This window comes from Sebastes umbrosus, chromosome 2 (genome assembly GCF_015220745.1).
Source record: "Sebastes umbrosus isolate fSebUmb1 chromosome 2, fSebUmb1.pri, whole genome shotgun sequence".
NCBI classification, from domain to species: Eukaryota; Metazoa; Chordata; class Actinopteri; order Perciformes; family Sebastidae; genus Sebastes; species Sebastes umbrosus.
The window spans coordinates 24,188,144-24,250,805 of NC_051270.1; the positions used below are offsets into that span (position 1 = coordinate 24,188,144).

Genomic DNA, 62,662 nt, shown 5'->3' on the forward strand with positions numbered 1-62,662 from the left:
TGATTAGAAAGTTCTCACTTAAGCAGAATAGGCACACCTGATAACATTCATATAGTCTCTGTTCCCTTTATGTGTGTGGAAGTGAGCCAGTATGCTCAATATGGCTTTTTTCACAGCAGACATTTTGACTAATCACACTTGGAAAAGCACATGTGTTACATTATTGATGGCTTCAAGGGATGGAGAGTGTGCAGGATTCTTTGGTTTTCTTCTTTTTTGCCATTAACACACATTGACAGGCAATTGATATTGCAAAACAAAATCACTTAGAGAGTGACAAGCTTCACTTAAAATACACGCACATATAGATGAAATAACACTGGGCAGAGGTAGAACACAAACACATATACCTATACAAGCCTACATCTTAACAATAAAGCACAGGATTCCTCACTAAGGTAATCAATAACTGATGTCAACCTCCTTATAAAAATAGGCAGCTTTAGTTGTAGCTGGGCAGTCATATGATCCATCATGTAAACATGTTTGACTTTTTGTATCTGTTGAACAGCTGTGGGAGAAGTTATTTTTCTTGCAACCATCAACAAAATGATTTTCTTTCTAAGTCATGAGTTTTTGATCATATGAACCTGTTACTAAGATTTTATGATGTGCAAGATGTTCTTTTGAAACTACTCCTGTGACGTGTTGAAATGTCTTCCGTGAATAAAGCCAACACCACCAGGGCACTGATGGATCTGACACACCTGAATGGAATGTATCCGTTATTCTTTCGTTATATCGTTATAAAATAGCAGCACATTTGTCCAACAGACATCCTGTCCCACTTTATCCCAAAGGGGCTTTTTTGGGTCCGAAGTCTGGTGATACTAAATTCCAGCTTTTACCTTTTAGTATAAGTCTTACCATGCTTTCATACCTGAAGTGTTTGGTGCAGTTTAAGGGGATAACTGTGTATTTGCACATTTGGTTCGGTTCTTATTAGGGCTCCTCTGTGTAAGCTAAACCACTATAAGCAATCATTTATTCAATAGCCCAACCGATAGATGAACCAATATTAGCTTGTTACAGTTATATAATCAGCGTATATGTCGACCACCAAGTAACAAGCATTACAGAAACGTCAAAGAACTGTATACAGTAGTCAACAATATTACAGTTTGGCCACCAGAGAGCAGTGACACTTTTAATTTGTGAGCTGTAAAGGCCCGCTCAGTACAAAGAAAGTGGTTAATGTCAAAATACAAATTGTTGTCAGACTTTTTAAACTGTCAAATATCAATATTGGTGTCACTCTAATGTATTCTTATGGCAGTAAAGCTAATTAAAACCAGTGATTGCACATTATAAACATAATTTGAACCTCTACTCCACCAATATAGCAAATACAGTACATTTAATGCATTCCATACTTTACATTAAAGAAGATCAGTATGATAGAGTGTGTGTCAGACTAACCAAAGTTAGAAAAATAATTAACAGTTTTCCTCTTTGGTTGCAGGTAGACGACATTAACGCTGCAATAGCGGACCTGAAAGCAAAGAACATCAGAACTCTGTCAGCGGAGCCTCGGATAGGAGCTCACGGGAAACCGGTGATGTTTCTCCACCCTAAAGACTGTGACGGCGTGCTGGTGGAGCTTGAAGAAGCGTGAACACCTCTGTCCGACGGCAGGGATTGTTGGAGCTGTTAGTTCACATTTATATATTCCACAGAGTCACTATGATAACAAATGTTGATTTTGTAATATAGTTCTTTATAGCACTTAGGTTTTGATCTTCTCATTTCAGAAATGTGCCTCAAAGTTGTTCTTCCAGTTCTGTTCTTGACTTTCCGGTTGTGTATAAATATATATATTGTGAATAAATGGTATTATAATGTGGTGTTCAGTGAATGTTTGCATTTGAGTTTGACTTGCCTTCACTCCACTATCCTACAACACTATAGTAGGATGACTACATACAGTATCCAACAGTGGTGGAAGAAGTACTCAGATCTTTTACTTCAGTAAAAGTACCAATACCATGATGTATAAGTACTCCATTACAAGCAAAAGTCATTCATTTAAAATCTTACTGAAGTAAAAGTATTATAATCAAAATGTACTTAAAGTATCAATCAATATCAAGTACTTGTTTTGCAAATTATATATTGTTATATTTATATTATACATTATATGAGATAAAATACATCTGAGGGGTTGTGAGATGATTAATCGGGTAGAAAAGAAAAAACAGTTCTGCTACACAAACTTCTATTCATATTTTGGACTTTTCTCTAATCTTCTCTAATGTTGGAGAATTTGATCTCTTTGGGATTCAAACAGTTATCTAAATGAAACTATTTCAAAAAATTTGGGGGCCAAACTAGAGCAGCCACTGGTGTCATTTTTAACAAACTATGTTATAAACGGATCATGTTTGTTTTTTGTAACTAGTAACTATATCTGTCAAATACATGTAGTGGAGTAAAAAATACAATATTTCCGAAATGTAGTGGAGTAAAAGTATAAAGTAGCATAAAATGGAAATACTCAAGTAAAGTACACATACCTCAAAATTGGACTTGAGTACTGGAGCATGTCCAGTACATGCTGCAGGAAGAAACTATTTTTTAAAACAGGATAAACAGGAAGGCCATCCAGGCACTCCAAAATGTCAAAAAAGTAGCACCGAGGAAGAGAATACATTAAAAGCGTTTTTTGTAGTGGCTAAATAATTTAAAAAGCCAACATGTTTTGACCAGTGTAAGTCTTCGTCAGGGCTTACAAACAAACAGACAAGGTGGATGTGGCCTCACCAATATGGTATTTTTAAAAACATTTTCAATATTTAGGAAGCAGCTCCGGCTGATGAATTCACTTTAAGTACTTAAAAATGTGACATTATGTCAAAAGTAAGTATTTTGTTTAATGTAATTTCAATACAGAATTTGTGATGTTTTGGTAATTTGTAACCATAACATGACTGGTACCATTTATTTTTACATGATCTACAACTACAACAATTATTTTTTTTAGATATTTTATGTATTTTTAACTTATGGGCCAAGTTTCCTAATGGGATGGCACAAGGTTTGACTACAACAAATATAAAAAATATAAATATATTTAAAACTTGTGTATTTTAGGTGAAACAAGTCCAGAGTATGTTTAGGAGTGCAGCACAGTAAAGTTGGCCAAAAATCCAAAATCAGACACTTTTTCTTGGCATGCAGTGTACACAGTGCATATAAAAGTGTGTGTTGTTTTTCCTTCATTAAAGTTGATTGTTAACATGTCTTTTTTAAAACGATACCTCTAGATCACCACTAGAGGAAGTGGCACTAGTTCCAGAGAAACAGACGTCAGTGATTACAAAACCATGGTGACAGACGTCTACGCAAAACCTTTCATTTACACTTCCTGTAAAAAGTTTGAGTTGGAAATACCCAGATTACTTGATTTTTTATGAGCCCTCAGATGGCCCCAACAATAAACATACTGTAACTGGAAAAACTAGTCTTTGTAACGGTTAGAAATACTCTGGCACAAGAGAAACAAGTGGCAATTTGCTAATGCCTTGAGACATGAACTTCAGGTGGTAATAACTTGCTTTACGTCAAGCTACTTATTTTGGATTTTTGGTGTATATTTTCTAAAGACCACAGGCTCTGAGGAAAACAGTAATTATGTTCTTCACATGCAGATAAACATTGTGATTATTTTCTCGATTACCAGTCTCCTTCAACGACCAAAACGTTTCAGTGTCCATTACTTTAAATACAATGCCAATAGCCAGATCTTTAAAAACATGTCATTTGCAAAGATATAAAAACAGACCAGACAATAGAGGTTTCATAGAGTCACTTTGCTCACTTGAGGGAACGTTTACTAAAGGTGCCAGCTGACTGTCTGGTTCCGTTTTCTCTGGTAATGGAAGTGAAACAGATCATTACACCTGCTTTTACTGTTTTTCAGATACAGAGCTCAATTTAAACAGTCTTCTGTTTTTAACACTGGGACAACATTAAAACATGAGACTCATCAGAATCCAGAGGGTTCGTTTTATTTGGTCTGATTAACAGCTCTTGGCATAAAACACAGCAAATACATCATAATGACGTAGGCATAGCTGACAGCATAGAGAGAAGTGCAAGATACAAGAGTGGGCTTTGAATGGAATAGCTCAGTTAGTGAAGTCAATGTAAAGTGGAGAATAACCACATGGAGTAATTAATATAAGAGCTTTAAATGACTAGCCTGTACCATGCAGATGGCGTCATATGTGGAATACATTTGAAGGCAAGATCCAAATATACATATATAGAAAGCTTTAGGAAATATGATGTGGACGGATTTAGCTGCTTTCTTTGCCCAGGGTGTGTTTGTCGAACAGGTACTCGGCCATGCCGTTCTTAGGAGCTCCCATGCGGCGCAGGTTGGTCACCCAGTCAGCAAGTTCTTTGATGGACTTCACCTGCTCGTCCAGGTAGTGCGTCTCGATGAAATCACACATCTGAAAGAAAGAGAGGTAAATCAAATTAGAGCTGAAACACACATTCACTGAACTGAACTGAAAGAATTTAATGAGCAAAGGTTACACACGAGTCAAATTGGCACTTTTGATGATTCTATTCTGATGGTTCGATCAGTTAGTGTTGTTTTGCAACCGCTTAGTGAGTTATAGCTCTGTCAAATCCACTAGATTTGAACTTGTACTGAATATTAAAGCTGCAACGATTAAACGACTAGTTGTCAACTATCAACAACTATCTAACAACTAACTAGTCAACTATTTTGATAATCGATTAATCGGTTTGAGTAATTTCTCAAGGAAAAAAAGTCAAAATTCTCTGATTCCAGCTGCTTAAATGTGACTATTTTCTGGTTTCTTTACTCCTCTATGACAGTAGACTGAATATCTTTGAGTTGTGGACAAAACAAGACATTTGAGGACGTTATCTTGTGCTTTGGGAAACACCGATCGTCATTTTTCACCATTTTATAGACCAAACAGCTAATCGATTAATCAAGGAAATAATCGACAGATTAATCAACAATGAAAATAATCATTAGTTGCAGCCCTACTGAACATTGATTCAAAAAAAAAGGTCAGCAATCTGCTGCGTAGTAAATTTGCTTTGAGACACCTCAGCTGTACTGTGTCAATGCCATATAGGCCACATTAAAGTCTGGCAGCTGTTTTCACAAAAAAAATAAAGGAAACCTGCAGAACTTGCAAAGAGCAAATCTTTCTCTATATTTCTAAAGTGCAGGTGCACAACCGATTTGCATGTCTGAAGTGCTTGTGCTCAGATTAGTATTGCCTTTAACGGTGTGTCTATTTGCACCCGGGTGAGAATAGTCCCACGGCAGCTAGTCGGCTATTTACACCCAGCCAAGTTGAATATGCTATTTAATTTAACAATAGTTAGCTAGTCAAAGGGTTTCTGCCAGAAATCAATTTCTAGCAGAAAGACTTAATAGTAATAGTAGTCGTAGTAGTAGTAATATAAACAGCGTCAAAGTGGATGCAGGGAGAAGGTTGTGGTGGGTGAATGGGTCAAACTCAGGCTTTAGACCCAGGAGAGCGGGGTACTTATTATTTTCCTGGAAGGAGGGGGGGTTATTATTATTTTCAGTTTTAAGTCACAGTTTGGTTAGGATTACGTAACAAAACTACTTGGTTAGGTTTAAGAAAAATATACATACAGTATACATAATACATATACAGTATCTAATGTGTGCCCCGGTCGGGTGCAAATAGCATTGTTGGCTACTGACACATATATAATAGCATTAGCATGTGCCATTTTTCAATTCATAAACAGGCTAATACTGTGAGGTATGCAAGAGGTAACTAGATCAGTACCTGGATTACTCATTAAAATACTTGATAGTTATTTTAATTTTGATGATTTGGGACTAGTGTTCTCTAGAATTAAAAAGTGACAGAAGTAAAATGTTTCATGGTGCTTTGCAACCGTCAAGCCACAATTTAATACTCACGTGTGGGTCATTGTGCTCAGCGCAGAGCTTGTGCAAGTCCAGCAGTGACTGGTTCACGCTCTTCTCAAGCTGCAGGGCACATTCAAGGGCCTCGACTCCACTGCCCCACTCATCCCTCTCTGGCTTCTGCAACACAAAGCAGGTCAGGAAAACACCGGTGAGACACTTATTAATGAGAGGTGGGAGGCCAACGACCCGACCCAGACAACAAGTCGTCTGATTCGGTCAGAGTCGGTTTGCAGTTTAACGTTCAATGGGTTGAGTTTGCGTGTCAGTGAAAGATAAGCGGCGCAGCCCACTCACACCCTTTGTATCTTTGTGGCCATATGTCGCCCTCCAAACGTGCGCTATACGATATACGATAGCCTAGAACAGCACATCTCACACCCAGTGCTTAAGTTAAAACACCCTGGATCAAATATGAGCTCATTCAGTACCTTGACATCTTGAAGGAAGATCCTTCCCCCCCTCTGGTTCTGTAGTTTCATCAGCTTCTCAGCGTGCTCGCGCTCCTCGTGTGACTGACTGAGGAAAAACTTGGCAAAGTTCTTCAATGCCTGGTCATCCCGGTCAAAGAAGTATCCCTGTGAGGAGGAAAGAGGGGAATGTCGGTGTTCAGGGGAAGCAAATAAAGTCCTGAAATGTGGCGGAAACGTAACACACAAATAACATAGCTGCCAAGATAATTACACACAGCTAAAACTAGCTACGCATGCAGAGTTTAATAAGCTATAGTTCAGCTATAAAAGAATATCATTGTCCAACAGCAGCTTCCACCTATCATTGTGAAAACAGAGTGACAATGATGTGTTTATGAATGTTTGACACGCAGTCCAATTACAGAATCACAGAATTACAGTGTCTTACAATGCCTCTTAACTGTTAGCACTCTATTGCTTCAGTACTACTACAGTACTACTACTACTACTACTACTGCTGCTGCTATTATTTGAAAGAATGCAAATGTTTATTACTCGTTTTTTTCAATCAGTAAAACTGTGTTGGTGATTAATGCAAAATAGTAAGACCACAGAGAGGCATGGCAAATAAAAAAGGAAACTTCTGAAATAAAAAAAAAACATCTTAGCTAAACAAACATTTATATTTATTTAACTTACACCTTTTAAATAATTTCTGAAAAATGGAAAAGTAAAGAGAATATTTAAAAAATAAAAATTTCAGAGAAAAAAGTAAATTCCCGCCCACACTTGTCACCTCTGCATTGATTTCGGTTTAGTATACATACGGAATAGAAACCCTTTTATAGACACAGCTGTGTGTGGGATCGGTAGGTGAACGCGGTGCTTAGAGTGAAGTGAAGCACATTTTTTAAGGCCAAGCGATGCACTCGCTGCCCCGTCTCTGTACATGAACTTCAACCTTTGTTTTATTACTCAGTCAGACAACATCCATTTCACCTCAGTTCAAACGCAGGCTTTCAAACTGGGACCTAAAAGCTCACTCACATGGTTAACAAGTTAATGTTTAATGAATATGGATGCTCCGACGGTGGCTTTTATTTATCGTGGCAGTGGGCAGCGTGACTACCATCATCCACCATTTAAACCAACTCAGATCAGCAGTTACATAACCACAATACAGTCTGGTTAAAGGGAATTAAAATCACTTCTCGATAATAAACTCAGTTCTCCTTATGTCCTCATCTGTTCCACTATTGTCTGAACACTTCTCTATCCCCCTATTGGACTCTCACCATTGACAGGTAGACGTAGGAGGCATACAGCTCCAGGTTGATCTGCCTGTTGATTGCAGCCTCGCAGTCCTGGTGGAAGTTCTGTCTCACCTGGGAACTCATGATTCTGAAACACAGCAAACAAAATCCTCACTAGACAAACAAACCAGAATCGAAACGATACTTAACAAAACATTTATATTTATTTAACAAAAACCTGGCAAATCCTTTCTCAAAAATAGCAGATAATCATTTGAGTTATTTATCATGCAATATTGCGTAACAGTATGTGGTTTGAGCTTCTCAAATGTGAGGTTTTGCTGCTTTCCTCTGTTTAATATCGTTGTGAATCGGAAATTGGACTGTTAGTCAAGACATTTTAAAACATCACCTTTGGCTATATTGAAGTTTGATGGGCAATTTTAACTGTTTTTCTGATATTTTTAACATTAAACAATTAATAAAAAAAATTAAGTGATGGACTGGATCAATTAAATAGATAATGAAAAAACTTTACTGAACTAATCACAATAACTACAAAACCTTATTCTACTATTGCCCTATTATATATATATATATATATATATATATATATATATATATACACACACACTTGTCATTTTCTAGTTGATATTGATCACTTTACACTGGACATCATAGCAAATTCAGTGTGAAAAATTATTTTTACTTGGAAAAAAAATCTGATTCAGTAGATGCACTGCTTTGTATTTGTATGTTTAATTTAGATATCAAAACTATGCATCAACTTTTACCACATCATGTATCACAGCTGTTACCCTGTACTGCATTCCGTTTTAACAGTTTTCTTCATCTCCTTGTATTTTTATATCTGGTATATTTATTTGTACTTTGTACTTTGCACTACTAACTTTTTTTTACTGCGTTTTTACAAACATGTTTCGCAATATGGAACTCTGATGCTGGAAACTTGAATTTTCCTCGGGATTAATAAAGTTACTATCTATCTATCTATCTATCTAAATATATACAACAATATAATATAATGATAAATGACAAATATTACTAGTCGAGCCTCTGTTGCTTATGTAACAATTTTAATAAAAAAAAAAATATATTGTGTGCCAATTGATAGGCCCAACACTCATCAGAGGTATCATCACATAATTATATAATTATTTACCTCAGTATCACTAGGTTTGGCACATGTTTTGGCACAGCTATTCTTATATAAGGGACACTTTTGTCACAGAAGTAAAGCCTTACAATTGCCAGAAAAATCATATTAACTGACAGCTGGTACCAGCTCTAATATATATATATATATATATATATATATATATATATATATATATATATATATATATATATATATATATATGTTTTTTTTATTTATTTATTTGCACATATATATAACTGCACAAAATCCAGTCAATGAAAAAAAAAAAGTAAAGAAATGTGTCAGGAGAGGTCAAGAAGCCACATGCTTATACAACCCCAGGAGAAAAAAACACAATAACAAAAAAGGAATAAAGATCTAAACTAACATAATTTAAAAAATACAACAAAAGTTAAATAACAACAAGAAGTACACAAAATGTGCAGAAAAAAACCCTAACCAAAACAGTGGAAAACAATCCAATAAAAACAATGAAATACATACAAAAAACAATACAAAATAAAAAATAAAATGTATCTAAACATATCAAAAGATAATTTTACAGTTGCGCATGAAAGTATGAATGTTGTTTGTCCAGTGTTTGTTTTTACGCATTACGCAGCTGGAGGAGAGCGAGCTGCGCAAAAGGCCACACTGAGATAAACAACCATCTCATCTACTGTGAAGAACATTATAACCTCTTAACTCCGTCATCTGCAGGTAAACAAACACACCTGAGAAGACTCAGAGCTTAAAGGTGAAGTCTTACCTCGTGTTTCAGTAGCAGGTCTTCTAGCGAGGAGGTTGAAGAGTATCTCGTTGTTAGCACAACAAACTGTTAGCTGGCTAGCTGGCAGGATGAACGTGCTCTGGATGAACTGAGAGTAGCTGATGTTTTAAAAGAGATTAAAATTAGATTCGGTTGTTATTGATTAATGACTATGATCAAATTGATTTTCGGGTGTCTGAAGACAGTTGAAAGGTTTCCGTTCAAGCACTGTTGAAGCAGGTAACCTTCACTGTCCGCTGACGAGAGAGGATCGACTGATATCTACTAGATGGTACGGTCCGTGACGTCACTTTTATTACTACAAAGTGGTACGGCCCGTGACGTCACTGACCGGAATAGGGATTGGACATGGAGGCTGAGTCACGAGCTGTTCTCCGACCGACCCTCGTGCATTTATACCTTATAATAGCATACTCATTTTCAGGAGTTTTTTTTTTCGCAATGTAGGAGAAGTACATATACGTATGTACGATTTTGTGGTACTTATGTACTTTTTGCTATACACATCGCAATAGGCTACTTTATCAAAAAGTAAGCACAACTACAGTTATACCTTTCTGTAGGCATATAAGGCAAGAATACTTATTTACATTTTTCTTAAGTATATCACGACCAAGTATACTTAGACTTTTTTAAATACCTGTCAGTATATGCCAAATATATTTAGACTTTTGGGATGTAAATAAATCTGGGATAGTTAATATATTATATTATATTATATTATATGCGTTATTTAGAGGAGAAGTGAGAAAGGGGTTGGAAAATATAAGTTTTACTTCTACCTACTCCTTTTCGGACACTATTACTCTTGTTTTGTTTGTTATTATTTTGTATCTGTTTTTATTTATTTTTATGTTTGAAATAAAGTCTTTCATTCATTCATTCACTTTCTTAGACTTTTCTGTATACTTGTCAGTATAAGCCATGTATACTTAGACTTTTCTGTATACTTGTCAGTATAAGCCAAATATACTTAGACTTTTCTGTATACTTGGCTTATACTGACAAGTAGACTTTTCTGTATACTTGGCTTAACTGACAAGTATACAGAAAAGTCTAAGTATATTTGGCTTATACTGACAAGTATACAAAAAAGTCTAAGTATTCTTGGTTTACTCACCACACTTCTATTCAGTGGTGGAAAGTAACTATGTTCATTTACTCAAGTACTATAGGCCTACTTAAGTATACATTTGAGGCACTTGTAATTTGTTGAGTAATTCCATTTTCTGCTACTTCATACTTCTACTCAAATACTTTTCAGAGAGAAATATTGCACTTTTTACTCCACTACATTAACTTTAAAGTTGTGGTTACTAGTTGCTCTGCAGAATAAGATTATGAATACAAAATAGCAACTAATAAAGCTCCATTTTACACATAAGGCATCAATAATCATAATCCAATAGTATAATATACATTTTTCTGAAACTACCCATTCTGCATAATAAGTAATTGTACTGTTGACACTTTAAGTACATTTTGATGCTAATACTTTTGTACTTTCACAAAAGTAAAATTTCCAATGCAGGACTTTTACTTATAAGAGTATTTCTACACAGTGGTATTGGTACTTTTTACAAAAGTAAAAGCTCTGAGTACTTCTTCCACCACTGGTTATATTCCTCTAGGAAGATATTGTGCTTCTGACTCCACTAAATTTATCTGATAGCTAAAGTTATATAACATGCTGATTAATATCATTCATTAAAACATCTGATTGGTGAAGAATACATTATAGATTTAACTATCCAACAGATAAAGTAGTTAAAATAGGCCCACCTCGACCAGCTACAACATTAAAATGCCGCTTACGTTCTAATGCATCAAGACAAATAATCCAACAATATATTATAACACACTGAGATGAGCCTTTCAGCACAAGAATCACTTTTACTTTTGACATTTTAAGAACCTTTTTGCTGGTAATACTTATGTAAAACTAAAAAAAAAACTTGTAACAGAGTATTTTTACATTGTGGTATTACTATTTATTTATTTTCTATATTGTATCTCCTTCATAGACCACCCATCTCTATTTAGAAAAATAGTACATGATTAAGAAAAACATAAATTAGGATTTGTCATTTAATTTTCTAACAAACCGTGTTAAATAATGGACCGAATTAATGAATTAAAAGGGTTTTGGGTTCACACAATTTAGGAACAAAGTACAGCTATGTAGCATAAAGAGTATTGCAGTGGCCCTATCTAATGATTGTGAATGGATAAACTAGCTCACTTGTTTTGGCAGGATATTTTAGAAGCATTAGAGTGTAACAAAGGGATCAAGTTTACTTATATGGCCCAACATCACAAGTTTATGTCAGAGCAGAGGGATAACAATAACAAATAACAATAAACTCACATTATGAGTAGCTACTGTCTACTGACTCAGCTTTGAACACCACAGGATTAAGTAACAGTCTTATAGTCACACACCAGGACATGACTAATTGTCTTATTGAGACATAAAGTACTGTGTCAGCTGCCATGTTCAAAGTTCATAGTGTAACAAAGTTTAAGATTGTTTTGTCTTTGAAAAGGCCGCTAGATTAACAACCAGGCTCAGTGGGCATCAAAAGCCCTGCGGGTCCACTGGGTGGCAGCTGGTTGAATCTGATTTATTGTACTTTTCTGGGGAAATATCCATAAACTAAAGTACAATATCAACTGACATAGTAAACACCGAAAGACGGGTCCTGCTCTATTACCTGATTTAAGGCCCTCTGTCAAAATCTAGTTATCTTGATATGGTACTTCTTACATTGTACATATTCCTAAATGAAATAGTGATGGGTTCATACATGAGGTGGGGCTTTGGCTCTATGCTGTAGTCAGAGATCACCATATGACTTCACAGCTTTGATGCATTTCAATGTGTGTGTGTGTGTGTGTGTGTGTGTATTTAGTTTCAGAGGTGGGGCGACAAAATAAAGTTAGCTAAATAAAAAGAAAAACTGAAACAATTTTCTGTATTTGTAAAGATATCTATATAAAATATGAATAACTATGAAAAGATGGTCTTTTCTTGCCTTGAACAGGCTGCATCCCTTTAAGTCCATTTATTAGATATTTGTCTTTTAGGGCCTGCCAGTATTAGCTTAGCAGCAAGGATTTATAGGCATTGTGTCTATTAGAAAGCACTTCATGTGAGGTGCATTTTCTCACAGGGTAATTACACCTGTAAGACTATACAATGGAGTATGACTTTCATCAATTAGTATTAAAATGTTTGTTTTTTTAAAAAACAAGCCATTTAGTTATAGTGGTGTCGCACTCAGAATAAAACACACTGCATATTGACCTAAAGTTTAAAATCTGGTTAATGGTCTGGTGTCGCTACGGCATCCAAGCAACATGTGCACATGAAGAATGGTTGTGTGAGGAAGTGGTTAAATTAAGTGGAAGTGGAAATTAACTGTTATTTATCAATTTCACAGATGTTAACACTAAAAAAAACTCAGATTTCCCCAATTACTTGGGATGGCTGTTTTATAATGAACTGTCATGTCAGATTCCTATAAATGCATCTTGGAACCTCAAGATTGCAAAAATTGTATATTGTGAAACCTACAATTAATTCCTGGTCTCTAGTTCAAGACCAGTTTGTGTTTTATGCATCTGACATTACTTGTCACTTGAACTCACAACATAGAAATAACTACATACCACCAGGTCACTTGTACCCATTGGTCGGTGTTTTCAACTGTAGTAGTAAATAATGCAGGTATTAGCATGGCCAGTCTGCTGTAGTGATCAATATCTATCTCATGGATAATTCTAAATGATTTTAACAGTGTCCCAAATAGAGGGCCAACAGCAGCTCCTGTGTATAGTCCAAAATACAACAGCGCCATCTGCTGATTACTAGGCTCAATTACATGATTCATTAGTCCACAACTAGCTGCAATAGTTTGGTAGTTGCTCCGGTGTCCTGAATGTGCAAAATCTAGTCACATTTAAAACGTTGGGATATAAGTGGCTTCTTTATAATCTATTTCAGGAGGTAGCTCATATTGTACCTCCTCAACAGTGACATCTTTTTTCTACCCTACTAAAAGCAAGTAACACTTGATTTCCTGGGACATTCTGCAGTGAATAAAGACATTTCAATGGTTTGGTGTTTCTTATAAATTTTATTCATAGTCGAAAAGAGTTTAGTCGAACAGGCCGAATCCCATGTCGTCATCGGACTCTTCGGCAGACTCCTCCTTCTTCTCTTCCTTCTTCTCCTCAGCAGCTGCAAAACAAAAAACACTTGATATTATTTCCTGCTATAATCACTAAAATATTTAACAAACCGCATGAGTTAACTATGTTAAATCATGCAGATATTGATATTCATGTCATCTGCTGTTTGGTTTACATGACAAATTGTTGTAGGAATGCAAATTATCACACAAAGTTAATCCAAAACGACCCTGCTTAAAACCCTAGCATAAAAGACCCATAAATTAAGAATATCTATAAACAGATTACATCACCTACATGACTTGTACCCACCAGGTACATTCTGTTGGGTCGAAATTATGTAGATTTGTAAAATTCAATTCCACAATAAACTAATGACTAACTGGTTTGGCTGCATATAATCATATTAGCATACAAAATGAAGGCAAATGCAATGTGTGCCAAGTGTCATCGATGCTGACAAACAAGGTGCTAAGCTGGAAGGCTCACCTGCAGGGGCAGCAGCTCCGCCTGAGCCAGGAGCCGCAGAGCTGGCAACGGCCACAGCACCACCTGCTGGCACGCTGGCCAGTTTACCGTAACCTGAGGAGACACGAGTTGGCAGACATGAAGCACAAATGATAACACCTCAGCAGCCAGAAACAAGATAGGTCAGACAGTATGTTGTTATCATTAGATATAATCACACAATTTAGTTAGTAATACTCTGACATCGCTTGAATACAGTCTTTTCCTGGTCTCAAAGTGGGAACATGTTTTATCGGTTTAGCCAACTGAACTAACCTCTGCCTGCTATTTCAGCAGAATTTTGCCTCAAAGATTGTTATCACAAACTCCCAAGTTTATAGTAAATACAGTAAGGAAACTGTTCTACTGATTTAAATCTAAAATCAAAATTCATCACTACACACTGACAAACACTCACCTGTGGCAATCACCTCCTCCACATTCTTGCCTGTGAGCTCAGTGATGACCTGTTGAGAGAGATCAAATTAGTGAATATCACAAAGGTAATGACTAGCCGCTGGTAGAAGAACTGCAGCCAGAAGATCAGAAACAGTGAAGTGCAGACAGCTCTGTACCTTGTCCAGGCGTGTGTCGTCGGCCTCAATGCCAACACTTTCCAGGATCTTCTTGATGTCCTTGGTCGCAGGGTTTGCATTGCCACCCAGGGAGGCGAGCAGGTAAGCGGCGACGTAACGCATCCTGCAAAAACAACAACCAGGAAGGTTCAAACTGTGAGCAGATGTGTTCATGGACATCACTGACCAGGAAGACAAATAAAAGACCATGTAAATTTTTTTTTTTTTTTTTTTTAATTCTAGGCTATAAGTAACGTTTCAACTGATACTGATTTTTTCTGTTAAAAACTTTTAAACGCCTCTATAAACTAATCAGTATAACTGCATGTACATCAATTTTGTGCCCATATTCTGCATTGGTCTATTGGGAAAATGTTTTGTGCCAAAAAGGTACATCTCACTCTTATGCCATTTTTAAAATGTTTAATATTATTCATCAAAACTGTAGCAATATTTTACAGTAATGCTCAATCTGATAACACAAAAAGAGCTAATATTGTGTTTATTACATGGCAACAGCAAATGATTCACATTTGATCAAAATTTGATTTAACTTTCCTGTAAAGTCTGATATAAACACACATACGCGCCTTTAGCTCCATGCCCTTGTTATTTACACTTATTTATGATAAACATTAAAACCACAGATGTGGCATATACAAAATGTAGGCACTCTAACATTAAGTACATAAAAGCACCTTAAATTAGCAAAAATCACAGGCCAAGCATGTATTGTTGCCTGCTGTCCACATTTCCAATATAAGTTTCTACTCTGATCTTCTCTTAATTGTTCAGAAAGTATCTGAAGTCCTCACATTGCATGTTTCAGATCTAATCAAAGATTTTATTTAAAAGTTAAGTCTGGTCAACTATGAAATGCAAAACCTTTACCTTTCATTTCTTGATGGCTCACATCTTGATTTTAAGATACATTTAAGATTAATCTCGGTCACATACTTCAAAAACAAAACAGAAATAACCTCACTTTGCTCGGTTACAAGGACAATATCTATAAGCTGTGCTTCTTAATGCTTAGTTCACCTATTTAACTGCAATTTGAGCAGCACGCAAAAAAAGTAGCTGTCTTGTCAAACAGTATAAGCAAAGTAATTACATTAATTGTATAACTTTAAGTTCAGAAGACTGCAATAGTAAAACGTTTGAGTTGAATAATTAGTGCTAATTGGTGCTGATTTTCTACCTTTCATTTCTTGATGTCTCACATCTGATTTTAAGATACATTTAAGATTAATCTCATTCACATACTTTAAAAAAAAAAAAAAATGACCTCACTTTGCACGGTTACAATGAAAATATCTATAGGCTGTGGTTCCTACTGCTTAATTAACCTATTTAATTGCAATTTGTCAAACAGTATAATCTTCCAAGTTAGACTTCTTTGTTTTCTACACGTTGTATTTGGGAAAAGTAACTACATCAATTGTATCACTTTAAGTTCAGAAGATTGCAATAGTAAAACGTTTAAGAGTTGAATAATTAGCATGACATCTGTAAGTCAGTGTGGAGCTGATTCTCTGGCCTCATTCAGCAGGAAAAGATGATCAGGTAGCAAATCTGAGCATCTAATGAGTGATTAAGTTAACTTAACAACAACTACATCATAGCAGGTACTTAGCATACACTCTCTGTAATGTAAATCAGATGGATTTACCCGGACAAAGCGTTTTAAGTGTGCTGAAAGTCAGTTTTTACACCCATGTGGCCACCGTTAGCATTAGCTAGCTCACTCAGCCGCTACCGACGCTGCGGTGATGAAAATGAGTTAATATCACATAAATGTCGGTCTTTAAGGTTTTTCAGCTACTGCGGTTGAGAGTTTACTTATTTATATCGACACCCTGCGTGTTCTCGCGGTGATAAATACATTTATTATCTGATATAAAGACACTCACTTTGAGCTAGAAGAAGGGCGCGTGTTCACTTCGAGGTTAGCACGGACAGAAAGGAAGTTACGTCACGTGATGACGGCGGAAGAAACCTCGCTTCTTCTTCGTGTTCAGATAAAAAAGTACAAAACAGGTCGAGCGCCCCCTGCTGTTTCCTTTAAGGCAAGGCAGCTTTATTTGTACAGCACATTTCAGCAACAGGGCAATTCAAAGTGCTTTACATAAACATTCAAGAACATTGCGACAAAGTGCAAAAGAACATTAAGACATAATTAAAACAGCTATAAAAACATTAAAAATAAAAAATTTGAAAATAAAAACAAGCTAAAAATAAAAGCTAGGATAGAAGCTAAAATAGAGTATAACACACAAGAGTAAAAGCTCTAGTGCAGTATAAGATCATTATCTGGTTTAATTAAAGGTAGCAGCAAACAGGAAAGTTTTAAGCTTTGATTTTTCATTTTTATTTTTTTTCATTTTTTTGTCAATACCGATATATCTAGACACCTCTAATGTAATTCCATGAAATTGTACTTGATATAATAAATTCAAGGAGTAAAAAATGACTGTCAAATAAACCAATAACATGGATACACCTCATTCAAGCTGCTTTAGTCAGCATTATTGTTTTGTGTCTTCTTATGACATGTGTTCAATCTCTCCTAGATTGTGTCTCTGTCATTTTTTTTTATTTTTTATATCTGTGTGGTAAAGAAGTTTTCTAGATACAAGTATCTTTAATTGTCTCATTACAGAATACTTTTTATAATTTAACTGCCTACTTTGTGGTAGAATTAGTGCTATTGTGACGATGCAAAGCAATCTTATTTCTCTATTCACTTTCCAGCACTGTCAGCTTTTTCCTCCAAACAAACTGTGTCTAAATCCAAGTGTGTTCTACTGTACAGTATATCAACATGAAGCAGTTTCTTCTTCCTTGTCTGCTCCTACTGCTGTTTTGGCTCCTGATCCAGTTTGGCCTCCTGTGTTGTCCTCAGCCCCTGCTGCTGCTGCTGCTGCTGCTGCTGCTGCTGGGCTCGCTCTCTGGTGTGATGGACTCCGGTTGCCAGAAAAGATGAAGTGAACCGTCCTCATGTGACTCTCTCTGCAATGGATTGGGTCCATCAGCAGCTGTGCTCAGGTCTCAAGCTGTAGTGTGAACAACCAGCTCTAATGAATCGCTGTCACGTGCGCTGTTTGGTTCCAGGCAACCAGCCACTGATCTACACCTGAGCTCCTCTCACACATCTACAGTATGTTTGGATGCATCTGGGTGAAAACACGTTTTAAACACAACTACATCCAGAGTGGGAATGCTTTAAAGACACTTGAACATTGACAGATACCAAACCCAATTTTACTTGTCAATTAGCAGAACTATTATGTCAAGAAATGTCGCAAAGTTAAATCAATGTCTGATGAAAAAAATAAACAATCTAAAATTCACAAAGGTAGCATTTATTACAAGACTTTATTGCTTTATATCAGTAGTTCCCAAATAGGGACACAAATGACACAAGGGAAAAATGTGGAGAGAAACATTGTTTTCACAGATGTAACTGATAAAATTGCTTGTAGTCATCATTAATGTTATTAGTAACATCTGTGCTTTTCCTGCTATGACAGTCAAATTGTCTGCTGTGAAAAAGACTTATGAAACAGATTCATAACAATAAACAAATAGCGATTTGATGCTTGCAAGGCAACCAAAATTCAGGTTAGCAGGATTTATTCTGAATGCAAAACTGCATGTTAAGTACAAGACCGCGAGATTTATGAGAGGGAAGAATCCATGAGGAAGCCAATCTTCCTCTCCAGTTCATGCTCAATATAACAGGAAGATCTTTATTCATTTGAATGTAAAAACTCTGGTAGTTGGGGCAAAGTTTTACTTGATATTTTCATTTTCAACTAATGTGAAACATGAAGTAAGGCATGACAGAAAATATAAGAAACCTCTTAGTCCATCCCTGTATATGTGAATGTCTCCACATACACATAACGCAAGGTTTCTGACCACAAAATTGGGATTACAAAAAAAGAAATTGAACTTCACTTTTAGAAAATACTTCATTTGAAGTCCAACTGTCACATCCATTATGTTGAAACTGCCCTGATGCTCTCACCACATTTATGTGTCCTTCTCTGAGGTAGTTTCCTGCTTTTCATACAATTAAGGCAAGACAGTGAAATAGGAGCATTAAAGTGGATTAAAGGGAAACATGTATTTGTGTGGCTGCTGCAGCACATCAGCAAGAGAGACTGTCAGATGTTAAATAACAAACAGTTTCAATAGTTGAGAATTCAAGTTTATTCAGGGTTCATTCCTCCAACAGTATTTGACAGCAAACATTTTACACCTCCCTCTACATCAAAGAGAGCTCTTACTGTGTGTTGTGTACATGCTCTTGATGTTGAATTTCCATAAAACATCTACCACATCCAGTATGTGTCAGGCATGACAATTATTCTGAAAAGTGAAGACTCTATTATGCAGCCTGTGAGCATGTCTTCTAAAACAGAAAACAGTGGTTCCCAACCTGTTTCCCCCCTATTTGTGCCTAAGAAAAGTCGCGCCCTGCCAACCATATTCTCTGACATCACCCTAAAAAAATTACAAATCCTCAAACAAAATTCTCAAATTGAATATAGCGATTCAAAGTCTTTTTTTCTAAATCAACTTTCTTTAATGAATATAACTCGCAATTGTGTGCCTCCCTTTATGTGCAGCAATCGGGAGAGTAGTCTGCAGTGAAAATGTTGTTTTTGAAAGGCTAAATGCCAACAAATATGGATTACAGCAGAATATTTCATTAGATTCAGACATGTTGTGAATTTTGGAAATGATTACATTTATCTTTTTTCAATATTTTTTGTCTTTTGGAAATTACAACGCTCTGGAGTTATTGGAAATGTTTGGATCACACGAATCGGAAACAATCCTACGCAGCGACAACTGGAATCTAATTCTACAAATACTAATATAAAACATTATAACATTATTATAATATATACACATATATATATATAATTTATATTTATAATAATTGTAATAATTCTTTAAACAGAATGTGGCCAAAAATAGTTTTATATACAGTAAATTATCCATTAAGTGTGTTATGATTTTAGTTATACATGTACCAATGCATTTTTGACCACTTCCGAGCAGACAAATCTGGGAACCACTGTTCTAAAAGAACAGACAAGTCGTATATGTTTGGAACACAACCTGAACTTAATGATAAGAGACATGCCCATAAACATCTTGTTTATTTATTGTGGGTCAGAATAGTCAGAAAAGCATAATGCAAAATGTGACCGGATGCAGAAGGACATCCTGGTATTTTTGACATACTGCATTTGACAAACTATGTATTGGGACATACTGAATTTTTTTCTGGCATACTAAATAGTATGGTAGTATGGTTATTTGACTGTCTTTGCTGGTTGTTCATGATGTTATTGAACCTAAAACTAAAATAAATCCAGAGCGTGAAAGATGATCAAGAAGACCTTCACAAATCATAAATGTAAGCACTGTTTATTTATAACCTCTAGTCCAACTATTATTTTGTTCTACATCACAACATTTTACATTCCACATCAATGTAACAGTAAATTGGGTAAGAAACCAGAACGAACACAAAATGACACAGCACAGGTCTACAGGTAATAATCCTAAACAAGCACCGACTAAAACATCTCAAAACATTATCAAAGTTTTCACAAATGTTGCAAGTTTGGTCTTGGTACTAGAAAGAAAAGAAAATCTCAGAGAAGGAGTGCTGATGTAGGACAGCTGTAAGTCCATACAGTCGTACAACAGCGCTGCTTTTCAGAGACACTTTGCTGATATGGCCTTGGTACACAGTCAAAATGGAAGTACCAATCATTCCTGGTATTTGTTTTTAGGAAAATCACTTATAAAAATTGAGAAAAATATCAAAAGAAAACTATTATAAAAAATACTCTATTGACCATTCCAATATATAGACAAGGAAAACGGGTAGAAAGTCGAAGGGAACTTCACAAAATTTTGCAACTAAGTTAGACAAATGGTCAGTGACATTCAGTGGAGAGCGTGACTGTGCAATATCAATACCAAGTCTCATTACATTTTTTCCTGATTTACTATTCATGTGTGTAAGCGGTGAATCTAGCGAGCTAATGTTGGAGAAAACACAATCAAGGGACAAACTATACATTATATTAAGACTTTTATGTACAATTTTCTGCCTCAAAAACAAAAGTGGCCTAACGAATGATCTATTGCTAACCACACTTTCACATAAGCCTGTTTTTCTACATGTATCCGGACAATCATTAATTAGATAGCAAGGCTAATATCACATGATGGTGATCAATGTGAGAAAGTTACAAACATTGTAAATGTCTCATGAGATCATGTAACTCCAATGTTAGACATTTGTCCACACAGCCTTAAAGCAGTAAGTTCCAATAACGTTCTGCCGTAAAATGACAACTATTTTGCACCATTACAGGATATTATTTCCAAAGTTTTTAAATGACCTTGCATAGATAATTGATTTTTTCATTCAGTTTTTGCAGTGCGTTTGTTTTATTTTATGCTTTGTCCTAAAATTCAGCATTTTTCAAAAGGAGTAAAGGATTACAGGGAGCACGGCCTCTAAAATACAACTGGGCTACGTGCTCATCGTGTGTCATCAGTTTTTTCTTGCAATATTTAAAAGCAATATTAAAGTAACATACAGTTCCATAAAGTTAATCCTGCAGGTAAAATGACTTTAAAGGAACAGCAGACTTTATATTGACGTGGACGGTAATAATGGAGATTATGTAGAGACTAACAAACAAAAGTAAGAAGCCAAAGAGTGATTTGTTTGCTGCAATTTTAGTTTAAATTATTAAATAAAAATTATCATCACAGGCTGATTTTTTTTGAGGAAAAAAAATCCAATCTTCAATATAATACTTTTGAATAAGCTGGACAATTTGCTGGAGCAATTCTGTCATAGGCAGCTGCCCTCAGTATGTTAAGAGATGGTGGATAAAATAAAAAAAAACACCAAATGAAAAAGTAACTACATCACAAAAGCAGCTACACAGACAATCAGCGACCTAATTTCAGATGCGTCGGTCACAAAAACTGTAATCAGGCATAACGTCATGTCGGTCATGACTCAACTGGATATCCATTTAACGCTACACTGCATTAAAAAGGAATTCATTTCTGAAGAAGAGTTCAACGATTCAAAGAGAGACTGAGGCTACACTGAAGGCAACGTTTACTTGTGCTTCTGGTACTTTATCCACCATCCATCCAACTGTACATCACATCTACCTTCATCGTTACATTCCTTCCTGTCTCAATGATGTGATGTGTTGATCCTGAGACTGCGCAATAGTGTGCCTTAGTCAGCCAAAGCCTAGTTCACATTATGCTGTATACATGATACTGCATCTACCTTTAGTGAATAAATCTCTGAAATTAAATTTGTTCTGGGGATATTCATATTGAAATTCACTTAATGTTCCCTTCATTGGGAAAGCAAGAAAAGTCTCTGAATACTCATTTTTGTTTGAATAATTGAATAATTCAATATTTGAAAGCAAACCATGACTTGCAGACTTGTTTGATTGACATGTTGCATGTAGACATAAGGGCTGGATTTGGGCCTCTCAATTAGTAAAAAGGTTTTTTAAGCATTAATATTCCACATCATATGAAGGAATAGCCATATGAAAGCTAAACGTGCATTCAGAAAACACTTTAAAACAATACAAACTTTGTTTATAAGTGTTGTAAACATGGGATGAAAGCCTACATAAACAGTATGTTGGGGGTTATCGACACTGTTCTGATATTATATCTGTTTAAAACTGCATATCAGAAGAACCATGACTGTTTGGCAGTATTCAGTAACAAAATGTTCATTATCATTCTTATTTTAACATATTGTGCAGTTTGTACAGTATATTACATACATAGTACATGGGTACCATTAAAATGTTGGATTTAATGGAGCAAAGAGGATTATTAGTGATGATAAAAGAAAAATGACAAAAAAGAACAGAAATACACACAGGTCAACTTATTACTAAATGATTGAATTGTATGGGAGTACTCTTGTCTTTGAAAGGAGTGGAAGCATCATAAAAGTAAATGGTTATTTAAAATTCTAGACATTTTTCAATACATCTTATCCCAGCACTGGTGTCATTTTTTTTTACTTTAATCCAAAGCCTTTAAAGATGACAATTAGAGCTGCAACTATTAAATTAATTGCCAACTATTTTGATAATCGATGAATCTGATTGAGTAATTTTTAAGGTCTAAATTCTCTGATTGGGTTTCTTTACTCCTCTATTACAGTAAACGGAATATCTTTGAGCTGTGGACAAAGCTGTGGGAAACACTGACAACTAATCAACTTATCGATTAATCGAGAAAATAACCGACAGATTAATCGACAATGAAAATAATTGTTAGTTGCAGCTCCAATGACAATGACTATAAGGATAAAAACAAGTTCAAATGAAGTGAATGTTTCATTTAAGACACTTTTGCTCTGCAAAACTGACAGAAAAATTAAATGTGCCAATGCAGCAGATTTACAGCATGATCCCCTAAACGCTGTGTAAAGTCGGAATATGAAGTAGCCATCTATCAGCCATGAACATCGGCCATTTCATACATCAAAACAATGATGAAAGCTCACATTGTGCATTATTGAGACCTAAATAGATTGTTTGATATAAAAAATGTCTTATTTTTCCGCATTTTGAATTTTCACTGAATGATGCAAACAAGGAGTTGTTTTTTTTAGCAAAGATCAAAGACATATATTAAGTAACTGGCTTCTTGTTAAGTACTGTACCTGGCAAAAACATGACATATAGTACATTCCTGATTTATGTCAAAACAAATTAATCAGAAGCTGAACAGGTTTTAACTCACGTCATGCTGACAGCAAACTCCTTGCACATGAAGGTTTATTACTTTGTTAAAGGTAGAAATGTGAGTCTCTGTGGTGGCAGGAATAGTTGCTGAGACCCCATTAAATCACTTACAGTACCTGCTGAGCTTTTTATAGTGTGGTATAATGTTAGAAAACTTAAAAGGTAAGCCCAGAGAAAAATAGATAATCCATCACTTTTGTTTTGAAGAGTCCTTTCAGTGGTTTCCCTTATTACCCAACATATAACTATCTCTTTTTAACGAATTAAATCAACTCTTCCAAAAACGTCCCTTCTCTGGACATGCCTCTAGAGCGGCAACAAAAATAAAACTACATCTTTTTTTTTTAATTTTGCAAGATTAAAGGGTTTTTACATATGTCTACCATGTATTTACATCAAATCAAATAATCGTTGAGAATAACAGATGCAAAGCGTGTAGTAATTCCTGCCACAAGCATTTAATTACCAGTAATTGACTTTAAACCATTAAAAAGAAAAATGTGATCACAGTACATAAGATAAACGTGTTTGCCCTGAGGCACTTGGTAGTGGCTGTGATAAAAAGAATTAAAAACACTACCTTTCCAGTCAAAGGAACTGTGTAGTTGGTCTCAAAAGCACTCAGAGTTGCATTCAAATTGTCAATTCAAAAATAATGCACACGCGTGAGTGACAACCTACGCTGACAATCATGATCATTAAAGTGTTTGTCTATAGTTGTAGTGTCCAGTGTAACAATGGTGAATATTAAAAATGCTACAGAAAAGGGTAGAAGCACAAGATACAGTATGTGTGAGTAGGAAGTAAAACTAAACTTGTGTGTGTGTTGTGCCTTTTTTGGGGCAGGGAGATAAGAAAGAGACCAGAACATATGGCCAGAAGGCTAGAGGAGGAGCGACATGGGAGCTGGGCATCGACACGTAAAAATCCTACTGGGGGTAGTTGTTCTGTTGCCGGCGCTTCGCCGACCTCATTTTCTCAAAGCGTGACTCCATCTCCTCTAGGACTTTGGGGGTGTACCTTACTACCAGCTTCACTGTACCCTGAGCCGCTTTGAGGAGTTCCACTGCTTTCTCGTGGTGCTCACCTTCCACGCTCTGGAAAAACACACAGAAACGCACTGTAAGATTTTATCACAACGAGGAGTAACTACTATAGTTAAGTCTACCGTTTTTATAGGTTTATAATCTAAAAAGCAATATAATGAGGGCAATTGTTAAGCAACAAAGTATGTCGTAACCTTTGGAAGAAACAATAACCTCAGCACTTAATAGGTATTGGGAGTGAACATAATTCCAGCTTAAAGTTTGGCAGGCTTACCATATAAAAGTTTATAATTTGGAAATTTTAATGAGCGAACAAACTCAAAATCAATTGGATGATTGTCTTTGGCTAATCCTGGAATCTTAAACTAACTGAGCACATCTGCTGAATGAGCCTTAACAGCGCCCTGTGGCGGGGTTTGTTTACATTCACTGTTTCTCAACTAAATACATTGTGTGTATCCTTGAAGCCTAATAAATGTGTTAAATGCATTTTTCTTTCTCATAAAAAACATTCTACGAGACAATTTTCGGAAGAATTTGACACCTACATTGTTAACATCCATATTTGCTTGCTAGCAGTCTTCACATTTATTGGCTGCGATTCTTACAACCACCGACTGTCGATCGGTGGAAGAGTGTAAAACCATCGGCATGCGTCACCTACATGCATGGGGGAATGCTTGAGTGTCCTCACTGGCTAATCAAAGACCAGCTCTTAAAAACATTGGGCCTCATGCAAGAATCACTCGTACTAACAGATTTGTTCTGTAGTGACTTGTATGAGTGATTTAGGAGAATTTGCCGCATTCATCAATTTTCTTGTATTTGGAATTTTCTCTTAGGCACAAACACAATTTACGAGGAGTACAGATGTAGTGGGAGTCGTGCAATTATTCTTCTGTTATTCTGCTAAACCTACGTTTTTCACTGATGAATTGTATATTTTATTACTTTGAAGCAATTTGGGGTTTGAAAATCCTAAATTACAATTCATAATTATGATGACATTATCCTGTTTCGAATTATAATTTAATTCTAAATGTATTCATATAGTCTAAAGATATCATTACTTTAAATTGTCAGTTGATGCTTTCATATAACACTCTCAAACTGCAAAACGACTTAAATTATGCACTAATTGAAGGTTACTTTGTCTCTGTATATAATAAGGTCAACAGGAAGTGTAACCAGGCACGTCATGGCTGACTGACTTCTTTTGGATGCGCGTTAAGCCCTTGGAAGAGAGTGTCTTTGGACAGCGTACTGATATATTGGCAGAGACCAATGTATGGGGAAGGACATGTTACCTTAAATGGTATCATTGGGGCATTAAATGTACTTGTTTACAATTCTCATAAACGTGCGCTCATTTACGCACAGATGGCATTCATCAGGTGATTTACACAGTTATCTAACTAAACTCTATGAACAGATACAAGTTGTAGATCGCCCCAGCTCTCTGCTAAGGAAGCAGAGGTCAGATTTGGAGAGAGTCTAAAGACAGAGGGTGTCGTAAGCTGTATAGATTGTAAAGCCCTTTGAGACAAATCTGTTATTGAGGATATTGGGCTATACAAATAAAACTGACCTAACTTGAAGCGTAGAAGTGAATTTGAGAGGTTTTAAATTGTTAATCTGCCCTAATTGCTGAAGTGTTTAGTTTATCACCTGGTGGATAATGAAGCCGAGAAAACATCAGCTGAAGTGCAAGTCAAGCTAAAGCTTCACATTTAACATCTTGGAGTAAGTCTTGATTCTGTGAATTGAACGTACCACCCCGTTGACAGAGAGAAGCTGGTCGCCTCTCTTCAGGCCTCCATGTCGGTCAGCGATGCCTCCTGGGATGATCCGAGAGATGTATATAGGCGAGTTTTGCTCCTTTCCACCCATTATATTGAAACCCAGGCCCTCTTCTGTCTTGGGTAGTTCCACGACACGTGGATGCGAGTGTCCCTCACTTGCTGCAAAAGCTGCCACAGTAGCCTACAAATAAACAAAGTGGTGTTGTTTAACCTTTGCAAATACACTGTATTTACTGCACTCAACATGCAATGTGAAGTGTTCAACTAGAATGCCTTTAAGAAACAAATGGTCTGAAATTAAGATTAGAGAAAGATGCTTGTGCATTTGATGGTATTTGACATCGGTCTACCTTAGCTGTGGCGTTGGCTCTGACCTCAGGACTGCTGTTGATGTCCACTGTTTCATACACATGTTCATAAACCTGGAGAAACATTGTTGGACAATATTTCATCACATCCCAGCAACAGCTGTCCACATTTCCAAAAGGGGAACACAAAATGATCAATTTAGGGCTGGGTGATATGGCCAAAATCTTCTATCACGGTACAGGTCATTTCATATCTCGATAACGATTTAACGATTTATAGCATGTTTTGTGGTAGTTCAATAAATAAATAGTCTATATGAAATAACCACATGGTAAGGGCTATTTTTGTATACTCCTGTGTGAATTAAATACTTGACAAATGAAAAGTGCGGTGTATTTTCTCACTTAATTAAGAACTTTAGTGTAAAATTAACATAAACAGTTTCAAGTGAAATTATAGAGAAAAAAAATGTAGAAATATTTCCATCTATACTCTGACTATGCTTACATGCATGCACACAATTACAGAGAAACCAGGTTAAAATGATAGTTTGATTTAACTGAGTTTGATCAGATTTTAGTTAGTATGTGCCTGTAATTATCAGTTTAGATGACGTAACTGTGTATCACGATATCTCAATATATTATTTAATCATGATTCGATTCCATTAAAAGACGATAAATTATCATATTGAATTATCGCCCAGCCGTAGATCAAACTAAGTTTAACACCAGAAGAGAAACATGAACTAATGCCATCTCACAGTTAAGTGTTTTAGGAATAACAAAGACAAAGTGTCTCACTTCTCTGACAGCGTTACAGAATTCACTCTGTAGGACCCTCTGCAGCGCCTGCAGCTTCTGGGGAGGAACTTCCCCCGTCCTCTGGAGCTTATCAAGCAGTTCAACAGCACGGTTAATATCTGTCAACAAGAACACACACACCACCGTCAAGCTTTTCACTGAGATCTGCAAATGGAGACATTCACATAGGCAATGACTGTTTCCTGTGTAAATGTCAGTCCTCAACCTGTTCAAATGTAATAGTAAAAAGCAAGACACTATGAATAGGCTTATTTCTATCAATTAACATCTCTTTAATTAGTCTGAGAATTAATTTACCTTGATTTGCACTACATTTGTTCTGATTGTAAATACTTTTCTCGATGAATCGATTAGTTGTTTGGTCTATAAAATGTCAGAAAATGGGGGGAAATGTTGATCATTGTTCTCCAAAGCCAAAGATGACGTCCTCGGGTGTCTTGTTTTGTCCACAACTCAAAGATATTCAGTTAACTGTCATAGGAGTAAAGATATCAGAAAATTTTCACATTTAAAATCAGAAAACGTTGACTTTTTTTTCTTAAAAAATTACTCAAACCGATTAATCGATTATAAAAATAGTTGGCGATTAATTTAATAGTTAAACGATCAATCGTTGCAACTCTATCACACTCCATAGCAAGATATAGTGCTAATGATAAACTGCATTTTCATTAAGTAATATTCAATGCCAGAATATCATTAACTTCATGTTTTACAAATGAATAATTGCCTCTGCCACCACAAACATTATCAGCTGTTCTGTCAAAATAAATAACAACCATGTGACCTTACATCAATAGGGACAAAAACGTGTGAGCAGTTTTCCTCCAATATTCTGTTATGTTATACTTTTACATTAAGAGTTTATTTTTGTTCAATTGAAATAGTCAAATTGAAGAAAAGTCATTTTTCTCTCTTAATCTGTGCTAATTGATTAAATCATTAGCTACACTTCCTTCAACATCTCAGTTTCACATATATTTACTTATAATCTACTTCAGCCTAAGTTAACATTACATGTTTAGGGGCTTGTTAAAATAATAATAATAAAAAAAAACACAGTATATTATAAGCAGACACAGCAGGAGCTAATGTCAGCATGTTTTTAAAAGGAAGACTGAGGTTGAAAAAAGCCTTTAATGTTAATAATAATAAATAAAAAATAAGAATTGCCTCTGCCACCACAGAGAGAGATGGGGCAAACATTATCAGCTGTTCTGTCAAAATAAATAACAACCATGTGAACTTACATCAATTAAGACAAAAACAAGTGTGATCAGTTTTCCTCCAATATTCTGTTTATACTTTTGCATTAAGAGTTTATTTTTGCATAAAGAGTTTATTTTGTCTGAAATAGTCAGATTAGGAAAAAGTCATTATTTTGTTAATCTGTGCTAATTGCTACTGTAGCTGATTCTGATTAAATCATTAGCTACACTTCCTTCAACATCTCAGTTTCACATATATTTACTTATAATCTATTTCAGCCTAAGCTAACATTACATGTGAAGGGGCTTGCTAAAATAATAATAAAATAAAACCCCACAGTATATTATAAGCAGACACAGCAGGAGCTAATGTCAGCATTTTGTTAAAAGGAAGACTGAGGTTGATAAAAGTCTGTAATGTAGATATAATTGCCTCTGCCACCACAGAGAGAGATGGGGCAAACATCATCAGCTGTTCTGTCAAAATAAATAACAACCATGTGAACTTACATCAATAAGGACAAATAACAAGTGTGAGCAGTTTTCCTCCAATATTCTGTTTATACTTTTGCATAAAGAGTTTATTTTGTCTGAAATAGTCAGATTGAAGAAAAGTCTCTTAATCTGTGCTAATTGCTCCTGTATCTGATTCTGATTAAATCATCAGCTACACTTCACTTCAAGTTAACATTACATGTGAAGGGGCTTGTTAAAATAATAATAAAAACGTGTATTACAAGCAGACACAGCAGGAGCTAATGTCAGCATGTTGTTAAAAGGAAGACTGAGGTTGATAAAAGTCTGTAATGTAGATATAATTGCCACCACAGAGAGAGATGGGGCAAACATGATCAGCTGTTCTGTCAAAATAAATAACAACCATGTGAACTTACATCAATAAGGACAAATAACAAGTGTGAGCAGTTTTCCTCCAATATTCTGTTTATACTTTTGCATTAAGAGTTTATTTTTGCATAAATAGTTTATTTTGTCTGAAATAGTCAGATTGAAGTAAAGTCTCTTAATCTGTGCTAATTGCTCCTGTATCTGATTCTGATGAAATCATCAGCTACACTTCACTTCAAGTTAACATTACATGTGAAGGGGCTTGTTAAAATAATAATAAAAACGTGTATTACAAGCAGACACCGCGGGAGCTAATGTCAGCATGTTGTGAAGAGGAAGACTGAGGTTGTAATGTTGATATATTTCTGGTGCAACATTCACTGAGCCTCTCACAAGCTAACGGTAGCTAGGCTAGCTGCTCAGTCTGTTGTCACTAATATTAGCTAGTTAGCTAGTTAGCTAAGTAAAACAATTTAACATTACAAATATCAACTACTCTCTAGAATATACACATTTAGTAAAGGCCATACAACTTGCTATCAGCAAGACATCGTTAAAGCAAAGTTGGGCAATTAAACAAGAAAGTATGAAGTCAAAAACAATCACCTAGCTCTATGCTAAGCTAACGCTAAGCTAGGCTAGGCTAGGCTAAGCTAAGCTAGGCTAACGTCTCCATGGACACAACAATATCTCTAAGCTAACTCTAGCTAGCTAATTAACTTTACCTCTTTCCAGCCGGACGGGCTCACCAAGCGATGCCATTCCTTTAAATGAGTGTCTGTTTGTTCTCGGGGAGATGTTGCGTTAACCGCTAGATATATATGTTAAACTAGATATATGTTAATCCTCCTGCTGACAGTTACCGTGCGCTTAAACCGAGACGGTAAATCAGATTAGCCAAAGTTAGCCTGCTAGGCTAGCTGCCAGCGTCATGGTGAGTTCAGGTGAGCCTCGTAAAGTGCATGATCCACCAGATCTCATCATGTTGTTCTCCATAGTTACTGGATGCTGGTGAGTCACCACTGAAGGCCTCTTCCTCTAACTAATGTGACTCAGTTTATACTTTATTTACAAACAATACAGACCTAATTAAGTTTTATGTAACTCCGTAAATAAACAAATAAATGAATAAATAAATGAATAAATGTATATATATATACATATGTGTATATATATGTATATATGTGTCTATAGAAAAGAACATAGATTGTATTTTTAAAGAAACTTTCTCATGTCAATTTGTCCTAGAAATGTTTTAATAAAAAAGATGTGTGCAATTTATGTATATATATATATATCTACACATATATACATTTATTTATTTACGGAGTTACATGAATACTTAATTACATCTGGATTTTAACTGCATCACATTAGATAGGGAAAAGGCCATCAGTGATGACTCACCAGCATCCAGTAACTATGGAAAACAACATGTGTGTGTATATTTAATCGTGATTAATCACATAATTGTCCATAGTTAATCGTGATTAATTGCAAATTAATCACACATTTTTTATCTGTTCGAAATGTACCTTGAAGGGAGATTTGTTAAGTATTTAATACTGTTATCAACATGGGAGTGGGCAAACATGCATTCTTTATGCAAATGTATGTATATATTTATTATTTGAATTCAATTACAAACAATGACAAATATTGTCCAGAAACCCTCACGGGTACTGCATTTAGCATAAAATAATATGCTCAAATCATAAAATGGCAAACTCAAGCCCAACAGCTGTCTGTGTGTCAGTGTGGTGACTTGACTATGAATTGACTAAAACTGCATGTGATTATCATAAAGTGGGCATATCTGTGAAGGGGAGACTCGTGGGTACCCATAGAACCCATTTTCATTGACACATGTTGAGGTCAGAGGTCAAGGGACTCCTTTGAAAACGGCCATGACAGTGTTTCCTTGCCAAAATTTAGCCTAAGTTTGGAGTGTTTTTTAGCCTCCTTTCGACAAGCTAGAATGACATAGTTGGTACCGATGGATTCCTTAGGTAGCTTTAGCTTTAAAACTGACCCCGCTACAACCTAAAAGTCGCGCTAAAGCTTCAAAAAAATTAGAGCATCACAATTTGATTTATCATAAATATCAATATTTATCCCAATATCACCCATGGCTTAGTGGAATGGACAATGGAAGTTATTTCTTTTCTTGAGGATCCATCCTTACACCTCTAGTGCCTTGGTGCATATTTCATTTCAGGAGCTGATTCCCACTCTAAATGTACAGACAGATAGTTTCTCACACTCAGGTTTAACTTTAAGTACAGTATAGGTATTGGGTTGTGTAAGTCATGTGTAATGTTGACATGGGATATGGAGAGGGGTCATCCTTTGGTGCCGTGTGTTTAGCCCACTGTAGGTCTCCTTGCCCAGCATCTAGGAAAAAGGTGAGGAAAGGTGCCCACTGTCATCCCAGTCCCATTATCATTATTTAACGATCACACAATCAGCAATCATCTGTGTGTTAGTGCATCATTCATTTAACAGCTGTGCTGCACCTGGATGCTCATAGCTCAGGGGATTGTTACATAACGTCCTGTGTATTGGTGACAAGGGACCAGCCAGAAGCTTCTTTGGCTATTTGCTGACACCTGGGAGGAATACTCTCTCTGCTGCCCTCTACTGGCTGCAGCACATATTGAGACTCCAGTACACAAATCTGCAGAAAACTGCTGCTGCACTGCTCCCTGTGGGCTGAAACTTTCAAGCATGATTCACCTCTGACCACACCCAAGGAGGGTGACAGCGGATGAACTACACCTGCTGTGACATCACTGATTGGGACGTGGTCAACACACTTGAGTGTAGCACCCGCATTCATTGCCCTTTTTTATACAATGGGCTCATTGTTTTTGTAAAAATATTGTTGTTTTTTCCTTCACAGCTCTGGGTCAAATAAATACTACATCATACTGTAGGATCTATTCACATGCATGATTTATGATCACAAAAGACAATATGGGCTTGATTCTGACTCAAAGACAACTCATCATTTTAGAGTACCTTTGATTAGTGGATGGCAGTTTTCTATCACTTAAAGGAACAGTGTGTAACATTGATATTCATAACTATGTTTTCATTGGTGTATAATCACCTGAAACTAAGAATCGTTGTGTTTCTGTTAGCTTAGAATAGATCCTCTTCACGGAGTCCGCCGTGTTTCTACAGTAGCCCAAAATGGACAAACCTGGCTCTAGCGAGAGTCATTCGTGTTTTTACGTTACCTGAAAGCCGGTAGTGGCTAAAAGGGAGCCCGCAAACTGGGGAAACTCTCGCAAGATTGTTAAGGTTAGGCATTGATCGCGAATAGTTTAAGTTAGGATAGGTTATTGGGCAGTGAGTCTTGCAAGAGTTTTTGTAAGTTTTTGCAGATCTCAGATCAGATTTTGAAATTTGCAGGCTCCCCTCTAGACATGACCCTGAAGGCCATCATAGTTCGTGAGCCTCAGGGTGCACAACCGTGGTACTGCCAGCCACCATCTGACTTCCGTTGGCCCTAAAGTAGTTTTATTATGGTAAGGATGGCCTCTGGCGAACGGCGTTACCACGGTTTTGTACTCGGTGGCCAACATGACCACAGTCTTGTAATGGAGGAGTGAGTGGAGGGGTACTCAGTTGGTTGCAATCTGCAACCACACCACTAGCTGCGGCCGAATCCTACACACTGTACCTTTAAGCACTTTGAAAAAAAAATAGCCCGAGGATCCTAGTCATGATAGATGGAGCAGCTCAGAATACCTTGTCTAAAATACATTGCAAAAGGTTTGATTCATTGTCCTCTATGATGTTTGTGTTGTTTGAATTTTATTAAATAACTCCCATTCTAAGGTGGATTTCCTGAGAAAATCAAGGCAGAACAACTGCTTGTCTTCCTGTAGGATAATATAATAACTTTGTTAATTCTTACTTGGTTTGTGGACAAGAAGAAACCTCAGTACCTTTTATTATTATTGGGAGATTCATGACAATAGATCATTTGGGAGAAACTACTGCATGCTTGTCATCTTCCTCAGTGGTGGCATACAGACTCTCTAAGCTTCTGTATAAGAAAAGTAACTCACAGCGTCTTCGTCAGCCTCCTCTGGAGGATCCGAGACAAATAGAGAAGGAAGTGGAACATCTTTTCCTCGGCTCATGAAAAAAGTTTTCTCTTTTCAGAAATTTGTTTTCCAAATCTCAAAATGCCAGATCCGGTTGTCTTCGGAGGTCCCACTTACCTTCAGGTTGATGATGAAGAAGTAAAATGAGGTGGTTGGGTCACATGTGACACAAATATAAGACAAAATTTGAGCTCTCGATGAAGCTTTGAGTGTCCTCTCTTTCGGAAGTATGTCATATTATGTGTAACTGTTTCATGATATTAAGATGCAAAGTTGAACATGTTTAATTGTTATATACTGCGACCTTAAACTATGGCATCTAGACTTGGCAAGCTCACTAGGCTCACTATAATCTGCTGGAGAGGATTTCGATACGAAGTTGCAGTCGTCTTTTAACCCAGATACCAAACCAGCCTTTTCCTTCTAAATATACAGCTGCATAAAATCTGCAATGATTGATCTTTTGTAGAAGATTTAAAGATGGCATTACCATGCACTAATGAGAAAATGTTGGGTGTTTATTTATAATGTACACAAATGTGTGTGTGGGTGAAGGTGTCACTGTCAAACGCAGCCTACTTATACCAGTCTACACTTGTGATGTTAAGTTCTTGAAGTATTACATGTGCAGCTGGAGTAACAACTAATTAAATCACTGAAAACCTGTGTATAAACACCAAAATATCAAAGGCCGTGCAGTAAGTGTGTGTCAGTAATGTGTTGCTGAGGAGCAGGAAGTGGTTTAGGAGCATTTTTCCACTTTTTCCCTTATCAAAGAGCTACAAAAATACAGGCTTTATATATATTACGCAACGCATCGACTCAAAATACAGTTTCTTGAAGCCTGTAATATGTATTGAGCATTTGGGTCATTCATGATTTTAATTTGGTCGTTTTTTGGCAGCATTTGTGTGTGTTTGTGTGTGTATGTGTGTGCGCTGTGCCTTCCTCCCCGCCTGCCTGTCTGTATAATAAAGTTTATCCTGCTTGGAAATGCACTGTTGAAACTTTATCGACATTGATTTTGTTTTTCAGTTGCCTATATTTTTATTTCTTCAAATATTTCAGTTTAATATTGCAAACAACTTCACAACATACAAAATGAATAATATTAACCCAGAAACATGTCAATGAATAGATTTTATATATATATATGTATATATATATATATACATATATATATATATATATATATGATTTCTTCTTTTTATATATATCTTCCTCTGGTGGGGATAAAAAAATAAACAGCAAAGCTTTGACAACAGCACCTTGACATAGTATGTAAGTCCAACATTACCTTGAGAAGTTTAGAACAGTAAACAGATAAATTACTTGAGAGGAAAATTGTTTTTCTGCTGAATATGTAAACGGAGTGTTTTTTGGTCAGCATCGTATCCTTTTTTGTAAGTGGAGAATTTTCTCAATTCACAATTGAAGCAGCATGCAAGCTTTTGAAGATGGAGCTGTCCTCTCTCATTCCTTGCCTGTTGTTTTTTTTTTTCCTTCATTTTCTAATTCTTGGCAACGTAAACAAATCACAATGTCTTGAGGGATGTGATATAGTAATTTAAACTGGGCGCAAATGACTGATCAGATTTTTTTTAATTGTTTACAAGGTCATGAATATGTTCAATAAATAGACTGTAGTATCACTTTTACTGTATAAACTTCATCTTTTTTTACATGCAGTCCATAAAATTTTTCATTTGACGGAATAATTTACCCTGTTATGTATATATACAAATAGATATTTTCTCTTTATTCTCTTTTTTAAACTCTTCAATAAAATCTATACATTTTATACACTATCTCCCTCTTTTAATGGTCAATGTGCATACACATGAAGTGTCTATCCTTATAAACCGCCAGCCGATCTTCTTTTTGCTATCCATGGTAAGCGCTCGCACGTAGGACTGGGTTGTCCTGCATTGGGAATTATAATGCCGCTTGTCTATTCCTCTGCAGCCCTCCTTTGTGTACCCCATGGGGTTGCATTTGGTCTCATAAAAGTATTGCTTCAGTTGGCCATTGGGGACAGGGACCTTTTCCATGACGGTAACTGTCTGCCCAGACATGTCTATTGCCGTCTTTTTATCCACAGCTGTCACCCACTGGCTAATACTGTCACACACGCTGAGCTCTCCGCGCCGCGAGGGATCGGAGTGTCGCCGCACCCTCATGGACATGTTAGCGGCATCCAGATAGTTTTTGTATTCCTCCAGAAGAAAGAGCAACGGCGGCTCCAAAGGCACTTGGTTGCTGATCATCACCCGCGAGTCGTACAGGTCGACATCCTTGGTCTCCGTGGTGATCACGGAGGACGGGCCCCCACCTCCCTGGCTCTTATCAGCCCCCTGTCCCAGCTGCGCCGCCTCCCCCTCCACCTCCAGCAGCTCCTCTATCACCTGCTCAAACGTGTCTGTGAGCGAGGGCAGCTCCCCGCGCTGGCCTGGCCCGCCACCACTCTGTGGAGTCCCGTGGCCTCGTGCGGCCGTCGCAGCGGCGCCCAAGTAGCCTTCCGTCCGGTGGCCCCGCATGCCCGGGGCGTCTCTCAGGGGCGCAGCTCTCATGCAACTGAAGTATGAAATAACCATAGTAAGGAACAGGATGGTCATCACTCTTCTAACCTGGTGGAACTGGAAGGGGGGGGAGAGAAAGACAGGAAACAAGAGGGGAGGTGGGGAGGGAGAGAACCAGACCGTTAGTCAAAGAGCATCTTCAATGAACTTAGCTTATTCTTGATCCATAATGCACCATGGGAGCCTTTCTTCTTATTTACACCCTCTACTCTTCTTTCTCTGCCAGCCAAAAAGAGAGCCAGTCGTCGCTTTGGAATAATCACAAAATGTTTTTTTTATTAAACTGATATTTGGCGCCGTGTCATCAGTGTTTTCAAATTGTTTGCAAACTGTAATCACTCTGTTCCTATGTGAGGTCTGGCTTAGATTTTTATATTTGTTGGCAGCCGCGCACGAAAGCTGTGCTGGAGCATCAAAGAGATTGCTTATTACAAAAGATAAGATCACACAAATAGATGTCACTACATCCTTTACAGGCTTGTTATTATTTATGAGCTTTTTCTTTTACTGCTGTGTTAAACTGTTGTGTGTTTCCAGAAGGATATATAATGGCCCCAGCTGTCATTCATGCCTCGATCATTGTGTTGTTTTGTGGCAACACAGACTCATGGCAGTTTGTGAAATAGTCGTGAAATTGAATCTGTTGTACATAGACACTAATTTCCCTCTTTTGTCATGACGCTCAGCACAACGCACGTGTCAATTTCCGCTCCAGTCTTTTAAAAATAAAACTACGTAGTTAGGATTAGGAAAAGATTGACTTGGTTAGGTTTATCAACAAAAAATCCATAGTTAGGTTTAGGAAAAGATTGTGGTTTGGTCTAAAATAACACTGGAAGTGCTGTAACTCAAGCACAGAAGTTACGTGACAAAAACTACTTAGTTAGCTTTAGGAAAATATCGTGGTTTAGGTTAAAATATCTCTGGAAGTGATGTAACTTAAGTGCGGAAGTTACGTGGCAAATAAATCAACTTTGACTTGTGGTTTCACACAGGACACAAACACCGGTCTCCTGGGGGAAAGTCTTTTGACCGACCCACCCATCCCAAACTTCTCCATACGCAGCATTCGCTGCTCTTTATTGTTCCCAGTTCACAATTACGTGGATTACATACAAATTGATTTTGTACTGACCATCACCAAACAATTTGAAATTCCTGTCCATGTAAACGAATCAATACATTAAATTTCGTGACTATTTCACGAACTTCTGGGCGACTTGTCAGGTATGAAAGCTCAGATCTTCCCCTACTTTTTAAACTTCATAAAGGACACAGTGGATTTGCATATTCTTAAACTTTATATGTATTAGGGCAAGTTGTTTGATTGTATAATATATTAATAAGAAAAGTGACAGGTGGCAGATAATGGATTCACGTTGGGCTCCAAACACGTGAGGGTCAATTGTGAGCCGGTACAAAATTTGGCGAGGATGTGCATGTGTTGACATAAGGACATGGTTTTGTTTGTTTTGTTTGTTTGAAGAGTATTATCTTTTGACCCCGCTAACAAAATCCCCATTATCAACCCTCGTGGACAGCACTTACCGGCTGACTGTCTGGGAAATGTTGTGTTTGTGTCTGCTCTGTCAAACAAACACAACTGCTGCACTATTATTTATCTATTTTAAAAAAACAAAAAACTAGTCTGTGCTGTAAGACAGGTAACATTACAGTCATGTTTGGGAACCAGGAGTTTGTTGAGGGACACTGTTTGTTTTTGGTAGGCGGATGGCGAGAGCACTGCAGGATGAACTAACAGGATGTCATGAGGAAATTGAATGACAGAAAGATGTGTCATCCTCCACTGCACTGTGAAGTACCGATGACGAGAAACTCACAAGATAAGCGAAGCACTGCCAGGGGGAGGGGAGGGGATAAAAGGGAGACAGGTGTAGCGGAAATACTGTAACACCCTTACCTTTGAGAAGCTCTAAGACTCACTGCAAATCAATGAATTGCTGGACATCCAACAGATATAAAAGCAACCATAATGAAAAGAAAATCTAGATCTTGCTTTCCACAAGAGGGCTCATTTAAAAATAGCCTGACCGAGGCTTTGACTGCACTCTGCGTGTCCCAACTTGATACGGGAGAACACGGCGAGCAAACACAATCCTGCCTTACGCTCAGTGACGGACACCAGGACCTTTACAGTAAGGGAGGAGCGAGATAACCCCACCTTAAAAAGCATTTGTTTCATTCTTAATTGGTATCAGGGGCCGTGGCTGCAATTAACCAACACCACGGTGACTGCCATAGAGATATCTGCTCTATAAATAGATGTGCTGGGAGTCTCACAGTCTCTATTCAGAATATCACATCCTTCTTCTTAATGAGCCACTCATTCCCAGAGCTCAGTGACGTGCACCACCAGAGTGTGTGCGTGTGTGTGTGTGTGTGTGTGTGTGTGTGTTAAGGGGAGGGCGTGGGGAGGGGCTGGCTTGTGTGTGTTTGCAGGGAGATGGGGGTATTTTTCCTCTCACCAATTAAAACAACAATGAGGACAAAGCCAAGAATAAGGAGATAATCATCAATTTTTCATGTAAACACTGTTGTTTATCAAGCTTATCAAGCCCATCAGTGTTGTTAAGCTTTTTGGTTCCAATAACAAGAAATCTCTGTGAGGCTTCCCAGCACAGAAAATCATGTAGGTTTACGGGATCGAGGCCAGTCACGAGCTTTATGTGTAGGATGCATTTAGGCTGATATTATTATCGTCATCAGCATCTTAAATGGTTCCACTTCCACATGACGGAAATGAAGGCAGAGGAGCTGATTACTGTTAGGCGTCAAACTTCATGCTTGGAAATGGTGCAGACGAGGAGTGCTGCATCTTCTGTAACAGACCACAGGGGTAATATTGCAGTAGCAGGGGGTGGAGAGAGTGCCGGCGTCATTTCGCAGCATAACAACCACAGATGACGTCTCTTCCAGGTCTCCATAGGGGAGAGAGTGGAGGGGAGGAGGTTGCTGGGGGTAATGCCACTCAACAGTGTGCAATTGCATGCCGCTCCCCCGGGTACCCTCACACCGGGAACAACAAAATGATTTTATTTCTATCTCTGTGATTTCCTGTTTCCATCAGGACAATCAATATGGCTTATGCTCTCAATCAACATCCTGTTAAAATGCGATAAAGCCAATGAATCATTTAATTGCTGTGGGACCGGCGGAGGATCTCTGGCTTATATCTACTGGAGGCTAAATGTGACAACTGATTGGTTTGCTCTTGTTTTATACATCCAGTGAAGGAACATTTTATGTGCACTGCTGGATTTCGCAGTTAATGAAAAAGCGGCTTTCGAGTTAACACAATGAGCATGAATAATAAAGCGGGGGAGGGACTACATATGGAGGAATGTTTGGAATAAAATGTACTTTCTCTCAGAGCCTCTGGACCAGCTCTGTGACGACTGGTTGAAAATATCTCACACAAAGAGGTGGTTGGGCACAGTGCCACTTCTTTCATCTTTTATCTTGTGTTATTGTTTAAAATATCATCTTTAAATAAAATCCAGATAGATCCCCACCAATCCAGACGTGTCACATAATAAACCAAGTGTCCAAGTATGACAGATCTTTTGACCCTAAATCACTTAACATGAGATAACAGAGAAGATAAAGCCTGCAATAACACGCCTTTATCCCATACAACACGCACCCAGAACAATAGGAGCAGGTGAGTTGTTTGGCTTTCTAGATGACCACCTGTTCATCTGCTCTGAGCGCGCGGCTGCATGGTGGTGGATATGTAACTTACCCTCACATTTACTCTTTGTGCCAGGTGGGGATTAAAGTGATAAATGCCTCCTTTGACAGATGCTGAAAAGTGTCTCTAAAGCATGAAAGGACTGGTATTATTACACAATCAGTAATGTTCCCCAGCCTCCCTGCACATGTCAGCACACTTTATGGCTTCATCTTCACAAGCATGATATCTTAGGAACCGTTAGGAGGGAAAATAAACATCAAACAGGAGAGATGAAAGAGGGAAAAATGTGCCCACTACATTTGAATAGAAACGTGTGACCTATAGCAACGGTCGCTCTCTGTGGGCATCTTTTGTGCAATTCCTCAAGAATCATGTGAGCTATTTACCTAGCAACATGTTTTGTCACGTTCAACATGTACGGCACACAATGCTCAGAGGAAAAAAACATGCAGCACATGATATCAAAATGTCTACCTGAGGACCTCTTGTGTGCCACAATGCATCACTTAAGTAAAAAAAAAAAAGGCAATTAGAGTTGTCTGCAGTAATGGCTGACACATGTGGGAGCCCGCTTCCTTGAGATCTGTTTTCAATCTGACACAGTTTCAGAGCACGTTTAGTAATAGATGAGCATCACGGAGGGATTATACCTGGCCTCCAGGCCAACCCCGGCCACCGCCACAGACATTCAAATAGCTGCTGAGTGATCCGTGCTATCCAAATGAGTTTCCTCCCTCCCACACTGAGAGCAACAGTGGACAAGTGAAAGACTTCCAGCAAGCAACAACACACAGGCACTGAGGCGACACCTGGAATGTGCAAAACTTTATCAGTGTTTATCAGCACTCCTCTGAAATTTCCAATTAGAATCTTAGTTCATTTGAACCCATGAATCACCAACTCTGACACCTAACCACTAAAATAACCAGCAGTCTCAGAGCTCCAAACTAACTGAGCTGCAGTTCCACACTTTGTGCACTAGATGGCAGGTGAGACCGTGAAATAATAAGAGATCCTTCAATTTTCTCCCTCCTGTGAAACACGATAGATAGATAGATAGATAGATAGATAGATAGATAGATAGATAGATAGATAGATAGATGTATGGATAGATGGATAGATAGATGGATGGATAGATGGATGGATAGATAGATAGATATATAGATATATATATATAGATAGATAGATAGATAGATGGATAGATGGATAGATGGATGGATAGATAGATGTATATATGTATGGATGTATGGATGGATGGATAGATGGATAGATGGATAGATAGATAGATAGATAGAAACATAGATAGATGGATAGATGGATAGAGAGATTGATAGATGGATAGACTGATAGACAGATATACAGATAGATAGATAGATGGATAGATGGACAGATGGATAGATGGATAGATAGATCCTTTTTACGCACAGCCAGTTTGGGTTGTGCGTAATTGGAGGCTGCGCAGTAAAGTTCACTTATAAGCTGTTTAGTCACCAACTCTGACAGTAGATGTTGGCCCCTGATGTGCATTTTTTTGCAGAGTACATCATTAAACCATCGTCTACGTGTGCACTGCTATGATCCAGATATTTTCACACGGAGCTGTCAAAACCGAGCCAGCTTTCCACCACACTATAAATGGGGACTTTTTTTTTTTTAATCATTCTGGCCAGTAATTTGAAGATTCAAGTGCGAGCACAACACAACACCAAGAAGAAGAAGTAGATCCATGTAAGTTGGCCCACGTAGTTTGGGCGTTTAGGTCTCAGGTTTCCTATAAAGTCTTAATGAGTTCATCAAAGTTTTCTTTTTTTCCCCTCCTCCAAAACAACCTTACACACAAACTGTCTGGAGTTTTGTTTATAATATACTGTATATACTCACACCCTGAACAAAGAGTTAGTTGTTTATGGGCAGAAAGTTGCTAAGTTGTTAAATGTTTGACTGATTTCACACGCTGCTGGATTGGTTCCCACTTTGGGTACTTACGAGAAATACTAATAACAAGTTTGCTCCGGCTGCTAATAATGAAACAACAGTGGGGTGTTTTTTCTCTCTCTCTCTCTCTCTCTCTCTTTCTCTCTCTCTCTCTCTCTCTCTCTCCCTCTCGAGATTACATCTGCTGAGCTCGTGCTCTCCTCTAGCTGGAAACCCAATCAACATAATAACTCCGTTTTTTATTAATGAACAGGAGGATAAGGTTACACATATCCCCTCTCGGGCTGTCTGTTCGCAGGAGAACCGGACTTGATCGAGCTACTTTTAGACCCCCCTCCTCCTCCTCCTCCTCCTCCTCCTCTTCATCCTCCTCTTCCTCCTATCCTCCTCCTCCCTCCACACACACACACACACATATGCACACACTTCAGTCTTTTTCTCAAGCAGCATCAAACAACGCCAAAAGTGCGTAAAACAAACAGAGAAACAAGCAAGACACATACCTTTTTTTACTGCCCAGTCGTAAAACAGACCATTCAACAACAGGACAGTAGTGTCATCTGTCTGGGATGTTTTGGAAACAACTCCCTGAGTAAATAAAATTACTTTAAGCGATATTTTTTTTTCCTTTCTCTCTCTCTCTGTGTATACTCTCTCCTCTCCTCCGACAAGCTTCAGGATATATCTTCTTCAGCTTTGGAGCAAATAGATTAAATTATTGATGGTGGAAATTGCATGGCTGAGGTAATGCACTCCCATGGCTGCTGCACGGCTCCTGTGGAGATCGTCTGAAACTGAAGTTGTCGCATGCAGCAGCAGCAGCAGCACGAGAGAGAGAGAGAGAGAGAGAGAGAGAGAGAGAGAGAGAGAGAGAGAGATGAGGAGCCTCTTTGCAACTACAGTAACTTTACTACACAATGACGCTGCAACATGTGACCTGCTGCTGGCTGACTGGTCGCCGCCAAACTCCTGTTTAAACAGCCTCGAGGCGGAACTATTAACGCAGCTTTCAGCGTGCGTAATGTGCCTTTTTTGTTTGTCCGCATATATACCGTGTTGCAGCCTTGCATGCGCACACACCATCATCATGTCTGGAAGTATGTAAAGCACCAGCCAAGACTCTTCCTCTTCCGTATTTCGCTCACTCACTGAGGCCAAAGAGGTGGCAGCATGGTTTTATTTTGAAGGTTTGTGCGTAACAAGTCGTGATAACGCTGCGTGCCATTTAGAGGTGGCCTATTTGTGTAAAATTAGATATTCAGAGAATTTAAAAATATTCTTGCACTGGTCTGCAGGTATAGTGAGGAGGATGTGTGCTTTATATCAAAATATGCTTTAGGAAAGAAGGTGGAAAGTGGAAAGTGAGTGCTTTCCCCACCATTTAGGCATCCTACATCCTTCATAAAGCCCACAATCTTCTCATATAATGTCCTCTATATGATGTGAGTCATTTCTATAATAATAAACAAATGTCATCTTTAGAGGAGGTTTATCATTTTGTAAGCGGTGTTAAAACATATAATCTTCTCATATAATGTCCTCTATATGATGTGAGTCATTTCTATAATAATAAACAAATGTCATCTTTAGAGGAGGTTTATCATTTTGTAAGCGGTGTTAAAACATATAATCTTCTCATATAATGTCCTCTATATGATGTGAGTCATTTCTATAATAATAAACAAATATCATCTTTTGTAAGCGGTGTTAAAACATTTGGATGGCAACAGGCTTTGAAGGCTGACAAAGATGTGAAAAATGAAAAAGAAGGTATTTGAGTGGAAAGTGAATGCTTTCCCCACCATTTAGGTATCCTATACATCCTTGATATAGCCCACAGTCTTCTCATATAATGTCCTCTATATGATGTGAGTCATTTCTATAAAAAATAAAATAATATCATCTTATCATTTTGTAAGCGGTGTTAAAACATTTGGATGGCAACAGGCAACTGAAGGCTGACAAAGATGTGAACTTAGTGAAAATTCTCCCTTTGCTTTTTAAAGTGAGCCATCTCCACAACAGATGGATGACTCCCCTGCATGTGCTCTGCAGTGTAGTAACCAGCTTTTCACAGGTTATTATTACCAAATGTCAGCTAAACATTTAAATGATATAGGCCTATACAACAGAGCATTTTGCTTGTTGATGCTCTTGTTTCCCCTCTCGTCGGGGAACAAACTGGGAACAATTCATTCCCTTTTTATAATGCAGAAATTCAAATAAAAACGTCAGTGGAGCCACAACCTTTCAATGGGTGATGAACGCTTGGAAACTCCACCTCTGATGAATACAAGAGTGAGCATAATGGGGAAATAGCAGCTCATTATCCTTGTGACTTGGCCCCGGTCCAGTGCAAAGATTTATTGTGATGTGTTTGCTATATTGCCATCATGATTCTTCCCCTGCACGAGCTTATGAGCTGGAGAGAGCTCTTGTTTGGCATGTAGCAGTATGGGAGTGGATGCTCACACCTGCTTAATGAGTCACTCCCACCTCCAACACACCCGGGGACATGCCAAGATAGATATAGCCCTCCCCGAAGGCTCACAGGAGGTGAGGGCAAACTCTGGATGACAAAGAGTTGCATCAGCAATCACTGAGCGACATGACTCCAAAGAGGATAAAAAAAAAATGCACACTGCACAAGGGGGCTGTTCCAAACAAGTAATTCATAAATAAATCACTTGGCATCTCATTAGAGGAGCAAAAACAACAACATGGTCTCTCTCATTTCTGCTAATACAACACAACTGAAGGTGGCGTATCAAGAGAAGTCTTTTGGCTTGCATGTGAGGACTGGATTTCTGAATGAAGTGAATAAAATGTAGCTGGGAGCAAAAAAGGGAGTTGTGAGCAGGATACGTTTGACCTCCATTGAGGGGTCAAACAGAAGCATGGCAACCAGGAGTCTTTCTGAAAACATCTATTTCATCTGGACTGAGGCGTAAGATTTCTTTAGGTTTAACATTTCTCAACACAATGATTCAAACTATCTGAGGAGTTCATGTTATGTAGCACATTTCTACAGGTTTTAATCAACCCCATTCCTGGTCCAAACACACATGAGTGGCAGTAACAGTTGGGTATAAGTCTCTCCATACATCTTTCACAACCTTTTCGCCTGTTTTGTGCAAGCAGAAAGAAGAAACAACCACAGGAGCTGACAACACGACACACACTTGTATAACCTTTCAAGGCTTCTCTTGCCAAAATGCAGCACGATGCTGACAGGTCCGCACTGCCGAAAGCTTCACTTAACAAGTAGAATTATGCCTCCTTGTGCCGAGAGAGGAACCGTGTAACGCGGGACAAAATGACATTTTGTGAAATGTCATTTTCACTGGGGGATAAAGGAAGGCGACGGGGGCATTTTGATCAAAGTGAAATTGCATTCCTCCTTTTTCGAGAAGCAAACGCGTCAACTGAGAAAGCATTTTGTATGAGGTCGGATGACGTCAAACAAGACAGAGGGGCGAAGCTGGAGAACAGTTGAGAAAACTCCAGACTGGTAAGCAGGTAAAGCCAGTACAGGCCTTTTATAAGCACTGAGGGAGCGAGGAGTTAATGTCATCCCTCCTGTGATGAGAATAACCTTTATTGTAATCATCAGGCAGAAACAGAGGACCATATACACACACTCCTCCCTCCACATCCTCATACAGCTGATACATTATTTCTATAGTGGCACAGACTGCAAATCACTCCACAGCCTATTAAGCCTCTCTGTCTCTGTCTCTGTCTGTCTCTTTTCTTGGCTCATACCTCCCCCCCCCTCTTCCTCCTTCTCCCTCCTCTTCCTCCTCTACCTCCCCCCCCAATCCAATATCACCACAGCATCAATAACCTTTGCATGGTTCACTGCTGAATGAAAACACACCAATCATGCCACAAAATTACTTGGAAAATGCTGAAATATTTGTTATTATGAGTAGACTCCAGAAAGCCAGGCAGTTTTCATTTGCTGCACAAATGAGGCTGTTAGGAAACTAAATCAATGCCTTGAATATGCCTCCTGCTTTGGTTTAATATGACATATCCTGCCACCATATGCAGCTGCAGACACATCTCATAACAAATAAGGCAAAGAAATTTAGTTTTTTTTCTTGGAAAAATGCAACCTATAAGGAAGTTCAAACCATGCTTTTATAGTTAATCTGACAACAGGAAATACAAAATATATGTTTTATTATTATGGGAAGTTGCTCAGTGCTGCATGTTCACATGCTGACACACACTCACACAGACACACACACACACACACACACACATGCTTGTAGTCCCGCAGTGGTCCGACAGTATAAGATGTCTTTACAGTCACAATAACTGAGTATTAATAACTCAACGTGGGCTCCATCACTGTAGAAATCACAATCACGCCACTGTGACGAATAATAATTAAAGGTTCAGCCTCCTGCCAGAACTTGTTTAAACAAGCCTGTTAATTGGATGAAGGTGTTGGTGATGAAGATGGTGATGGTGATGGTGGTGACTTAAGCATTAGCAGCAGCAGCGACGGCGGCGGTAGATGGAGCCTCCATCTCCATCATTATGATGAAGATGATGATTTTTTTCGCTCAAAATAGTGCGATATCGTGACGCGCTTCGAGCTGCGAGTCGCCATCTATAGCCCGAAATAATCAATAATAGCCTATTTATAATTTAACATCCGCTTGGATAAATAGACATAGTTATTGCATTTCATGAATGAAATGGTAAAAAAAAAAAAAAAGTATGCCAATCCGGTTTTATTAAAGAGACAACACCTCATTATTGATATTAAAAGAAAATCCTTAATTCGAAACCAGATTTTAGCCAAATCCCTTTAGCTCCCTCTCAAAGCGCACGAATTGATCGAAAAAAAAGCGACACACAAAGAAAGGCCAACATTTACATTATGGGAAGAAAAAGCACATTGTATAATATTAGTGTTAATCCGGATTTCTGCGGAATGCATTTATTCTTTTTTTTCGTTAAATAGACAGAAAAAGAATTTCATCTGATTTTTTTTTTTTGCAATGAAACCTACCATCAGGTTTGTTATTGACGCCCACCTCAACTCTGCAGAGCTGAGAGTGCAGAGAGAGAGAGAGAGAGACAGAGAGATGAGAGAGAGAGAGAGAGCAGAGAGAGAAAGAGAGAGAGAGAGCAGAGAGAGAGAGAGAGAGAGAGAGATGGAGAGAGAGACAGAGAGACAGAGAGAGAGAGAGAGAGAAAAGGGAGATTCTCGGTAAAGATAACACACGCGGAGACGCACGCACACAGCGGCGAGCGCACGCAGGCGCACGCCCGCACACAAACACACGCAGCCCCATTTATGGACTGATCCGCTGACGTACATTGCAGAAAAGTGCTATAAAAAAACCTTCATACATACAAAGTGTGTCGTGCCACCCCACAGACCCCTCCTAACCCGCCTCCGCTCCTCATCCCTCCTCCTCCTCCTCCACCCAACACGCCCACGCCCACACCATCATAATCCCACGTCTCAGTAAGAGAAAAAAAAAATAATAATAATATTAAAAATACTGCTACATCGCCAGAAAATAGGCATTCTGCGAAAAAAAAGATTATATTTATAAACACACATAGGAAAAGATGCTACAATAAAAATAATCTCTTCTGTAAATATAAAAAAGGGCCAAATATTTCTTTAAAGTATCACAATTTTTCCTGATCTTATATATCAACTCGTATCGTTTCGTTAGATTAATTAATGATTGCTTTTAATTTGCGCAATAAACGCTTTTGTAGTAATAATGAGCCGGAAACGTGTCTATTATAGTTGCGACGCAGCGTTTATTATAGGAGCAATTTTATGAATGTCGGGCAGCCTAATAAGTAATATGATCTATTTGGGTTTCACTGTCATATCAAATGAGGACTAATAGGCTCTAATATGCAGAAACCGATCCGCGCGCATTATGCACATTGGAGGGGTAAAATGAGCGCAAAACGCCGGCTGGAGAAGAAGTCCCACAATTCAAATGCAATTATGAATTTATATACTGGATATATTCGTTTTTTTGTGGAGTATTTATTTGTAAAACGCAGCCTGCAAAGAGAGGAGCCTTGATTAAAACAGGACTGCCAGTGGGCGTTGGGGCTTTTCTCTCTTCTCTTGCAGTTGTTTTTGCTTCGTCTTGGATCAGAAAATCTTAAATCTTTGACCAGAGGAAGAAAAAAAAGAAGACGAGAGAGAGAGAGAAGGAGGAGAGAGAGAGAGAGAGCGAGAGAGGAAATAGACAATATCCACCGTTTCTGCATCGGTGCGAGACCAATTTTTAAGGTTACAAGTCCTCCAAGGAGAGCAGAGAAATAAAAATCCCAGAGTTTTGTGTGATGATCATCTAAAAAAAATCTCACGTGGCACATTTTTTTACGCGTGCCTTTAATTTGGAATTAAAAAAAAGAATAAAAAAAGAAAGAAAAAATCGATGTGCCTCCAGAACAATTGCGTATCTTATCTGCCTCCATCACACTCAGCCATAACATCTGTCAGTGGATGCTCTCTGACCACGCCCATCTTTATTGTAATTTTAACACAGGAAATAATAATAGAACAATTTGTATATATATATACTGTATAAAGGAGAAACGCGCTCCGGCGAAGAAACTAAATTACACCAAGTCGAGTACGATTAAGAATTTAATTTTAATTTTTCCATTATTCATTTAGTCGCCTGACAGACAGACAGGTCGACACACAGAGAGGCAGTGTGCGGACAAAAGAGGGGGGGGGGGGAGGGGGGGTAGCAGGTGAAGTGAAAAGCACCTTATGAATGAAACCGTGGAGCGGTCGTAGTAAAAACACAAGTGATTTGATGGCGATGACGGGAGGAGGAGGAGGGATGAAGAGGAGGAGGAGGAGGAGGAGGAGGAGGGTGGAGGGGTAAAGAGTAGGGCTATTTTTGGTCGATAACAAAATCCAGAGGGTTTGACATCAAGACAAAACATGAATGCAGCAAAGCAAACAAGAAAAATAAGCACCAAATAGAAATAGATGGATAGATAGACAGATAGATAGATAGATAGATGGAGGTTTTTTTCTCTCACATTTTGCATCATATGCATCATCAGTACTCCAGCTCTTCTTCGTGCAGACTGGAAAGCATCACTGCAGCGTCTTAAGTCCCATATTGGGAGCATGATTAGGCACAACGCAACGATTACGCAAATTATGTTGCAGCAGGCATGTTGTTCGGAAACTCAACACAAAAAAGAAAAACGCTCCAAAAAAAGCATGTTTAAAATAAATATCCCAAGCACGAAATATGCTGCGAATTGAAACGCTTCCCATCCATGACTCAAAGACTATATATATATGAATGTGCACGCACCGATCCTCTATAAATATCACTTCAATTTTTAGAAACAAAGATATTGGTTCACCTGGATCGGATTTCATCTCGGAGTTATTTCGGTCACACAATGAAACACACAATGCCAAGGCGAAAGGAAAGGAAGGAAGGAAGGTTTGCATGCTGTGTATAGTTTTATAAAGCCGAAGTTCATTTGAGAATAAAAAGAAGAAGCCAGAAGAAGAAGAAGAAGCCCAGTATATAAAGACGACAGGGAACAAAAAGAGTGATATGAAAAAAACACTGGATTGTGCTCTTACCTTTACAAGGGCTGACAACCACTATGTGCGTGGTTAGATCTCCGCGACCAAGACTTGCATGTCCCAAAGTTTAACGCAGTGTGGGGGGGCTTACCGACAATGTGGTGTGCACAAGACCAGACGAGCCTAACATTTCAACTTTCACAAATATACTCTAGAAAAAAAAATCTTATAGCTTCTCTTTTTTAAATGGCAAGCTCTTTTCTTTCTTTCTTTTTCTCCTTTTTTTATTCTGTTTTTTTTTCCTCCTCCTCTCTTTATATCCTCTCTTTCAGACCACAGGCTTTCCTCAGAATAAAGCTTACCAAAAAGTTGAAAAAACAATCCCAGGTTTGGCAAAAGGGGGGTCTGTTTGGAAAGAGAGAGAGAAAGAGAGTTGGCGTCCACTCGTCGGTTTAGTCCATGCACGACTCCGGTGCCTCTGTCCAACGTGCTGAAAGCATAACACAGCCAGGGTAACTATGAGGGGGCCAACACAATATCTATACTTTTTTGTTTGAGTGCCCACTTTAAAAACTGCTTCTTATTTTTTCTTTCTTTTCTTTTTTTTTTTTTTTTTTTTTAACTCTGCTGCTTCCCCTTCTTTCGTCTTGTCACGTGTATCACCCCCCCTTTTGCCAAAACCAGTCCTGTTAATATTTGATCACATGTTGGTCGGACATTTCCTTCCCAGATAACAGCACCTATATATCACACAAAAACGCCGGTTCAATTCAGTGTACAGTCGCCTCTCAAAAAAAAAAAAAAAAAAAAAAATCCACTCTCCTCTCCAACGCCAAATGACACCGCTGATACTGATCCCTATTGTTCTTAATGTAAAGTGTCACAGGTAAGTGGCACATGTTGCTTTTTTTTCCCCTCACCCATCGCACACAAAAAGAACATACATACATGCATAAAATATAAAGCCCCTCACTGCCAAAGACTCACATCACATCCACACATTTGCGCGCAGACATAACATTTCCTTACCTCTCTCCTCTCACTGTACCGGCATAATAATCCTGAGCCGAAGAAGAAAAATGCCACACAATCTTTTTTTTTCCCCCTCTCCACACAAGCTTTTGTCAACATCACCAGACATCTCGATATCCTGAGTTTCTCAAGTAGAGCCACTGAGTCCAACCCTTCCAGCAAAATGCCAGACTAAACAGCCAAGCACCGACTATTTACTGCTAATCATCCTTATATATATATATATATGCTGTTGTTGTGTTTCCATTTGCTACTTACCATTATTTTTTTCCCCTACACGCTGTCCTGGAGATAGAAGTGTGTTTAATATCCACTCACTCCAACAGATGCTGGTAGGTAATGTGTCTTGTTTGAAGTCATCATAGGAGAACTTCTGCTGTGCTCAGTAGATATCGCCCACCACTTCGCTGACTTATGAATCTAATAACCCTTTGCAATGTCGGGCGTGCTTTAAAAACAAACTCTCTTATAGGCAACACCTTGGTGGCTCTACAGTATAATAAAGACAAATATCAACAAGCATCCCGGTTTGTCAGAAAAAAAGCTTGTAGAGATATATACGTAACACCCTCGCCCGGTCAACGCCATTAGGGGTCTTACGTGATTGAAATAAGCGACTGGCAAATCCAAGTTTATGGGGACACACCATCAGCTTCCTCCTGACACTGATCGCTCGTTCACTGACTCAAATCTTTACCAATCTGCATCCAATACATCAAAACTTCTTCCATATTCACGTGTTTTTGTGTTATAGACTGTTAACTCCCTCTTTTGGAGAAGTGCCATATAGGCCTATTACGCATAAACTGGTCATTTAAAGATGTTTTTTTCCATAACACATAAGTCGCTTTTTTTTCTGCATTATAATATCACATTAAAATAGCGCCCCTGTGTCTGTGTGCCTGTCAAGTTCTTTTGAGGAACTTGTTGCTGCTCAAAAAAAAAAGAAACCCCCCCCCCTCTGCTTTTTTTGTTTTTTTGTTTGCAGGATAAAAAAAACACTCTCACATATATACTTACATTGTCAAATTCTGATATACTGCGTATTTTTCCCCGGATAGATATATCAGTTTATATAAAAAAAGTTAATCCACGTCCTCCAGAAGCGAGAGATTACAGAACAGAACGTTTAAAAAGAAGCCAAAGAATGATACTTTTTTCGTTCTGGAATATCTGGAAGTTCGAAGATCGAATCTGTTTTTTCAGTAAAATTCCATCAGTTGCTTCTGCCAACACTCAGCCATCTGATTGTTATGCAGTGACGAAGCGCTGCGCTTGCAAGTGAAGCCCCAAATGTACTAAGTAACATGAGTAATAGGTGAGATGTTGTCTGACTCTTTGCCAGCAAACCCAAAACTTTCTCTAGAGGAGTGTTTGTAAGGAAAAAGTGTCATTTCTTGTTGGTATAAATGACTTTCTTTTTTTTTTTTGTGGTCATAGTTTATGGAAATCACGCTGCATGGGTGGCGCGTTATTGGAACCTGTAGGCGTGCGTCTGCGAGGAACCAATAAGCACCAATCTGACACATCCTTGGACTTTCTCTCACAATACAGAACAAACAAAGCGTTAAAGGTGCCATTCAGACATGACACCCCTGGCACCTTTTCATCGTCATGTGTGTACTAAAAAAATGCACTGATTTGAATATGTCATCTGTGACTTTAGAGAGGGAAAAAAAACATGCAAGTTTCTGTGTTGTCAGTGTCACTTGTCAATATTGTACCAACCAAAACTTCTGACACATTCAAAAAGTCTTTTCTTGGCAAACATAGTTGATTCTAATTTGGTCTGACTACGCATGTACTCTGTCATCTTGCTTTGTAGAGGCAGTGGCCAAGAAGAAAAAAAAGAAACGTATTTTCTTTGCAGTTTTGTGTCAATACATTTCTGTCTCAAAGACACAAGATGGCATAATCAGATAAAATTAGAAATCACAATTATTATTTGCCCAGAAAAAAAAAGATTTTTCATGTACCATACAGGCAACAAGTGCTTGACTTGAGATTCACACATAGCTTATCATCCTTGAACTCCTTTGTAAATGTAGGCTTTTCACATGGTGGTTACTCATTACAGGCTACTAATAAAAGGGAGTGACGTAAAGAGAGAGGCAACACGAATCACAGCATGCTGTGGATGAACAATCCCCCTTCCTTTGCCTCACATGATGAAATGATCAGGATGTATGTGTCCCATCATCTCTCGGGCTCCTACCATCATCCTACTCCCGGTTCCTTTTTGCTTCCTGACGTGGTAACTTGACTTGCTCCTACTTGTGATGTTGTTAACACTTCCTCTGCTCCCACAGCTTTTCGCAGACTCTGTTACTGACTCATGCTCGTCCCTTTTCCACTATCCATGCCCTCCCCCGCACTCTTCACCACAATATCTTATGGCTGAGTCCGAGGTCACAGATCAATCACTTCATCCCCTGGGCTGCATATGACTGCATGGCATTTTGCTCCACGGTCTGCCAAGATACTTCACCTCTTTTGAGCTTTACTCTTGGAACTTTTAAGTGTTTGAGTGGAAATATATTTTGGCAGAGGGAGTGTTATTAAAATGTGTAGCCAACGGGCTGCACCGTGGGATAAATATGGAGATGAATGTGCACCATTACACATCTCTGTGGCCTGTAAAGAAAGACTGAGATTGGTATAGATCTTGATATTCATTAGTAAACAGAGCGAAGTAAGATGTAAGAATAATAGCAGGAATAGTCGCTGTTTAGCGGTTTAGCTCATTACCACTTGTTGTTATTACTCTGTGTTTTGTGAAACTGTCTTTACTTCCAAAGCGGCCTGTAAAATGTGATTTAATCCAACAATCTGCCTATAAAAGCAAATGAATCTTAGCTCCACCTTCTCAAATGACAACTGTACAACATTAATCACCAAAAAAAATGGATTGTTAAAGCCATTTTAACACTGCAGTCATCATACTTCTCTGTTTGCATCTGCTAATTACATTTGGGCCCTGTCTGGTCTCTGGAATCATTACTAAAATGTAAAATTTTTAGTCTATCAGCACTTTCCTTCCCCGTCGCCGTAATGACAACTATTAAGCGAGGACGGCTATGTGTATCATTGCTCTGTCTTAATCTTTGTTCCATAAATATTGATAACAAGAGCCCCACGTCATGAGTTACTAGTACCTGCGGTTAAAAATAGAAGGCCTGCTGATGGCAGGTTATCTCTTACTGTCAGATCCCAGTGTATCCCCCCCCCCCACCCTCGCTACCTCTTGTATCTACAGGAAGTTGAGCTCTGGGACAAACAAAGAGCAGACAGAAAACAACAAATACTCTGATTACACACTATCAAACTACTGCACCTCATGTCTCCTGGATTAAAGCTGCAGTAGGCAGAATGTTTTTGGCATCATTGGGGAACATTTCCATAATAACCTTTCAGCATATTGTAATTCAAGTGTTCTGAGAGAAAACTAGACTTCTGCACCTCCTCATGGCTCTGTTTTCAGGCTTTAAAAAATCTAGCCTGTGACCGGAGACTTTGGCCAATCACAGGTCATTTCAGAGAGAGAGAGAGCGTTCCTATTGGCTGTTCATTCAACAGCTGCAGCTGTCAATCACTGGCGAACTCCAACTCACCTCAAATGTTTTCAGAAACATCTTGTAGTGTACTGTTTGACTGTAAAATGAGAAACATCTCCAGCTGGTGGGTGGTGCTTGGTATTTTCTCAACAGATCTAAAACATGGCTGCCGGGTCACAAACTTCTCATTTTACAGCTTAACAGTACACTACAAGATGTTTCTGAAAACATTAGAGGTGAGAAATAGGCATTACAGTAACGGAATATTGATTCATATTTGATCAGCGCTGCCTAGTTTGACCGTTTGATCAGAGTTTGTTAGTGATTGACAGCTGCTCAGAGACCGCAGGCTCCAGCTCGCCTCTGATTGGTTGTTTTCTTCCGGTCTGTGAAATCTTGCAGATGCCATTAGGAGCACCGGATGACACGGGAGGACACGGAGGCACATGATCTTTTTCAGATTACCTGTCCCATGCACTACTGTCAGGATATAGTGACCGTTTTATAAAAATAACTTAGTTTAATCATATTTGCTCCATCTCTACCCACTGCAGCTTTAACAGTCAGACAAAGTGTAGCTTGTAAAAAATAAACTGCCACCTATATAAAGTCTTCATTCATTTACATAAAAACATAATGAACCAGTCAAAATAGCTTAAATCCAGTCACCCTGTTGACAATGTGCTTCTCACTGTACATCTGTCATTCTGTCGTGCAGCTTCATAATATTTCTGCGGAGTGAGGAATTAATTATCGGGCTCGGTCGGTGACTCAGAGCTCAGGTCTTCAGAAAGTAATGCAGCCCCGTAAATAATCGCCCAACTGCCACCATACTTCACACTGATGGCGAGCGCTGCGTTTGTGCTAATTTCGCCCGTTCTATGTATAGTGTGACGGACAGTGTCAGGATGGATGATATTTGGGTTGCCCCAGTGGCTTGGCAGGCTGAAATTGGAGTGAATGTGCTGGTGGTGTGATATTGAGGGTTTCTATCATCCGTCTTCTCCCGACCATCTTTTACCAGTTTAACACCAGCTGACTATGTAAACTCTGTCTCTAGTGCCTGAGGGGAAACATTTGGAGCTCTGGGTGTGACATACAAGTGCATTGATCTCCTAACTCTGACTAACCTCCGTCTGCACCAGTGGAGGATGCTGCCTGTCTGCCTCTAGCTTTATAATAATCTGGCCGTGCCACTGGACTGAGAGGCTGCCAAACTACAGTAAGCAACAAGGAGGGTAAACACAAAATTTGGATTTAAATCATCTAGAATATCTTTGATAAGTGGCATTTCTTGGACAGCAAAATCCCAGAAATATGGATCTGAACTCTCAGATCAAATATCGCCCCAGGACTGTAACTTATTCATGATTGAAATGAATGCAATGTACTTTGCTCTTAGACGAGATTGTGTGCGAGTGTTTGTGTAAGCTCGAATGTGTACGGAGTGGTACGAATTTGAATGGATGTATTTGCATCTTGTTGCTTAGCCAAAGGCATTATTGGTTCCCAGTGGTAGTGACCTGAAATTTTGCATGCACGGCAACTCTGCAAATGGTAGCCCCTTTATGATCAGCCAAAATATTGCACGGTAGAAGTACGAGGCACTGACCTTCAACGCAGCGCATACATGTAACACACGTCGACAGAGATGTTCACATTTCATGATTGTCTCTCCTTCACGTTTTTTCTGCCGAACTCTACGAGGAAAGGAGAAACAATTTAACATTTAAGTCTCGTCTGCATTTGGAGTGCAATGGTTCACACTTATATGGTGACTCTGGTCATTAATAGTCCTATTTGCATGCCACAATGCCTTCGAGAAGTCAGGCATACCGTAATGTAACGAAAAAATATGACGGAAAAGACGACCACACTGGTGAAATACCGAGGGTGTGGGGATTTTTATAGCTTGCAGATGTACAGAAGTCATTCCACAGCAGTATTGCGTGCATACTGAGGAGGTAGGTGGTAGATTGTGAGTACAGATATTCACTACTGTGTGATTCAGTCTGACACCAGTGAAGTGGACTGAAGCAGCACACGGCTGTTGACCTTGTAATGGATTTCTGAACTGGACCACAAATATCTTTTTATACTTTGAAAGAGCAAAGGGTTCCTCAGTGTATAAGTTTCCAGTATAACCACTAATCATTGTAAATACTTTGCTGTAAAATCCAGTGTAAGCCAACTTAAAAATACACAGTCAGACAAGGTCAGCAACCCAAGCTCATATCAGCTTTAAAACAAAACAGTTTTTTCAATGTTTTTATGTAAAAGCCCTATTTCCTGACCCCCATACCAAAATGCCTATGTGAGGAATATAATCTTTATCTGCTTAAGCACTTGTGGGCGCCCAGGAATGGACGGGTCAAGAGTTTTAGCTCTTTTACTGGTCGTCTGATATAAAAGACAACAGCAGCCGCCTGCAGAGGAGGTGGAGGCTCGTGACTTGGAGGCTGGCGGCTGAAATCCCCGGACTGACTGACGAAAGCTGCGTAGGGAAGCAACACTCTCTGCTCTGCCTCAACAGCAACTGTCAAAGTGCTGCTGCACCGAGTCACCGGCGTCCCAACTGTTCAGTAACAATAGTGTTAGACTGCATACTGGGCAGCTACCAGGTGTGAGTGTGTGAACTTTCTCTTTCCCTTGTCCGGTTAAATGAAGGTTTAATAAAGTGTGTTTTTGGAGTTACACTCAAACCAACTGGAAAATCATCACGTAACACCTACTTAAACTTCAAAGCTCATTCTCGACCGTGGAAAAAGCAGCCAAGGCAACAAGCTCAACACAAGGTCAATTTAGTAGCTGTTTTCGAGCTTTCGATCAAATTACATGATCTTCATCGGCAGACAGAGATTGCCCCTTGGACATTTCAAAAGCTCCAGTGCAGCTACTAAATGGACCTTTTGGTGAGATTGTTTTCATAACTCCCAATTATATTTATTTTAGTTTATATAATGTGATTTATTTTTAAAATACAGACGAACCTCACTGTATATTATTTTGGAAAATTAAAACAGAATAATCAAAACATTGTCCAGTTTCTATTTCAAAAGAATGAGGCCTGATGGACTCGTCCATTATGAAAAAGCTTTTGATTACAACACAACAAACATTTTGAAGCCAATAAAACATGCTCTGAATTTCAGAATTTACACACGTTTCTGAGACAATTTGAAAGATGAAAAATCCTGTGTACCGTAAATATCCCACAAAATGAATTTGTATGTAATCCACGTAATCGTGAACCAGGATGTATAAAGAGCGCCAAAACGTTGATTTATTTATCACGTAACTTCCGTACTTAAGTTACGCCACTTTTGGAGTTATTTTAACCCAAACCGCGATCTTTCCCTAAACCTAACTAAGTGAGCTAGCCAGTGGGGCACGCTCACAGGCACTAAAAGGCACGCAGCTGGCCCGGCTATGTCAACAAAGCACAGGGAAGCTCAGATTACAACACACTCAGAGGGAGAGTGACTTCATCCTCTGCTCAGGTAGACATTACTCCTCTATATCGTTACATAGCAAATAGTTGTTTGATGCTGGATTAATGCTCTAGATATCAAATTTAGTATCTTTAAAAGAACAGAAATCCTTATCAGAAATGTTTGTTTCTGTTGTGTGTCTATGTAAAAAAAAAAAGTTGATATAGATCAAATAATGATATCGGTAACAACCTCAAAAATCCAGTATTGGTTTGGCTCTTGATACGAATCATGCCAGCCTAAAAAATGAGTCTTCCACACATTCACCGTGATAGTGAAAATAATATCCTAACACACCGTCCGTGCAAAAACCAAAGTGTCAAAATGGCCTGTTGAGTCTCCGCTGGTTGCCTGGCAATCTCACCGTGTCAACAAAACTCCAGGAAGTAACTGCACCTGGCTAGGAAATAGTCTGGCACATAACCCCCCCATAAAACCACAACGTTTCATTTTTAGATGTCTTTTGTTGTTCTGTTAAGCTTATTGGCTATTAACCCGGTCTCACCAGAAGGAATATAAATAGCACGACATTACAAAGGTATTCCGCATGTCATAAGGACGCATTTTAGGCTTTTTGTGTATCATTTATACGCCACAAAACAAAACTAAAGTAACGTCGACAGTTAGGTTTAGGCAACAAAACCACATAGTTAGATTTAGGAAAAACATCATGGTTGGCCTTGAAATAAGTACATAAACAAAGTAAAATACGTACGGAAATAACAAATCAGTACAAAAAACACGTGACAAACGCCACTAACGTAACTTACAAAACAAAACACTGGCCTCCTGGTTAAAAGTCGTGTGCTTGTTCAACACAATCTGATCCCAACTCTTCACATACCCCCGTAATAAAACCACTATAGTTAAGTTTAGGAAAGAAATACATGGTTTGGCTTAAAACTACTACATTTGTACAGTGAAAATTACACTGAACGTGAACATGGGACACAAACGAACAGCTGATTGTGATGTGATGCGCGGGACACAAACAGTGGTCTTCTGGATGAAAGCATTCTGTTTGTTGGACCCATCCATCTCCCCTCCCAACCTATGTATGTCTTTTCGTTCTTTAAACTATGTCACCACGCTCCAGCCACACTTGTCAATCGATTAATATATTTAATCGTGATTAATTGCATGATTATCCATAGTTAATCGCAATTAATCGCAAATTAATCACACATTTTTTATCTGTTCAAAATATACCTCAAAGGGAAATTTACTCTTATCAACATGGGAGTGGGCAAAATATGTTTGCTTTATGCAAATGTATGTAATTTATATATATATACATATATATATATGTATATTACTGGAAATCAATTAACAATACAAAACAATGACAAATATTGTCCAGAAACCCTCACAGGTACTGCATTTAGCATGAAAAAATATGCACAAATCATAACATGACAAACTCAAGCCCAACAGGCAACAACAGATGTCAGTGTGTCAGTGTGCTGACTTGACTATGACTTGTCCCAAACTGCATGTGATTATCATGAAGTGGGCATGTCTGTAAAGGGGAGACTCGTGGGTATCTTTGCGATGAGCTAGTATGACATGGTTGGTACCAAGGTAGGTTTTCTAGTTTCATATGATACCAGTACCTTCACTCTAGCTCTAAAACTGAGCCGCATTAATGAGTTAAAGAAATTAGTGCCATTAAAACGAATTTGCGTTAACGCCTTATCTGTTAACTTTGACAGCCCAAATAAGCATGTATCCCCAAATGTCGAACTGTTCTTTTAAACTGCTCAGCAAAATGGAAATGTAAACATCTACAATTTAATTACAACTGTGAGCGAACTCCACCTGCCAAAGAAGATTTTGTGATATGTTTAAAAGCTGCAGAAAAGTTACTAAATAGACCTTGTGGTGAGATTTTTACACCTCTTTACCGTCTGTTTTAAACACCAAACTTTCTTGATAAACAATGTCACATGGTCAGGTGATGTTTTTCATATTTGAACCGCATGCCCCCGACTCCCCATTAAACCCCCCGCCCCCTCCTCTGTACAATAAAGTCAAACAAGATTCCCCATTACAGTTGACAGACAGACAGTAGGCACAAAGTTTAAAATAAAGGTCTTAAAGGGAATAAAAGCTTTGCAGTGAATGGTGAGGGAATTGTTAAGGATAATACAAAGGAGTGGGATTTCTCGTGCATTTGTCTGCGAGGGATATCCCAGCCAAAGTTTCTCTATACATCAAAGGGCCGCCGCAAATAAAAGCACACTTGTCAGGGGCGAACAAACTGCCTCCTTTGTGCCTTCTACCAGCCAAATTCAGGCACACAAAGCCGTTGGATGTACAACACTGCAAAGAAGACATACTATTCAGATGACATGCTTTGCTCTCTCTCTGGTGGTTTGCTGTGTGCTTTTGTCTGGCCTGACCAGGACAGATATATAATATCACTGGATCAAAATCCTTTCAGTCCCTTTTACTCCCTGTTAAAGACTCCCGTTACACTCCCTCCCCCATACACTCCACTATTCTTTCTTTTCTTAAACAAAGTAAACTTGATGCAGCCAGATAACACTTGCAGCCCTCAGGCCTAATGCCCAAAAATGAGTCTCAGGTTCATTCAGGTTTTTGAAGCAAAGGGTCCGCCGTACAAACTGTGGTCAGACAGACCGGACACGTTTCACTGTTGCCTCGGGAAATCTTTGTCTGTTTTGGTTTAAACATCTGTTGCCGGCATCTTTTACATTCCTGTGAAATAAACCGCTTAGAAAGTTTTTCCATGCCAAGAAAAAAAAAAGTCGTCTTACCGCCCTCACACACTCCGACACGACTCAAAATTACACACACACACACACACCTGAATCACATATACGCTATAAATCCATCCAAGTGCAAACTAAAAATACTGAACATACATCAAAATGATTGGGTTTTCTGTGTGAAATCTTGTAAATATTCAAAAACATTATTAATCTATTTTAATCATGGCTGCGGTTATTTTATTATAAATTAATCCGCTGATTATTTTCTCATTACTGGCTTGTGAAATATACAAAAAATCCCATAGTGCAAGTTGATGTATTCAGATTAGGGCTGAGTATTGTCAAGAATCTGGCGAGTTATGATTCAATATATTGTGATACTGTAAACAAGACAATATATTGCGATTTTTAAAATCTATTTTTAGAAAAACTGTCATAGTATAAAGAATACACGGCCATATGTATAAAATCTGAGTAAAAATAGTTAACGTTTTTATACAATCACAACAGTGGGATCCGCATTTGCATTTATCACAGTCGCTGTAATATTCAACATCATAGCACTACTTTGAGAGGGCACATATACTGAGAGGAGCATCGCAAGCATTGCAAACGAAATAAAGTATTAACTGAGTTAATCTTTGCATGTAAACTATAAATTAAAAATCAATAGTGATTGCTTGTTTTGTCTGATCAACAGTCTGAAACCCAAAGATATTTGTTTAATCATCACAGCAAACATTTGAGATGCTAGAACCAGTGAATTTTAGTCATTTAAACAACTAATCGATGAAGAATTGTTGCTGGTTACAGTTACAGTTCTAGGTGAACAGTTTCAGTTCTAATTACAATATTTGGATGTATGCATTATTGCAGTTGTACAAATGTCTCGATGATGTTTATTTCAGTGTATTTGCTCTAAAAAGTTAACAATAATCTCCATTAAATGTAACAAAAAACAAAACCTGTTTTGATATGACTTATGACAGTGGTTCCCAACCTGTGGGCCGGGACCCCTCGAAGGAGTCACAAAATAAATCTGAGGGGTCTCGAGATGATTAACAAGAAACTAGTTCTGCTACACAAAACTACGTTGTTTTCAGACTTTTCTCTAATCTCGCTCTTTGGTGGAAACATCGACAACTTGGTGACAACGAGCAACGAGGAGTCGAAAGTACGTCACTACATTTTAAAGGAACAGTGCGTAACATTTCGGGGATCTATTGACAGAAATGGAATATAATATTCATAACTATGTTTTCAGTAGTGTGTAATCACCTGAAACTAAGAAATGTCAAAGATGCTCTATTAAAAAGATGACCGATTGTTTGAAATCTATACACTTCCTGTCTCCTAAGTGGCGTGTTCGCCTCCCCCCATCCCCTTCCTCATTTGGAAGTGTTGGAAAGATTAAAGCAGATTGGGTTATATTTGCATAAAGAATTTATATTTTCTTTTGCTAACATTAGATAATTACCCAGCTAACAGCCATATTTAGCATTACGAAAATGAGTTAGCTATGGTGTTTGTGAACATTAGTTGCCAGATCTCGCAAGAGTGTTTTGCTGAGTCAGAGAAAGGTCTCGAACAAAGTAAATTTTCTCCTGATTTGTCTGTCTGAAAAATGCCAATTTAGTGTCAGAATGTTCAGAAGATATGTGGCTTGAATCATATTCTCATTCATACGTGGATATACAGTATACTGAATATATACTGTTTATACAGAAAGCCTTTCATAACTATATAGGGAGCGGGTCCTCTTCACAGAGTCTGCCATGTTGCTCCATCATGTTTCTACATTAGCCAAGAACGGACAAACCAAACACTGGCTCCAGAGTCTTTCATGTTTTTATGTTACCTGAAGGCCACCGTAGTTCTCCGACACGCTTGTGAAACTGCGGTAACGTGAGCCGCAGAGTGCAAAACCGTGATACAGCCAGCCGCTGTCTGACTTCCGTTGCTCCTAAAGTAGTGTTATTATGGTGAGGACGGCCTCTGAGCGAGGCGAACGGCGTTACCACGGTTTTGCACTCGATGGCTCGCGTTACCGCAGTCTTGGAAAGAGAGGAGTGAGCGGAGGGGTACTCAGTTGGTTGCAATCTGCAACCACACCACTAGATGCCAGTAAATCTTACACACTGCACCTTTAAAAGGTCAATAGAAAAACGTCTGTAAGTCATTGTGGGTTACTATCAAGTGTTGCCGAGA

At 38.3% G+C, this 62,662-nt stretch overlaps 5 protein-coding genes across 10 annotated transcripts in view; 1 reads left to right on the top strand and 4 right to left on the bottom strand.

Annotated features, from left to right (window-relative positions):
- Positions 1–1,868, top strand: part of mcee (methylmalonyl CoA epimerase) — a 3,722-nt gene extending 1,854 nt beyond the window's left edge. Inside the window, exon 3 of the mRNA XM_037754608.1 lies at positions 1,463–1,868. Within this exon, the coding sequence (XP_037610536.1) occupies positions 1,463–1,615 (153 nt within the window). The 3' untranslated portion in view covers positions 1,616–1,868. The remainder of the gene's footprint in view (positions 1–1,462) is intronic.
- Positions 1,869–3,985: 2,117 nt separating this feature from the next.
- Positions 3,986–9,835, bottom strand: LOC119479227 (ferritin, heavy subunit). Its single transcript, XM_037754597.1, has 5 exons — positions 9,551–9,835; positions 7,665–7,770; positions 6,388–6,534; positions 5,951–6,076; positions 3,986–4,457 (listed from the first exon to the last, which is right to left on the bottom strand). Exons 2-5 carry the CDS (start codon positions 7,764–7,766, stop codon positions 4,299–4,301), a joined length of 534 nt encoding a protein of 177 aa, XP_037610525.1. The 5' UTR covers positions 7,767–7,770; positions 9,551–9,835; the 3' UTR covers positions 3,986–4,298.
- A 3,855-nt stretch (positions 9,836–13,690) lies between these two features.
- rplp2l (ribosomal protein, large P2, like) lies at positions 13,691–16,875 on the bottom strand. Of its 2 annotated transcripts, none has more exons than XM_037754622.1 (5): positions 16,761–16,875; positions 14,848–14,971; positions 14,691–14,739; positions 14,255–14,347; positions 13,691–13,814 (listed from the first exon to the last, which is right to left on the bottom strand). In XM_037754622.1, exons 2-5 carry the CDS (start codon positions 14,968–14,970, stop codon positions 13,732–13,734), a joined length of 348 nt encoding a protein of 115 aa, XP_037610550.1. In that variant the 5' UTR covers position 14,971; positions 16,761–16,875; the 3' UTR covers positions 13,691–13,731. The 2 variants fall into 2 exon arrangements, with proteins under 2 accessions (XP_037610550.1, XP_037610559.1); XM_037754631.1 differs by having other exon boundaries at positions 13,691–13,811; positions 16,761–16,874.
- A 6,510-nt stretch (positions 16,876–23,385) lies between these two features.
- lin7c (lin-7 homolog C (C. elegans)) lies at positions 23,386–30,702 on the bottom strand. Its single transcript, XM_037754584.1, has 5 exons — positions 30,457–30,702; positions 27,657–27,775; positions 26,895–26,966; positions 26,516–26,725; positions 23,386–24,793 (listed from the first exon to the last, which is right to left on the bottom strand). Exons 1-5 carry the CDS (start codon positions 30,491–30,493, stop codon positions 24,626–24,628), a joined length of 606 nt encoding a protein of 201 aa, XP_037610512.1. The 5' UTR covers positions 30,494–30,702; the 3' UTR covers positions 23,386–24,625.
- A 4,730-nt stretch (positions 30,703–35,432) lies between these two features.
- bdnf (brain-derived neurotrophic factor) lies at positions 35,433–51,779 on the bottom strand. Of its 5 annotated transcripts, none has more exons than XM_037759546.1 (3): positions 51,695–51,779; positions 49,700–50,132; positions 35,433–36,485 (listed from the first exon to the last, which is right to left on the bottom strand). In XM_037759546.1, the coding sequence occupies exon 3, from the start codon at positions 36,462–36,464 to the stop codon at positions 35,655–35,657; it is 810 nt and encodes a 269-aa protein (XP_037615474.1). In that variant the 5' UTR covers positions 36,465–36,485; positions 49,700–50,132; positions 51,695–51,779; the 3' UTR covers positions 35,433–35,654. The 5 variants fall into 5 exon arrangements, with proteins under 5 accessions (XP_037615474.1, XP_037615482.1, XP_037615488.1 ...); XM_037759554.1 differs by lacking the exon at positions 51,695–51,779 and adding an exon at positions 50,933–51,651; XM_037759560.1 differs by lacking the exon at positions 51,695–51,779 and adding an exon at positions 50,672–50,913.
- Between the last annotated feature and the right edge of the window lie 10,883 nt (positions 51,780–62,662).

What these genes read in the sequence shown, in the direction of transcription:
- rplp2l (XM_037754622.1), bottom strand. Translation starts at nt 14,970, where the DNA reads ATGCGTTACGTCGCCGCTTACCTGCTCGCCTCCCTGGGTGGCAATGCA. An exon ending in ACGACACACGCCTGGACAAG is followed by an intron (nt 14,740 to 14,847) that starts GTACAGAGCTGT and finishes CTCTCTCAACAG; the next exon opens with GTCATCACTGAGCTCACAGG. An exon ending in CGGAGCTGCTGCCCCTGCAG is followed by an intron (nt 13,815 to 14,254) that starts GTGAGCCTTCCA and finishes TTTGTTTTGCAG; the next exon opens with CTGCTGAGGAGAAGAAGGAA.
- LOC119479227 (XM_037754597.1), bottom strand. Translation starts at nt 7,766, where the DNA reads ATGAGTTCCCAGGTGAGACAGAACTTCCACCAGGACTGCGAGGCTGCA. An exon ending in TCTTCCTTCAAGATGTCAAG is followed by an intron (nt 6,077 to 6,387) that starts GTACTGAATGAG and finishes TTTGTGTTGCAG; the next exon opens with AAGCCAGAGAGGGATGAGTG. An exon ending in CTGAGCACAATGACCCACAC is followed by an intron (nt 4,458 to 5,950) that starts GTGAGTATTAAA and finishes TCTTTCTTTCAG; the next exon opens with ATGTGTGATTTCATCGAGAC.
- lin7c (XM_037754584.1), bottom strand. Translation starts at nt 30,493, where the DNA reads ATGGCATCGCTTGGTGAGCCCGTCCGGCTGGAAAGAG. An exon ending in TCTGTAACGCTGTCAGAGAA is followed by an intron (nt 26,967 to 27,656) that starts GTGAGACACTTT and finishes ATGTTTCTCCAG; the next exon opens with GTTTATGAACATGTGTATGA. An exon ending in TTCTCTCTGTCAACGGGGTG is followed by an intron (nt 24,794 to 26,515) that starts GTACGTTCAATT and finishes GTGTTTTTCCAG; the next exon opens with AGCGTGGAAGGTGAGCACCA.